The following is a 72,089-nucleotide window of genomic DNA, read 5'->3' as shown; positions in this document are numbered from 1 at the left end:
ATAGATCAGTCTTTTGCTCCTAGTACTACCTTGAGAAAACATTAGAAACACTGTACTGGATCATACTGCCATCTAGTGGTTGGTTTTAAGAACCATTTATACTGAAGGTGACAATACTGTACAGCAGCCTTTTTCAACCTTTGTACCCTGAAGGAACCCTGCGAATAACTTTTGGATCTCAAGGAACCCCTGCAAACAATTTTTTTGATCTCGAGGAACCCCTGCATTTCCTGAGCCCCCAATTTAGTGCTTCCTGTTACAGTACCACCCATTACAGTGTGCTTTATTATACTGCCCCCACGATGGGGGAAAATGGCAAGGAACAAGGAGTACTTAAGGAACCCTGGGGTTCCAGGGAACCCTGGTTGAGAAAGCCTGCTGTACAGTATAGATTTTTTCCCCTTCATATTTTCTCTATCACATATTCTATACAATTTGCTGATTCATTTTACATTCACAGACATTTTTTTTAAATATACAAAATATTTGTAATACTGCTTATTGCATTTGAGAATATAAATCTGCTTAAACAGGTTTTTGTACTTTAACCATCAGATCCGACAGGGGCATAACTAGACATCACTGGGCCCCCCCAGCGAAACTTTGGAAGGGCCACCCTCCTCGCTTTCAGCACAGGAAAACTGAGGACCAATGTGTTTTCCCCATGCAGAGAAAAACACTTAGACATAAAGGAAATGTCAGGCATTCTATGCTATGCTACCCCCAGATCTACTTACCTGGGCTTCCTCCAGCCCCTTGCAGCCGACAAGGACTTGTCGCAGCTCTGCTCCCAGTACACACACACACACACAGCCATATTATTTTACTACATGAGAGCACATGCTATATGGAGGAACAACGACATGTTGAACATAAGATATAGTATTCACTGTAACTTTGGCACTTTGGCAAAACATTCAGAATGTCACTGATTGATACTGTTATTACAGGATCTTGGACTCAGTGTGAGACAAGACAACAAGCTCTCAATGAGACAGCAACAGTCAAACATCAATCTTTCCCATTCCACTGTGTCCAGTATTCAGACACCATAAGGTCACTAGCCTGTGTGTGATAAGAATCTAGGAATCTCTTCTGAGGGAAGGTCTACAACTTTTTTTCCAACTGTGACTCTTTTGTTTGTAATGTTGTACATGAAGTCATCAGAACTGCTGCAGTGTGAGACAGATGTTTTTTTACGAACCCTAGGGAGCAGGGACAGTGTACAAATTCCAAAGTGTGTATGGTTCCTTATCTGTGTGGTAGACACATGCAGTCAACATAACAATAGTAGGAGAGTAGAATACGTTTTCTCTCTATGCCCTTAGTTGCTTGTCTCTCAAACTTTTTCCCTCACGGGGCCCCCTGTGGCTTCTGGGCCCCCTGCGGAGGCATCCCTTGCAGGGTCTATTGTTAAGCCCCTGGGATCCGAGATTAAAACTAACCATAACATGTAACTTGTCTATATATCTTATCTAAAGTTTAGATAGTTTACAAAGCAAATCTAGCTGCGAACAGCTTCAACACAATATGATTATTTCTTCCTGTGATACAATGAGAGCAGCCATGTTGTTTGTAAAAAATCTCTGGCTAGTAACCTCCTCCTCCTCTTGCCCAGATTGATCTTCCATAAGCCCTTGCTACAGTGCCAAGGCGCTCTGAAAAAGCTGTTGGTGAGGCTTGCTTAGTTTATAGGGAATTAGAGTATTAAAACAAAACAAAAAAGTATTTGGCTTGAGGAATGCCCTTTAAACTATATGAAAGAAACACAATTATGCAATAAGTAAATGTTTATCTCGGATCCACTTTAAGCATCTTAAAGTTCCAGGCACCCAGATCTTATTCTGGGATAGGCACCGAAGTGGCCAGAGTGCCCTGCGCCCGCCTTCTGGGCACTACTATCTCCAGCGATCTCAGCTGGAAGCCCAATATCACTGCCATCCAACGGAAAGCACAGCAGAGACTTTACTTCCTCCGTCAGCTAAGGAAGGTCGGCATGACCCAAGAAATTATGACCAGCTTCTACTCTGCCACCACTGAGTCAATCCTCAATGAACTGTTTGATTGCTTAAAGGATACCTTAGCTTTCCTTAATTTACAAAACGGGAGGAGCAGGCATGTTTAGCAAGTGATCCTGATACCCACTGCTCCCCCAATCCCCCTCCCCTCCTTCTTCTCCATCCAGCTTCGTTATGCTTGAATTGCTCTCCGAAGCTAATTCCTGGTAGGGATGGTCAGAGAGCAGTGTGCAGGAGCTGCCTGGCGACACACGTTCTTGATCGCGTGCCCTTTGCCGGGAGCACTTTGCGCATGCGCACAGTAGTCATGACATCACTACGTAGTGTGCATAACGCACCCGGACACATGCACACAACCAAGGACGCATATTGCTGGGCAGCACCCAGGGCCGGCCCTAGACTTTTTGCCGCCTGAGGCAAATTTTTAAAAAATTGTCACCGCCGCCCCTCTGGGGGGCCGCCGAGCTGGAGGGGTAGCTGGCAGGACGGGGGTATTGGGCCAGCGGCGGGGAGGGGGGGGTCGGACCCCCCCCTCCCTCGCCTGGGTCCCCCGTCCTCCGCTCCCCTCCAGCCTAAATAGAAGCAGCCGTATGTGTAAGAGGCACGGGCGGGGAGGACACTCACCTCTTCCCAGCGTGCGCTCCACTGACGTCACTTCCTGCAGCGTCCTGCAGGAAGTGATGTCAGTGGAGCGCACGCTGGAGCGAGGAGGAGGTGAGTGTCTCCCCGCCCGTGCCTTTTACACATACGGCTGCTTCTATTTAGGCTGGAGGGGAGCGGAGGACGGGGGACCCAGGCGAGGGAGGGGGGGGGTCCGACCCCCCTCCCCGCCGCTGGCCCAATACCCCCGTCCTGCCAGCTACCCCTCCAGCTCGGCGGGCCGGCTCCCCGCACCCACGGACGGGCGGGTGCCGCCCCTGGAAATTTGCCGCCTGGAGCAAAAGTTTCACCCCGCCTCATGAGCGGGCCGGCCCTGGCAGCACCTGCGCACTGCTTTCCAACCCTCCCAACCAGGAAGTAGCTTCGGAGAGCAATGAGAGCTGGACAAAGAAGAACAGGGGGAGCAGAGGGCATCAGGATCACTTGCTTAACATGCCTGCTCCTCGTTTTGGAAATTAGGGAAAGCTAAGCTATCATTTAATAGGTTGAGTGTGAGGGAACTCTGAATTTATAGTAAACTTAATTGCCAAAATTAAAAGTAATCTGAATGCTTTACAGTGGAACTCAAAGTCAAAATTTTGCCAAAGAATGAAAGTAATGTGTGAAGGAAAGTTCACACTTATGTAGATTGCACAGGATTTCCTTGCATGAAAAGTCACAATCCGTTAATCCCATGTTAATCAATGGGAACTTTGACATCTAGTGCGATTTCCGCATGTGAGAAGAAAACAGCAGTGCTGCATTTTCATGTACGCTGCGCACAGTAATGGAGAGAACCCCACATAATTTTCTGTAAAATGACGTGCATGTTTCCCACACGCTGGAATGTAAGCCCTACCTTATTTATTCACACAGTTCTTTCACCCACCAGTATAACCATGTTCACTCAGCAGGGATTACCCTGTCTTTTCTACCAAAGTGTTACCTTTTCCCATGGTCAACTCCACTGCAGAGAAAGCACAGGGGAGAAAATGCAACTATATTTACCTTCTTGACATGCTCTACGCCTCCTCTCCCATTTGGCTTACGCCTCTTTTATACAGGAGGCTGAAGGCTGTGAATGCACTGCCCGCACCTGCTTCTGTGCATCAGTCAGGTGCTTCTACATTGCAGAAACTCATCGAAGCGATTGCCGCAGGGAATACTTGCCGTAATCAAAGTTAAAGGTGGTCCAACAAAATCCTAGTCTAGAAAAACTGATGGTTCTGAAATATATGAAGGTTTTACTTAAAGAGACTCCGTAACAAAAATTGCATCCTGTTTTTTTATCATCCTACAAGTTCCAAAAGCTATTCTAATGTGTTCTGGCTTACTGCAGCACGTTCTACTATCAGTCTCTGTAATAAATCAATGTTTCCTTATGGCTCCATGGCAGCACCTACGGGTTGTTGCTCCGCCCACAATCCCTCATAGGACAAGTGACTAGATAAATTGAATCCCACCCCTCTGCTACCTGTCTTTGCTTTTCGTCCTCCCCTCGGACAAGTTAGACTGCTGCTGCACCCTTACCGGCCATCCCTCGGGTGGTTTCTTCAGCCAGGTTCAGCCTCTCCTGGTGGCCCTGTACACTCCAATGGAGTGTCTTGAGACAAAGATCCCGTTTTTGCTGGTCTTGGGGATCGCTTCTGTCCGCACTTGGGGCTGTCAGGTAGGAGGCTAATAGCCACCTTTATGCGGGACAAAAATGTTGTTTCTATGTTGCTGGCTAAAAGCCGGCTCTAGCGTGCGTCCCTGTTGTCTTTTCCTCCGTTGCGCACCACTTCCGGGTGCGTTCCAGCTAGCCTCAGCCTGCCATTGGTTGCTGGACAGACGTCATTTCCGGGTATCGCGGAAGTGGAGCGGCCGCCGGCCCGCTACACTATTTAAACTGCGTCTGGTCAGGGAATCGGCGTCCATATGCGGAAAGCCGTCTGTGAGCTCCAGGACGCCGATTCCCACAGGTGATTACACATCAGGTCAGTTATTTCAGTTCAGCACACTACTATTGCTTTGTACCTTCCTGTATATGTCTTCTGCCACTCTTGAACTGCTGGCTTAGAGGGTTATATTTGTTTCTACAGCTCTTATTATGGCTGAACAGGCTGAGGGGGTGGAGGAGACCGTGATAGACCCAGGGACCACGCATATAGACCAGCCAATGTATGTTAGGTAAGGGTGCAAAAGGTGAGTATTCTTTTGCTGCTGATCTTTAAAAGAGCGCAGAAGAGTAATGGACATTCATTTGTCCTAGTGGAGCCCTTTGTCAAGGCGGTCAAGCAGGCAATAGACTGGGAAGAGGAACAGGAGCAAGAGGAAAAACAGAAAAAAACATACTACAAACATTTAAAGAAAACATGCACTGCCTTCCCCTTTATGGAAGAAATAGAGGAAATTATTCTGGAAGAATGGACTAGGGTCGACAAGAAAGCGACCCTAAACAACAGACTCTCTAAACTATACCCCCTGCCAGGAAAGAAAACGAAACCCCTAGACGAAGTTCCAGCAGTAGACGCCTCGGTTATGAGGCTAGCCAAACATGTGACACTACCAATCGACGACGCCGTGGCCTTCAGAGAGCCGAGCGATAGAAAAATTGATTCAGATCTCAAAAAGCTATATTCTGTTATGGGAGGAGCCATGAGGCCGGCGGTTGCCTTAACATCAGTAAGCAGAGCACTCCGAGCATGGACGGACAATCTTCAAACAGCGATCGCCACTGACGCAGACAAGGAAACGCTAATTAATGGCTTACAAGAATTCAAATTAACGGCTGATTTTATCGGAGAATCGGCCATAGACCTGGTTAGATCGATTGCAAGAACAATGCTGTATGGGGTAACAGCCAGAAGGGCCCTATGGCTGAGGTCGTGGTTTGCTGACCCCATGTCGAAGCAAAACTGGTGCAAGATCCCGTTTGATGGGAAGTCACTGTTCGGCGAACGAATGGATTCGGCAATTTCCAAGGTCACCGGTGGGAAATCCGGCTTAATACCACAAGATCGCAAAACAAAGAAACAGTTTCCTACCCAATCTAACCGTTTCCAGCAGACAAGATACCGGAACGCCAAGGCGTATAGGCCTGGAAGGGAATTTCGCAAAAACTGGCAGGGGGGTCAGGCAACGCTTCAGCGACACAACAAACAGAAGTCTACCTCCACCGTGCCGAGTACCTCAAAGGGGTTTTGATGGTGTGTCCGCCCAGGCGTGCCCAGTGGGGGGCAGGCTCCGTGTGTTCGGGCACATTTGGGCGGAGCATATTCAAAATCCCTGGGTGCTGGAGACAGTAACCCAGGGGCATCGCTGGAGCTTTATAGACAAACCTCCCCCGGATTTCTTCATAGCCACAAAAATTCCAGGGTCAGTCGACAGACAAAATATTCTAGAGACATACATTCAAGAACTGATGTTAAAAAAGGCTGTGAGGGAAGTACCGATAGAAGAGAGGTGGAAGGGTGTATACTCACCCCTATTCCTAGTGGAGAAAAAAATCGGGAAAGTTGAGACTGGTCCTAGACCTCAGGATGCTAAACGAGCACATAAGATCTCACTATTTCAAGATGGAATCTTTGCAATCTATAATCCTATCAGTGGAGCAGGGAGATTGGATGTTATCCGCGGACCTAGAAGACGCGTACCTACATATCCCTATCCATCCAGACTTCCAACGTTATCTAAGGTTCTGTGTAGGAAATCTACACCTACAATTTACATGTCTCCCGTTCGGAATAAGTACTGCCCCCAGAACCTTTTCCAAGGTACTAGTCCAGGTGATAGCTCTGCTTCGTTTGAAGGGACTGAGAACACATCATTATCTGGACGATATACTTCTTCTATCTCAGGACATACAATTAATTCAATCTCAGAAGACACTTCTTCTGACTACACTCCAACAGTTCGGTTGGTTGGTGAGCTGGGAGAAAAGTCAGCTGAATCCCGTACAGGATATGGTGTTCTTAGGTGCAAGATTCCAGACGACACACAACTCGATAGGGCTTCCGGAGTCCAAGATAGATGCCATAATCCGAAGGGTCCAACAGGTGAAGCATATTCAGAAATGGAGGGCAAGGCCTCAGTCTCCTTGGAGTTCTAACCTCTACCATACCTATGGTCCCATGGGCCCAGTGGCACATGCAAACTCTTCAGTGGGAATTCCTCACTCAATGGGATGGCATCAACCTGAATCAGGAGATTTATCTAACACAATCCATCAAGAAGAGTCTCCTGTGGTGGGAGAGCGCAGTAAACCTATTGAAAACTCAGAAGATTGTCAAGGACGAACCGATAATATTAACAACGGATGCAAGCAACAAGGGTTGGGGAGCATTCCTTACATCAGCAACAGCACAGGGAACATGGCACAAGATGGAATCAAAGGAAGCAATCAACATCCTGGAACTGAGAGCAGCGTACAATGCTCTTCGTCACTTCCTGCCAGCTTTATGCAACAAGTCGGTCTTACTAAGAATGGACAACAGGACTGCTGTCGCCTACGTGAACAAGCAGGGGGGTACGAGGAGCTGGAAATTATTGATGGAGACGTCACGGATTATGTACTTAGCGGAGCAGAATTTAACAGATTTGAAGGCATTATACATTCCGGGAGTAGAGAACACAAAAGCGGACTATTTGAGTCGCAGCAAGCTATCCAACAACGAATGGTCACTGAATCAGAGGATCTTCGAAAAGATCTGCAAGAAGTATGGGAGACCACAAATAGATCTAATAGCAACGCCGAAAAACACAAAATGTCGGAGGTTCTTCTCCCGCTGGAAGACTCACTCGGCAGAGGCAACAGATGCGATTACAGCACCTTGGAATTTCCATCTGAGTTATGTTTTTCCTCCTGTCCCCTTGATCAGCAGAATTCTCAAGAGAATATCTCGAGAGACAGGGGTAGTGAGAGCGATAATGCCATACTGGCCGCATCGACCCTGGTTTTCCCAATTGTGGGACTTGAAGATACAGGCTCCATGGAGAATACCAGTAGAGCGGGACATGATACAGCAGGGACCATTTGTTCACCCCAACCTGCACAAGTTAGCTTTGACGGTTTGGCTGTTGAGGGGAAAAAACTAAAGGAAATAGGGTGCTCAGACGGAGTAATTGGAATGCTGTTGAAAGCTAGGAAATCTACAACAAACCGAACTTATCATACTGTCTGGAGAAAATTTGCAGATTTAGCTAAGCAGCAGAAGTTCGACCCATTACATCCGGAGGTTCATCAGATCCTAGAATTCCTGCAGCTGGGTTTAGATAAGGAGTTAGGTTACTCAACTCTTAAGGGCCAGGTAACAGCTATCTCAGCCTTAACAGGACAAAGATGGGCAACTAATCCATTAGTAACACAGTTTTTGAAAGCGGTTATGAAAATTAAGCCACCAAGACGGAATATCTTCCCGAAGTGGGATCTTCCTTTAATTTTAGATACACTTACAGGTCCGCCTTTCGAACCCCTGGAAAAATGCTCGATATGGCATCTCACTCTAAAGACTGTTTTCCTGTTGGCCATCACCTCGGCTAAAAGGGTGTCCGAACTTCAAGCCATCAGAATAGTTGAACCCTCCCTCAACTTTTTTCAGGATAGAGTGGTCATACGCCCAGTGCAACAGTTTATCCCCAAAGTATCTACTGGTTTTCACTTCAACCAGGAATGGACATTACCCACGTTCCACACTAATGACTCAGAAGAGCCACATAGCTTGGATGTGTCACGTATACTTAAACAGTACTTGAAGGTGACAGAAACATTTAGAAAGTCAGAAAGACTATTTATCATTTCAGGAGGATATAGGAAGGGTGAGACAGCATCATCCAGATCCATAGCATCCTGGATTGTGAAGGCAATTGAGGTGGCCTACAAAATCAATGATTTAGAACCTCCACAGGAACTGAAAGCCCACTCCACCAGGTCTATATCTACATCGTGGGCAGCATATACCAGAGTGTCAGCAGAAAAGATCTGCCAGGCAGCTAGCTGGAGTTCTGTGCATACATTTATGCAACACTATAGAGTAGACCCAGAAGCAAATTCAACAATTGACTTTGGTAGAGCGGTTTTATCCGTTCACAAACCTGTTACAGTCATATAATGGTTATACTTACCTATATCATAATCTGTATTTGCACTATAATAAAATAATGTTTTTGTGCACCAGCAATATTTGCCCTCCCTTGGTTTTATCATTTTGCTAGTTAGATCCCGTAGGTGCTGCCATGGAGGCATTAGGAAAACGGAAAATTGTATACTTACCTACCGGTAATTTTCCTTTCCTGATGCATCCATGGCAGCACATAGGACCCACCCTATTGCTCGGTGAGGTCGAAAAGAGAATAGACAGGTAGCAGAGGGGTGGGATTCAATTTATCTAGTCACTTGTCCTATGAGGTATTGTGGGCGGGGCAACAACCCGTAGGTGCTGCCATGGATGCATCAGGAAAGGAAAATTACCGGTAGGTAAGTATACAATTTTCCGTTATCTTTCCCCTGTCAGACTTGTCGGCCTGTGTCTGGAAGGCTGCCAAGTTCTTCAGTGTTGTGGTTCTGCTATGAACTCCCCCTTCCAGGCCCCTCTATGCACACTGCCTGTATATTATTTAGATTAGGGCAGCTTCTCTCTTATCTTTTACAAGCTGGATAAATCGTCCTCTGAGCTGGCTGGGATTTCACATACTGAAGAATTACAGACAAGGGCAAAGCTGTTTGCAGGAGAAAAGCAGCCTGAAACTTCAGTGCATGAGAACTGCAGGGGGAAAGAAACACACAAATGATCTCTTGAGATTCAAAAGGAAGGGTGTATACAGCCTGCTTGTGTATGGATGTATTTTCTATGTGTGGACATACTGTACATCAGCCTACTTCCTGTTTTGGTGGCCATTTTGTTTGTTTATAAACAAACTTTTAAAAACTGTTTTTAACCACTTTTAATGCGGCGGGGAGCGGCGAAATTGTGACAGAGGGTAATAGGAGATGTCCCCTTATGCACTGGTATGTTTACTTTTGTGCGATTTTAACCACTTCGCCATATCTGGACGCATATATCCGTCCAGATAGGCAGTGGTGCTGCAGCCGTGTGGTGTGCGCGATCGGGCGTGCGCCCGCGCGTGCTCCCGCTGCCTCCCGCTGCCCCCCCGATCAGTGAATGGGAATATAATTCCCATTCACCGATCTAAGTCCCCGGCAGAAATACCGACGCTTTCTCATCAGAGAGCGTGGTATTTCTGCCCCCAGGAAACTTCTTCTCTTCATTTTAGTTCCTAGATGCGACATCGTTCGCATCCAGGAATTTTTTGAATGTGGCCATCTTGTGGCCAAATAGTAAACTGCACCCACATACCTGTATTGAATAAAAAAATACATTATATTACATCTAAAATTGGCTATTTACCTCCCAAACTAAAATTACCCAAATACATTTTTGTATTAAAAAAAAAAAAAAAAAATTACAATTAAAAAAAAAAAAAAAATACATAAATAGTTACCTAAGGGTCTGAACTTTTTAAATATACATGCCAAGAGAGTATCTTATTAAATTTTTTAAAATTATAAGCTTGTAAATAGTGATGGACGCAAATTGAAAAAATGCACCTTTATTTCTAAATAAAATATCGGCGCCATAAATTGTGATAGGGACGTAATTTAAATGGTGTAATAAGCGGGACAAATGGGCACATAAAATGCATGGGTTTTAATTACTGTAGCATGTATTAATTTTAAACTATAATGGCCAAAAACTGAGAAATAATGATTTTTTTCCATTTCTATCTTAATCTTCCTGTTAAAATGTATTTACAGTAAAGTGGCTCTTAGCAAAATGTACTACCTAAAGAAAGCCTAATTAGTGGCGGAAAAAACGAGATATAGATCAATTAATTTTGATAAGTAGCGATAAAGTTATTAGCGAATGAATGGGAGGTGAACATTGCTCGGATGCATAAGATTTTCGAAGCTGTAGGCTGAAGTGGTTAACAATACAGATTCTCTTTAAAGAAACCCTTAAAGGGGAACTGAAGAGAGAGGTAAATGGAGGCTGCCATGTTTATTTCCTTTTAAGCAATACCAGTTGCCTGGCAGCCCTGCTGATCCTCTGCCTCTAATACTATTAGCCATAGCCCCTGAACAAGCATGCAGCAGATCAAGTGTTTCAGACTTTAAAGTCAGAACTGACAAGACTAGCTGCATGCTTGTTTCTAGTGTTATTCAGATACTACTGCAGAGAAATAGACCAGCAGGGCTGCCAGGCAACTGGTATTGATTAAAAGGAAATAAATATGGCATACCTCTTACTTCAGTTCCCCTTTAAAGAGACCCAGAGATGACGAAAGAGGCCCTTTTTTTTTTTTACTTACCCGGTGCTTCCTCCAGCCCCATAAGTATGGATGCGTCCCTCGCCGTCCTCCCGCTGTCCTCCATTAAGCCGCAATCTTTTCCAGTATTCGGCTCAGTGACATCAGCAGGGGGCCTTCTGCGCATGTGCGGACCTTCTGCGCAAGTGCAGAAGGCCCCGGCTGACATCACTCAGTCAGACTGAGTCGCGTACCGGGGTTTGTTTGCGGCTGAACAGAGGATTCTGGGAGGCACGCAGGAGGCCACGAGGGATGCATCCATGCATAGGAGGCTGGAGGGAGCCCCGGGTAAGTAAAAAAACAGCCACTTCAACTCTGGGTCTCTCCTTTACAGTATTAACATGTGCTTAGGTTTTCTTTCCAAAGTTTGTGACAAATTTGCTATGGTTTATTATACAGATTTGTAAGTACCCCTGAATCATGGGAAAAAAATTTATGAAATGGGCTACGTTACCTCCACCCCAGCCTCTTGATGCTGCTTATTGTCTTTGTGGTCCCTCCCGTTTCTCCAAGTATTCATCTCGATTCCCCTGTCAAATACCTTTCTGGAAGATCCCCTTCGTGGCGACTAGCGATTCAGAAAAGTGCAGGTGTAAGTTTCACACAGCAATCCAGCTCACAAGAAAAAAGCATAATAGCGTGCACCTTCCGTCCTGTGCAAATTTATTGGCATATCATGACAAAGTCAGGTCTTTCAAATCAGGCATTACAGCACATAATTTCCATTCCATATGTGTAATAAGGAAGAGGTCATGCATCTCTTACGTGTCCTGGCTGGTGCAAGGTGACTTGATGCAGAAGGTGGGTGTTCAGACAGTGAGCAGTGGGGCTATGGCCGTTTCGCGTCTACTGACACTTGGTCACGCGTACCACTACAATCAGGAAAGCGGCTGTTCCGGTCTAAGATGGGGATAAGCGCCGCCTCTTCCGGAACGTCACTCCCTCTAAACAAAAGCTGGTTGTCTTGGAGACAGACAACCTGCGGCTTCCAGTGAGGGCGGATCAAATTAAGTCCGCCTCCTTCCCCATGGCAACAGCTGTAAATAAACAGCAAAGGACGCGCACACTACTGCACATCTATTTCAATACCTATCACTCCTGCTGCGTCTCCATAAGCACAAAATTCAAAAAGGTGCCCTGGAAATTAAATATCGCCGCATATGATTGGCATGAAGTTGCCTGGCAAAAAAATAGCTGCAGGGTATGAATCATCTCCGAGGCAAATATAGCTGTGTAAATAAAGTGACAGTGCTTTAAAAACATAAAGCTGGGGAAATCAGAGTGAGGGCCATTAGATCTCCAGTTAATAAATAAGTGGTTGAGGGCAAAGATACATATAAGATTATAGATCCTGGCAAATGTTTCAATAACTAATCTTTGCCATCTTAAGGCGGTCCTCTAACTAAACTGGGGAGAGATACTGTAGAATCCGCAACCAGTAAACGGGGCAACAAAATTACATGCACCCTTCACCTTCGGCGGGGCATCTCCCCTCCCCAATGTATTAATATTATACATTATAATGTCAGACATAAAATTACATCATAGCTGCTAGAGGGCAAAGAAAAGGGATGATCTACATCAACCTGCACCATTCACATAAAGTTTAACGATACAACATCCCATTTTTATATATAAAAATCCCTAAAATACAAAATCTAAATGAAGATACACACAACATATAAAAATAGAAATAAAATTGGCGGGCATTAGTAGCGAGTATTACGGATCCAGCATACATGAAAGTTCGATTTTATCATCAAGGCCTGCATCAAGTCACCTTGCACCAGCCAGGACACGTAAGAGATGCATGGCATCTTCCTTATTAAACATATGGAATGGAAATGATGTGCTGTAATGCCTGATTTGAAATGTCATGATATGCCAATAAATTTGCACAGGACGGAAGGTGCACGCTATTCTGCTTTTTTCTTGTGAGCTGGATTGCTGTTGTGGATTTCCTCCTTGTTTAAGCAATGCACGTGTCTGTATGACAAGTTGGCGATACGCAGACTCAAGGCTGCAGGGGGATGGAAGGACATTTGCCTATGTAGTACCTCTCGCTCATTTATAATACACTGGGTTGTGCCATACACACATTTGTCCTTTTTCTGATTGTTTGTGAAGTAAGTTTCACACAACAGTTTGAAACTCATGCAAGCACAATTCAGAATTGATCAACACTACATTATAGGGAGACTGGGGTGTGAGCTGTAGCGTACCTAGGGAATTTTACACCCGGTGCTGATTATTCACAGACACCCCCCAAAACAACCAATATTTTTGATGGGAAGGTTGATAGGTTGGGGCGCCTAGCGTGTCACTACAAATTTTGGGGATTTTTAGGGAAAAGGAGTCATCAGGATGTGGATGGAGCTAACCGTTATGAAACTATGTACAGTGCTACAGAAGATGTCAGTGCCACTGGCTTCTGCAACAGCAGACTGCCCTGCATTATTGGTTAATTACTCTGATCAGGATAAATAATCAATAGTCTAGGGCACTCTGGTATTACAGCATCCAGTGCACATGGCTACTAATGACAGGGAATTTCTGAAGCACTAAACACATCCTGCCACCTCTCCCAGCTAATGTCACAGCTGCAGCACAGTAATCATTCTCTCCACTCACCCTGCTGCTCTGCACATTCACTCACTGCAGGCTGTGTGTAGAAAGCGAGGGGACACATTGCCCATGGGACAGGAAGGGAGAGGAGTGCTACATCTAGTGCAGGGAGTAGTACAGTCACCTGCACTGCCTGCTGCCATTTTCCCAAATGTTGCCCAGTGAAAAAAGGTCCCAGGTGGAAGAACACAGTGACTGAGCACCACAGCAACACCCCTAGCCATGGCTACACCGGGTGCCTTATGGTAGGTAGGCAACTGGGTGTGAGGCGGACTGATCACACACAACTGGAGGGACCCCCATGACTACGAGAAGCACCAAGCTTCTATGGGAAATGTAACCTAGTCCTCCATGGTTCTTAATTCACTAGATCTTCCCTATTTCCGACTTCTTTCATAGTGCAAATTGGGTTCTTTTCCGTTAGCCGGGCGCCTCCACTAGGTGGCGATAAAACTCCACCAGAGTTACATCTTACCCTACTATCCATGGCGGCCTGGACGGGGAATAGTAATTAACGCCACCTGGTGGGTGCACCCGGCTAACGGAATAGTACCGCAAATTGCAATGTGATTCCTTTTGTAAATTTTTAACAGGATCCTAGGAACACAAGGAGAAAAAAAAACGCAGCATGCAGGTCTTTATAAAATCACATCAAAATCACAAATTGGAATCGCATGTCGTTTGAAAAAGCACACAGTGGTACATTAAACATCTGACCCTAAACCTGAACAATTAGAAAATGCTGGATGACTTTGGTATACAAAATCACTGTTTTCCTTCAAATAATAAGTGACAGATACGGGTACTGAATAAAAAAAACACAGTTCTTGCATATAACTTTAAATTTATAAAGCTAATGACCAAGTAGGTTCAAATAAAACAGTCATTCCATGTTTGATTTTCTCTGCTGGTTCAGTTTCCTCCAAGTCAAGTAGTTACCGAAGCAAAAAACAAAACAAAACACACACATAAGGAAAGAGAAATAACAAAAGCTGTTACATAACATTTGTGCCTTTATTTATATACACCGCCACAGTCCAGTTGTTTCACACACTTCCTGAATCTTTGTTTTCATTTTTTTTCTTTCACAAAAAGCTTTATCAACAGCGAAACGAAAGTACAACTTAGAAACCTCGTTACCCGGATATCCAACAAGCCTCCCTCCTCGGCTTCGTGGCGAAGTAGGTGGAGAGAACAACATTCTCTACAGTCCTTGTTTATTACTCATAAACACAGAAACCGAGGCCAGGCGAGCCTGCCTGCAGGCGGAGTTCAGGGCTTCAGGTTTTTGCGGGGACGTCATCGCGCTTACCCTCCCTACGTAACGAGCCCGCAGCTGCCCTGAGACGTCACAGCCGTCACCACCAACATCATCAGCAGCTGAAGAGGCAGCAGGATGCAGCCGCCGGGCCCCGCTGTCCACCCTCCCGGTGACTTCACCTTCGTGTCTTCCACCGAGGCGGATGGTAAGGCCTGTGCTGTCATCGCACGTAACCTGTCGTCTCCAGGCACACACAGTACGACTGCCAACACAGCAAGGCCTATCATATACTGTGTGTGAATGTTGTGTTGAGTTTCTTTAGCTATAGTATTCCATTATATTAATAAAAATAATACAATAGGATGACATTGAGTGCTGGGGACGAGTAATGCTTTTGGAGCTCTTGAGAGTAACACACAGTTTAAAAAAAAAAGTGTACCTGATTCAGTCCTAATAAGAAAAAGTAGATACTTTCCTAAGTAGAGAGAAAGCCTCTTGATCAGGGGTACCCACACTTTTTCGGGTCGCAAGCTACTTTGAAATTTGCTGCGACCAAGAGATCTACCAGTACAGGTAGCTAAGTTTAGGTGCCCTGTACAGGTAGTTAAATATAGGTGTCCAGTATAGGTAGCTAAATATAGGTGCCCAGTAAAAGTACCTAAGTATAACTGCCCAGTATAGGTAGCTAAGTATAGTGATCATCTCGCTCCAGCATTGGTGTCTGTGTCCCGGTCCCCCCTCTTTCAGCCGCAGCTTCTTCTTCATGGAGGGCAGACAAGACATTGCGCATTCGGTCCTGCAGGTGGCAAATGTGGCTGTGTCCCATCAAATACTTCTGCCGATACTGCACACGGCCAATCAGGGAAGGGAGGTGCATGGCTGAAGGGAGATGCGCTCCCCTTCAGCCGCGCATCTCCTTTCCCCATCCCTTCCCTAATTAGCCACCAGCAATGCTGGCAGCAGAATCTGATGTGACATAGTCGTGACATTAACCTATTGGGCACTAGGGATGATCAATGAGATGCAAATTGTTCAAATGCAGTTTGAAAATGGACCAATTAATTTAAACCCAAGTTTGTATAAATTTGCATCAACTCGGAGCAATATGCATATCTGTGATCATCCCTATTGGGCACACATGCTCTAGATAGTGTAGAGGCTTCCTATGTCTTACTCCTCTCACTGGTGTTACGCGTAGACCTTCTCGACAAATCTGAGAAGAGCTTGTCAGATATGTTCTTGTGACTGTGCTCCCCACAATGGGCTCTATTCTCAATGACTTCCCGCATGCGGTAAAGTACATGTGGGAAGTTTGCGACCAAAACAATCGGCAAGTTCACATTCAGAAAATGTTCCGCATGTTTTTTCCGCATGGCGTAAAAGTGCAGGATTCATGCGGAAAAAGTTCAGCAAAAGTCGGTATTTTCTGCATAGAAAAATCAATTCACAAAACATTTCAGGCGCCTAATTTCGATGTTATTTGCCGTTTTTTATCACCTACAAGTAGTAGGTGATATATTCCGCATCCCATTGACTTTAATGAAGTCTGTAGAGTGCTTGCTGGTCTTTGACATTTTTTTTAACACTTTTTTTCATGCGACCTCTTTACCGAATGTTTACCGCACGTTTAATCCGCATGCGGAAAACATGCAGAAAATTTTAGTGAATGCGGAAAAATGCGGAGTTTACCGCTGGCGGAATTTTGCGGTAATATTTTGCGGTAATTTTGCCTCTGAGAATAGAGCCCAATGTAGGAGCATTTCCGCGCTTGTGCATAAAGAAGAACTTTAAGTGGGTCTTGAGGTGCGTACACACATGCGACTATAGTCGTTTGTAACGATCGTTCCCCAATCTTTACCAACGACGATCGTTACAAAAAACGAACCAACGACTATTAAGGCAAACGACGAACGAGGCAAATCGCTACAAAACAAAGTTCTGTCTTGGCGGATTTTTACCACCGACGATCGTTAGCAAAAGTGGTACATCGTTGGAAACGATCATTCGTACCAGGCTGGACATGCGTATTTCACTTTTTCTCCAAGGAACTTTACAATTTTATGCGCAGGCGCATTAAGTGCTTTTACGTGATGTAACGTTCGTTCTAACGATGTGATCGTTACACACTTTTTACAACTAACTTTACTTCGGTCGTTCTTTCGTCAATTAAAAGTTCGTTCGTCGTCCTCAACGAACGATCGTTGTCGCATGTGTGTACGTAGCATTGGACAGCAGTGGTAGTCTTGAGGACACTGGAAGTCTCTGGAGAATCCTCTTCGACGGTAAGTATCTGTTTTGTTTGCATCTCCATCTTGGGTTTCACTTTTAAATAGCTTGCTTTCCATTACAAAATAAAAATTGCTAATTTCCGCTACATACTATAATGCCCAGACCCCGCAGGAAACCTTACAGAACAATTCTCCAATAACAGCACCCTCTACAACTTGAAGTGTTGTAATTGGCTAAATAGTGAACACTAGTCTAGTTTACGGGACCCAGCAGGAAACCTCATAGGGAAATTTTGCTAACATGATTGGATGGACAGCATCCGCTCAAACTGTTAGGTTTCAGATAAATTGTAGGTTTCAGATAGGTTGCAGTAAACTATCCCCACACTATTTGGCCAATCACAATGCTTTTTGCTGTGCAAAGATTGCGCCTTTGCAGAACACTCCAGACTACGTGTGAGTGTTTGACAGCGGCGCAGGTGCAGTAGATGCCGACTGAGCGAGGTCGGCATCTGAAACGGAGGAGATCCCGGGACTGTGGAACTGTGGCGAGGGACATAGTGGCTGCCATGGGCTGAAGGAAGCCTCAGGTTTTTTTTTAATTAGCTCGGATGTTTCCTTTAAGTAGACAAGTCCCCGACTATGGATTCCTCGTAAGTTAACACTGTGAAAGTAGTCTCATCTTATAAGCGCTAGTCTACTTTAGGTAACGCAGTGGGAAACCATATAGGGAGACAATGCTGACCTGATAGGTTGTATTATAACTACACCCACCCAATTTGGTCAAGTACAATGCTTCAGGTTCTAGAGGGTACTGTGATTGGATCAGTCATCTAATTTGGGCATATGCTGTTCACGCCCAGCTAACAATGTCTTTTGACCTCTTCACCTTCAAACTAGGATAGCAATTATAGGGCTTGATTCACAAAGCCGTGCAAACTGTTTAGCACGGGTGTGTTAAACAGTTAGCACGTGAAGTTCTGTTCGCAGACTTTTGCGCAGGGCTGTGGAGTCGGAGTCGTGGAGTCGGAGTCGTGGAGTCGGGCAATTTTGGGTGCCTGGAGTCGGAGTCGGGAAAAAATGCACCGACTCCGACTCCGACTCCTAATGAATTTGTAACTGTAATTAAAATAGAAAATATGATAAAATGTTCTATTTCTCAGATAAAAGTCATTAAAAATAATGTATATATACAGTATATATACAGTAATAGCTATGCTTAGTCTACAAAAATGAAATAAACCAGTCTAAATTAGTTACTTGTGCTGCTTCAGTAAAGCAGTCCCCGTATTTTTAAAGTCAGATATACATATCTGATTGTGACTGTATATATGATGTGTACACAGGAATCTCTTATATACACTAAATAACATCTATGCTGTAAGTATAAAGCCTGATGTGTAGCCATGTCACTAATAGAGATGGTCAACGAGATGGAAATAATTCTGCACTGATGCTGATTTATGCAAATGTATGCACTCCCTTTGCTGATGAAATCAAATAATTTGATATGTTATTAAAATTTGGTTTGGTGACTACAAATTAAAGGGAAACTGAGACGGATGAAAAGTAAAGTTTTATACATACCTGGGGCTTCCTCCAGCCCCCTTCAGGCTAATCAGTCCCTCACTGTCTTCCACCACCCGGATCTTCTGCTATGAGTCCTGGTAATTCAGCCAGTCAGCGCTGTCCGGCCGCATGCCGCTCCCACAGCCAGGAACATTCTGCACCTGCGCAATAGTGCTGCACAGGTGTAGTATGCTCCTGGCGGCGGAGTGTGTGCATGCGCACTACGCCTGACTGGCTCAAGTACCTGGACTCATAGCAGAAGATCCAGGTGGTGGAGGAGGACAACGAGGGACTGATTATCCTGAAGGCGGCTGGAGGAAGCCCCAGGTATGTATAAAACTTTAATTTCATCTGTCTCAGGTTTACTTTGTTACACAGTAGTACTATACTCTACATATGCACTCCCCACAGAGCTGCAGGGAATCCACTGAGAATGCTGTGCACATTGAACACAGAGGTGTTGTCTGTTTACAATCTCCTCATTCCCCTGCAGAGTACCTGCACATCATTCTTACATGTACCCACACTTACATTGCCTAGGGCCTGATAGATGTTCTTTGTTCCGGTTTGTACCTTTTACATGTACTCTTACCAAGGACTAGTTTTAGTCTAAAGGGAATAAATATAGTAGTCTACATATCCTTCTCACTTCAGTTGTCTTGTAAAATTCCTAAGCGTTGGCAGTTAAGAGACGAATTTCATGTTACATACTTTTAATCAACAAAATTGTAATATGCAAATTAGAGGAGTCGGAGTCGTGGAGTCGGTGGAATCCTAAACTGAGGAGTCGGAGTCGGTGGATTTTTGGACCGACTCCACAGCCCTGCTTTTGCGTGCGCAAAGTGGCGCGATCAGACTTTTGCGTGTGCAATTTGCGGCAAATTGCGAGCGCAAAAGTCCGCGATCGCGCGAATCGCGGCACTTTGCGTTCGCAAAAGTCAGCGAACGGCACTTCACGTGCTAACTGTTTAGCACACCCGTGCTAAACAGTTTGCACGGCTTTGTGAATCAAGCCCATAGTGTATGATTCTAAGCAAAATAGCTCTCGACTGTCCCTGAGCTTTGTTTGTTCATTGCTCCTAGCCCCTCATGATGTTTGCCTTCTGGGAATAGGTATGTGGCTGTGCTAATGCTCCCACTGCCCCCAACCAGGACATGGGAGAGGAGTTGTTGAGAAGCTGTCACTCTTCTCCCTTCCTTTTTGGGGCTGCTCACCACGTTGGTGGGTGATTCAGCAGGAGAGGGATGTTGTTCCGGGCCCTTTGGTAGTCTCCCGGGGTATGCCTGTTTGTCACTGAGGAAAAAGAAGAAACCAATTACTTAAATTATATAATCACTTTTTCAAGGTTTTCTTCCCCCCTTCCGGTATCCTCCTTTTGCAGATTGAGACCATTTTACATATCTGTGGCAAACATGTAAGATTATGCTAGGCACACACAATGCAATTTTCTGGCAGATTTACTATCACATCAGTTATTTCCAAAATGTCCAATCTGATTTCCGATTGATTTTTCTGACAGTAAATCTGTCAGAAAATTGCATTGTGTGTACCTAGCATTACTATGCTATGTATTGTACAGTTTGTTTCATGTAATGCTAGGTACACACGATACAATTTTCTGATAGATTTACTGTCTGATCATATCCGACAGTTTCCTAGTAAGGGCGCACATGTGTGACGTCATTCGTGCGCCCTTACTAGAAAACTGCATGGGGCGCGTGTATGGACAGCGGAGGGACAAGCGCAGGCTTTGGACAGGTAATGTATACCTTGCACGGGGCATCGGGGAGACATTTATCATTGTGGGGACAGTGTTGTGGGTTTTGTCATGATCGTCACGAAATTGCACGCCGTTCTCGCCACGTACCTGATCTAGCAAGTTGGCCCAACACCTTGCAACATGTGCGTTTTTCCCAAAATTGGTCACATTGTTGGTCGGGCATACACTTGGCGGCACCAATTTTCATCCAATTCGATTATAATAGATCGCCAAGTCGCCTAATGTGTGGCCACCTTAAATCTGTCAGAAAATTCTCATTCTAATGTTCATTTTATATTCTGTTTTGATGCCAACAATTGTAATTGAGATCTTTTATTGTTGTTGCTTCAGATAGCTGTGGGGGACACATGCTGAATTGTCTATAGACTTTACTTGTTGAAACAATGGCCTTGATCTAAACGTCTGTAGCCTCAGATAAGACCATTGTGATCTAGGGTTTTCTGGAAGCTTCTGTGTAATGCCTAATGCTGGGAATACACTTTAGGTGCACATACATAAGGCGACTTTGGCAACTGATCGACCAACCGATTTGATTATTATTATCGAATTGGTTGAAAATCTGTGCCGCCAAGTGCAGGCCCGATTGACGATACAGTCAATTTCTGCCTGGTGCAAGATGTCAGGCTGAAGTTGGTTGCTCAGGTGTGCGGCGGCTGTTTTCAGAACGAGCGATGAAACCGCTTCCCCCGTAATGTGTAAATGTGCCCCCGCATGTTGGCATTATACATTATCTGTCCCGTGTCAGCCTCCGCATGGTGTTGTTAACCTCTGGGCAGCCTCCGTACACGCCACTTGCTTATAGCGTCTAACGTCGGAGCATAACGCCTGGTGTCAGATGCTATGCGCCAGTGGCGTGTACAGAGAGACGCTTGGAGGTTGCGGACACCAATTTCGGCCCAAAATAGTTTGCATAGTAGATCAGATCTTAGCAACACTGATTTTCATCAGATTATAATAATCAAATTGGGTGGTCAGTCGGCTGCCAAGTCGCTTGATGTATGGCCACCTTTAGTGAGCGGATCTGCTTTATATCCTTTGATGGAGTTGTGGAGTTTTACTTCTGCGTGAGATTTTTTTCTACTGTTTGGAATGGAATAAATGGGTTATCCTCCAGGTGTAAGTCTGCTTGTGGTTTATGAACCCTCAGCTCGTCACAATATCCACCTAGACATCTCAAAAAATTTACGTAAAACTGCATCTTGCTAAGGATTTTTTAACGGTTTCATAGCTATACAAGTGTTTGCCATTGTTTCTATTTAAATAGTTTAACAATTGGATGTTTTAAAATAAAAACGTAAACATACCTTCAGAGGTATGTAAAATACCCTCTGTCAAAACACGCTTTTTCATTGTCCCCAAATGTAGGAGGGTTAAAGAGACTCTGTAACAAATTTGTCAGCCTTAGTTCTTCTATCCTATAAGTTCCTATGCCTGTTCTAATGTGCTCTGACTTACTGCAGCCTTTCCTAATTGCACTGTCTCTGTAATAAATTTCATCTCCTTTCCTCTGTCGTGTCTGTCGGGCTAATGCTTGAATGTGTGGAATGTGCAGGGCTGCTTGTGATTGGTTAGAAGGGATACACACCCTCTGCAGGCCCTCTGCAGGCCCCCTGCACACTCTGTATGACTCACACACTCTGCTTATGTAAACCTGACGAAGGCTGCAAGGCCGAAAGCTTGTTTATTCTTATTCATTTGTAGTTAGCCAATAAATGGTATCATCCTGATTTAAAACTTCTTGCTTTTACTGATGGCTAACACGGTACAATATCCTACTGCTACACTCTGCTTATATGAGCCTGTTACAAGCTGGTTAGTTTGTTTGTAAACACTGCCTAAAACTGTTAATTACAAGCCAGGATTGCAGCAGAGAGTGGCAGAAACAGCACAGAGGGGCACAGAAGAAAATAAGGAATAGAATGGTATGCTTTTTAGTGTAAGAATATTAGAGTACAGATTCTCTTTAACCTGCCTGGCGTTCTATTAAGATCGCCAGGGAGGCTGCGGGAGGTTTTTTTTTTAATAAAAAAAAAACTATTTCATGCAGCCAACTGAAAGTTGGCTGCATGAAAGCCCACTAGAGGGCGCTCCGGAGGCGTTCTTCCGATCGCCTCCGGCGGCCAGAAGTAACACGGAAGGCCGCAATGAGCGGCCTTCCGTATTTCGCTTACCTCGTCGCCATGGCGACGAGCGGAGTGACGCCATGGACGTCAGCCGACGTCCTGACGTCAGCCGCCTCCGAACCAGCCCTTAGCGCTGGCCGGAACTTTTTGTTCCGGCTACGCTGGGCTCAGGCGGCTGGGGGGACCCTCTTTCGCCGCTGCATGCGGCGGATCGCCGCACTGCAGCGGCGATCAGGCAGCACACGCGGCTGGCAAAGTGCCGGCTGCGTGTGCTGCTTTTTATTTGAGACAAATCGGCCCAGCAGGGCCTGAGCGGCAGGCTCCGGCGGTACTGGACGAGCTGAGCTCGTCCAGACCGCCCAGCAGGTTAAGGGGCAGCTTGGCCACACCCCTCTCTTGTGTCCTGTTCAGAGGGGTAGCAAATTCTTCTTCCAGAAATCTGTCCTGCAGGGGGAACTTAGCCTTTTGGAAATGCAGAGGTCAGTGGTATCATGTGAGGCCTGGAACCCATTACAACACGCTATCGCTAATCGTAGACGCTAGCATTTTGTATGAGCGGTTTGTAATCGATTTCATGAGCGTTTTCCCGAGTGATTTTAAAAAGTGTAATTAATCTGCCAGCGATTGGTGATTAGTGGTTTTAATTCTGATTGGTCCTTTCAATTTTTATTTTGTTACAGTGTGCAGTAATGTAAAACGCGTGCAAAATCGCTCTGTGTAGGTTTTGACGAGTGATTATGCCAGCGTTTATATACTTTACATTGCAGAAACGCTAATGCTCAAAGATGCTGCATGTCCTGAGTTTTGCGATTTTGTAATCGCAGTCGCTCCAGTGGAATTTGGCCCAGCCATTAACATTAGCTGAGCATTTAGGGAAATCGCTAGGGTTTGAATTGCTCCTTTAACGCTCAGAAAATCGATCTAATTGGTTCCAGCCCTGACTGATATTTTCACTGGCGGGTATGAGGTTAAAAATATTTTTGGTTGGAAGGGCTTTAAAGTCCTGTTCTATGGAGCATTATTTTAATTTTTGATAGTGTGGTAAGTAGTTTGAATTTCTTAAAACCTTGTTTTGCTGTCCCCATCTGTGGGAATTTCTACCAGTATTTTTTTTTTCTTGTCCCTGAACTCCTAAGCCCAGGACTACCAGTTTTCATATTAAGGCACACCTGGATTGGGGAAAACTTGCTTACCTGGGTCTTCTTCCAGTCCCCTGTGGCCCCTCGAAATTCCCACCATAGGGAATTCTGCTGAAAAGACTGCTTGAGATGTTAAAATGTGTTAGTAATGACATAATCCACTACTCACCTTTTATTAACCATGAAAAAGAATGCTGTATACCGTCAGTTACCAAGCCAGACTTTCAAATCGATCATTGTGATCACTTTCCTGATTTGTAATGGATTGGAGAAAAATGACAAATCAATGTACACACTTGTTTGATAGATTTTCTGTCTCGTCTCTTGTTCTCAACAACTTCTGGTGTGTTGCCTGCTCCTGTCACATCATATGGTTTGTTTGAGAGTATACAGTGAGTTTCCTGATTGACTGATGCTGAACTGAGAGGGGAATAGAGGCTGCAATATTTATTTCCTTTTAAACAATCCCAGTTGCCTGGCAGCCCTGTGGGTCTATTTGGCTGCAGTAGTATCTGAATACCACCAGAAGCAAGTGCCTGATATGCTGCATGCTTTTTCAGGATCTATGGCTAAAAGTATTAGATGCAAAAGATCAGAAGGACAACTAGGGAACCTGTATTGTGTAAAAGGAAATAAATATGGCAGCCTTCATATCCTTCTCGTTTCAGTTGTCCTTTAACAACTAATTGAAAAATTGTTTATCTGTCATTTCTAGTCTAGTCGGTCTGCAGAAGAGTTCAGTCTCAATTCTATAAAATACAATTACTCGGATTGGGATTGAACTCAAGGTAGTATTGGGTATTTTTCTGGCTTTTTATTAAATATGCATTTAATGTTCTAGTTAAAATCAAAATGGCAGCATGATAAACAGCCTCCACACTCTGTGAATGTAGCTGATTTAATTTTATTGGGGGAATGATCATAAAGTGATAAAATATCACGATATAGATAGATACATATAGATATTAAATATCGTGTGTACCTAGCATTAGAGGCAGCGGATCAGGAGAACAGCCAGGCAACTTGCATTGTTTAAAAGAAAATAAATAGGGCAGCCTCCATATTCTTCTGACCTTGGATCCCCTATAAATGACTATTAAACGGTTAGATTAAAATTATTTGTTAATGTATAAAGTAGAGGTGAATGACAGAAGAACATTTTACTGTGTAAGCAAATCCATTTCATAATCCCTTCTTACCTTTGATAGCAAACTTTAACTTTTTTTCATGTTTACTTTAAATATTATTCTGTGTATTTAATTTCATGCTCAGACAGCTTGGGTTTCTTAGTATTTATCTTAAGTACTTGATTGGTGTATGTTTTTCCTTCACAGACCTGAGTGGTTCCATAGCAGCTCCTGACGTCAAGTTAAATATTGGTGGCGACTTCACTAAAGAGTCAACTGCTACCACATTTCTCCGTCAGAGGGGGTATGGATGGTTGCTGGAAGTAGAGGAGAATGATCCTGAAGATAATAAACCTTTGCTGTAAGTGTGTGCTATAGCTCTTAATTCATTTTTTATGTGCAGCAGTTAGTTGCATCTGTGTATGCCTAATATCATTGGTCATAGAGGACGGCCACTCATACATTACATTAGGGATCTACATAAATATATTCTTGTCTGCACTTGAGTTTTGGTTTGTATTTTTCCTTTCTTTATGTAAACTTACATCCTGGTTTTCTTCTTTTTTTTTTTTTTTGATTTTTGTTTTGTTTTATATTTTCTAGGGAGGAGTTGGACATAGATCTTAAAGACATTTACTACAAAATTCGTTGTGTTCTGATGCCAATGCCATCTCTCGGATTTAACAGACAAGTAGTTCGAGACAATCCTGACTTCTGGGGACCACTTGCAGTTGTTCTGTTCTTTTCAATGATCTCACTGTATGGCCAGTTCAGAGTAAGTGTAATTATATAGGAAGGTTCAGTTAATTGTCATGAAACTATATCTTTATGACATTATTTGATGGTAGAGGAGACTTCTTAACATCTTTGTAGGACTTTGTTACCATCATCCATATTGTGGTGATTTAACATTCACATTCCCTACCAGTAAAAAAAACAGGACACTAGAGACAATTTGATCAAATAGAATAGAAATCCTCCCCGTTGATATTTTATCACTTGAACAAATGCTGCATTGGGAGGGAGATTTAGTCTTCATTCCAGTACTAATGCAATTATAACATTTAGTGTCAGTTGTCTTAGGGCTGGTTCAGACGGACGTTTTGGAGGCGTCGCGTTCATTGGCGTCGCGGCGGCAATGCGTTCGGGCTTTCAGCAGTGTTCGCGTTGTGTTCGGATGCAGTCGCATTTTTTCTTCCCCTAGGGGGACATTACCCGTAGCGGTTAACCGCCCCTGGAAGCTACATGTAGCTTCCAGGGGCTCCTTGAACGCCAGGGAAAATCGGGACCCGAACGCCGCGTTCGTGCAAACGCGCATGAAAGCTTGGTACAAACGCTCCTATTCACTTGAATGGGAGCGTTTAACGCCAAGCCCCGAATACTGGCTGTAAACGCTCTGCAAGCGTCCGTCTGAACCAGCCCTTAGGATCAGGAAGTTTGGACTACAGACAGTGATTGGCTACTAGGCGTCCCTTCCACAGTGTTGAAAAGGGTGAGGTATAGGAGAGCTGAGGTTTTCATGTTTGGTATTTAAAATATCTATTTAAATATGTTACTATAATAAATAGTCTGTGCAGGGGATTGGGGAGAAAAACTTGAATGTTTGTAAATACTTAAAATCTGCTTAAAAGAATTTAAAAGGCGGTGCTAGGCTAGTGAATAGCTGCTGCTTGGCTGTCCTGTAGCCGACTGTCAGCTTTTACTGTAGTAGTTATATAGCTCAGCTCTGGATATCGGCACAAGGGCTTGGCTATGATATAGCCCAGCTTCGGATAGAGGATAGGGAGGGAGAGTTAGGTATTTAGATAGGAGGATGCTTAGGGAGGGCGAAATAGTAGTGGGCAACTACAAAAGAGATTGCTTAATAAAGTGGACCTGAAGTGAAAAAAAAAGTGCCTGTAAGGGGTGCTTAGTTTAGGAGGGGGGAGCCACTGGATCTTAGAGGCTTCCCACGCCCTCCTCAGCAGAGGCGATCTAGCAGTGGGTTCCCCAAAGTCTGCTTGGCAGCTCTTGTCACTGGCGCATGCAGATGCAGTAGCTGGTTTCCCTTCAAGCTCTGGCGAAAATAGCAGAGTCTGATTGGATCAGGCTGTACTGTGCAGATGCCTTTTATCTGCTCAGTAAAACAGGCCTGATCGGGATGGGCTATTTATGCCAGAGCCTGAGGGGAATCTCACTACTGGGCCTGCATGAGCAGGCCACTAGAATTATTGTTGCTGCACTTTTGGGAGTGCCAGCGGTGGATTGGGCTGGCTGAGGAGGACAGGGGAAGCCTCATTAGGATCCAGAGGCTTCCTCTCCTGAGGTAAGTACCGTATTATTTTTTTTTTTTTTTTTTTTTTTTTAAATAAAGCTACAGATTTGCTTTAAGGTTAGCTGTTAGGAAAGCCAATAGTGGAATATCAGTAGCAATGAACAATACCAATACCAATATTTTAACTCGGCAGCAAAGTTATCAAATGCCTTTAAAATACTTGTGCTCTTTTGTATAGTCCACAGTTTGGTTATTTAAAAAACACTGATTAAGAGCTCCTGCCCAGAAATGTCTTGCTAATTATCAGTTCCTGATAGCTATGGGTGCCTGTGATTGATCGACTATATGCACCTTTACCATCTACTTTTCATCTATTCTTTGTATGCACAATGAAAAAATTACTATCCAGCTTGACCATTTACAACAAGCAATATTTGGCTCATTTATGACTTACATTGTGATCTTATAACTATTAACGCTCAACTCCAGGCACAAATGGAAAAGCACCATCTAATAGCTAATTAATCCAAATTCTCCTGTGTTTTTTTTTTTTTTTTTGTGGTGGGATAGTTTTTTGTACCCAAAAACCTGAAGCTGCTTTAAAGGGAGCCTGATTTTAGGCTTGTGGGCGTGGCTAGTGGTGGTGGGAGTGTCTACTGTTGTGGCTGCTTATCATATATTTTATATATAATGTATGGAATCAAATACAGGATCTTTTACAAAGACATGATCAAGCTCTGCAACTGTTGCCTATCTCTGTACAGATGCAGGAGCTGCTCTCTGTTGATCAATATGTACTGTATTTTGTTTTTTTTTGTTTTGCTTTTTTGGGGGGAGGGGTGTTTCACTTGTACAGGAATGCTTCTTCCCTCTTGATTCCATATTATTGTTTCTGCTCCTCCTCTCTAAGAAACGCTGGTCAATGAGCTCCATAATCTAGGTGTGAACAACAGAACACACAAACCTACTTTCATGCTCACTTGATGCATGCATGATTGAATGTTTGTGCTAATGACAAGATCTGAAATATACTCAGGTTACTTTTATAGCTTGAAAAACCTGTTGTCTATCAAGCCATCTTCAAACTAGAAAATCTTTCTAATGGAATCCTGAATTAAATTAGAAAATCAGCCAATGGGAAAAGTAAAAGCACATGCTACAATAACAAGCTTTTTTTGTTTTTCGATGTATTAAAGTCAATTTTCGAACCCTATCAGTTGACTAATTTTAAAGTGTATCATACCATGACTTGAGTGTGTTGCTTGTGATCCCTACTTAAGAAGAATCTGAAGTGGTGCTAAAAAAATTAATAAACAAGATATCCATGGAGAGTGAAGGCTCTGGATCCCATAGAGCTTTCCCAGTCCCCTTGTTCCACCCCTGTCCTCCTTCGCCTTCGCAGTCTTCAGAAATACATGCCAGAGCACTTTCAAAGGCAGGTGCATCCGTACTGTGCATTTGCGAGCCCAGACTCACTCGTTCGCAGTACAGATCGACTCATCTTTGGAAGCACTTGGAGACGTGAGTAAGTACTTCTGAAGACTGACAGAGGAGGCTGAAGACTTAATGGATCAAGCTGGTTGAAGAACTTCATCAGAGCCCAGCCCTGGAACAACTACATGGAGCAAGGACCGGTAAGGCTCTGGGATGCAGACCCTTCTCACTACATAGGAGAGTATCTTACTCGTTGTTTTTTTCTTTGCGCCGCTTCAGATTTATTTTAAGGGATTAACAGTTTCAACTGCTCATGTTTTATTTCCTGTTAACTTTTTAAGGTTGTGTCCTGGATCATCACAATTTGGATATTTGGATCACTCACCATCTTCCTGCTTGCCAGGGTACTTGGTGGAGAAGTAAGTAATGTTTCCCTTTTATGAATATTAATATTGTACTAGAAAAACTAGTGTAATTTTAAAATGGGTTAATGAGGTAGGGAAGGTGTGGAGAGCTAAAAAGATAGTAAGATAGGGGAGAGGAGAGAGGGAGGAAGAACAAAGTGACAGGAAGGAGAGCGTGCAAGGTGGGAGAAAAGGGCGGGAGCAAGACTCAAGTGTGTGTGTGTGTGGGGTGGGTGGGGGGGGGGAGGGGCTGGAGAGGGAACAAAAGCCTAAGTGCGTAGCTAGAAAGGGAGTGAGAGTAAAGTAAGCAGGAGAGAGAGAGGGAGGAAGAGCATGGTGGATGAGGTAGAAATCAAAGTGGCTGAGGTGTGGGGAAGAAACAAAGTATTATGGATGAGGAGAGAGCGAAGCAAAAAATAGTGCTGAAGTAAGTATTGTGTGGCAGAGAGGACTGGGAGTGCAAGTGCAAAAACGTGCTGGGAGAAAGAGAGCAAACACAAGTAGTGGAGGGAAAGATAGAGGTTATGGAGTGGTATAGTGTAACATGACAGAGACTGTGAGCAAAGTACCACACAAAGCTTGCTAATGGTGGCAGATGAAGTGTGAGGGTGTACGGTGGCAGATGGAGCAGTAGATCAAGTAAAGTGTTGCAGGGAAATTTCCTGATGGCAGAGGAAGAATTCAGAGTGTTAGAAAGAGATGAGCAAAAGTGGTACGGACAAAGTTATATCTGGAGTCAGAGAAGTCTGGTAAGGATAGGGGCGGCAGATCGTGAAAATACTGTAGACCTGTATTGGTCGTAAGTTGTTGTTACCGTATTTACAATTCTGTTGTGACAAAGCTATGTCAATTCTGACAGATGGGGACAGAGCTGGGACAAGGTCCTTCAGCACCCAAGGCTGAGACACCAAAGTGCGCCCCTCCATCCCTCCCCCCCAGCCATCACACACTGATTGCTACTAGACTAAGAGGTGCCCCAGGGCCCCCAACCTCCCTAATACCTTAATCTCTAGTTATCTGACTTGCAGTCACTGCCATGTATCCCCTTTTCCTATTTCTTTCTGCTTCAAACACAATTGGGAATGACAACTGAATGAATTGTGCGCCCCCTCCTACACTGCGCCCTGAGGCTGGAGCCTCTCCAGCCTCTGCCTCGGCCCGGCCCTGGATGGGGACACAGGATAGTATTATTATAATATAGAAAAAATAAAAAGATTGTTAAACCACATACTATATCTAAAGCAAAAATGTTCACTGCCATTGGGCTTTAAAAGTACCAGCTTGCAAAAATGTTGAATATTCCCTAAACTGTCAGTCTAGTCAGCACTCTGAATAGGGCTATGGTAGAGAAGACTAGCATGTGCACATGATTGTCAGGGTATGCAAAATCAAATGAAACAATGGAGGGGTCTGTCTGCAAATAAACAATGTATGGCTATGGGATTTTTTTTTTAACCATTTTCCGACCGCCCACTACCTATGGGCAGCGACAAGGTGGCTCCCCCAGGACCACATAACGCGGATCGGCGGCGGCACCTGGGGGACTAATTAGCCGGGGATCGCACGCAGGGATGCGCGCGCATCCACCGGCATTAGGCTCCGCTCACCCGCGACGTCAACCCGCCGGCCAATTGGCCGCGCCGGCGGGTTGTAAATACCCCGATCTCGCCGTTACTAAATGTATAATGCACTTTGTTAAAGGGAACCTTAACTGAACGGGGGGTAAAAAGTTTCACTTGCCTGGGGCTATCACCAGCCCCCTGCAGCAGTCCTGTGCCCTCGGAGATGCTCTGGAATCCTCCGGTCCCCCGCTGTCACTTAGTTTCGTTTTTGATGACTCACCAGTCGGCCAGCCACCATGCGTATTATTGGACGCATTCCCTACTGCAATTAGCGCTGTTGCGGACCACAAAAAATACGCGTTGCCGCATTCCGCACGCGTAGATATGCGGCAACGCATATTTTTGTACGCGTTGCGGTCCGCAACAGCGCTAATTGCAGTAGGGAATGCGTCCAATAATACGCATGGTGGCCAGCCGACTGGTGAGTCGTCAAAAACGAAACTAAGTGACAGCGGGAGACAGGAGGATTCCAGAGCGGCTCCGAGGGCACAGGACTGCTGTAGGGGGCTGGCAATAGCCCCAGGTAAGTGAAACTCTTTACCCCCCGTTCAGTTAAAGATAACCTTAAGTCAAAAAAAAAAATGAGATTAACTCACCTGGGGCTTCCCTCAGCCCCCTGCAGCCGATCGGTGCCCTCGCAGCTCCGCTCCGATGCCTCTGGACCCGCCGGCGACGACGCCCGGTTTCGCCGTCACTGGCCGACAGGCATGGGAACGCGAGTGATTGTTCGCGTTCCCAGCCTGTATATCGCCCCCTATGCTGCTATTGCGGCTCCTTAGCAGCATAGGGGGCGATATACAGGCTGGGAACGCGAACAATCACTCGCGTTCCCATGCCTGTCGGCCGGTGACGGCGAAACCGGAAGTCGTCGCTGGCGGGTCCAGAGGCATCGGAGCGGAGCTGCGAGGGCACCGATCGGCTGCAGGGGGCTGAGGGAAGCCCCAGGTGAGTTCATCTCATTTTTTTTTTATGGCTTTAGGTTCCCTTTAAGCTAACAAAGTATTATACTGGCTGCCTCCTCCCCTGGTGGTCCCAGTGATCGAGCGACCACCAGGGGAGGAGACAGCTGTGTATGTAAACACACACTGATGCTGCCCCCCTGATTGCCCACAGCACCCCTCAGACCCCCCCCCCCCCCCCGGATCACCCCCTCAGACCACTGTTTGCACCGAATCACCCCCCTAATCACCCATCAATCACTCCCTGTCACTAACTGTCAATGCTATATTTTAGATTAGGCTCTAATCAGCCCCCTAGGGGCTCCTGATCCACCCCTATCCCCCCCCCTTCCGTGTACTGTATACATCTATTCTCCCCTGTAATCACCCACTGATCACCTGTCAGTCACCCATCAATCTCCCCCTGTCACCACCTGTCAATGCCACCCATCAGATCAGACCCTAACCTGCCCCTTGCGGGCACCTGATCACACGCCCTCAGATCACCCGCAGACCCGCCCTCAGATCACCTCTCAAGTGCATTGTTTACATCTGTTCTCCCCTCTAATCACCCACTGATCACCCATCAATCACCCCCTGTCCCCACCTGTCACAACCCATCACCCATCAGATCAGACCCTAATCTGCCCCTTGTGGGCACCCAAACACCCGCCCACACCCTCAGAGACCCCTCAGACCCCCCTGATCACCTCCCCAGTGCATTGAATGCATCTATCCTCCCCTCTAATCACCCCCTGAGACACCCATCAATCACCACCTGTCAACCCCAGCACGTTCACCCATCAGATCAGGCCCTAATCTGCCCCCGGCGGGCTTCTGATCACCTGCCCACACCCTCAGATTCCCCTCAACCCCCACCCCCCACCCCGATCACCCCCCTGTCACTTTCCTAGTGATCTGAACACAGTGATCAGTGATGAAAACAGTCACTTTTTTTAGAATCACTAGTGTTAACCAGTGGCATACCTAGGGCATTTGACACCCGGTGCTGGGTATTAAAGGACACACACAGTTGACCCGCAGTATAGGTATCTAACAAAAATTGGTGCGGCTATAACCTGCGGCAAAAAATGAGCGTGGCCATGACCGGATGAGGGCAGAGCTAACTAATTTAACGTGACCCCGGGATGAGAATGATATGGAGGCTGCCATATTTATTTCCTTTTAAACAATAGGCAGCCCTGCTGATCTATTTGGCTGCAGTAGTGAACTGAATTACACCAGAAACAAGCATGCAGCTAGTCTTGTCAGTTCTGACAATATTGTCAGAAACCCCTGACCTGCTTCATGCTTGTTCAGGGTCTATGGTTGAAAGAATTAGAGGCAGAGGACCAGCACGGCAGCCAGGCAACGGGTATGGCTTAAAAGGAGATAAATATGGCAGCCTCAATATTATTCTCACCTCGGGTTCCCTTTAAAAGTGCAACGGAAAGACAGTGGACCTAAGTTTTGGTGACCCTTTCCCCAGAAAATTCACATAGTTGTGCAGGTTTTCTCAAGAAAATACACGTAATGTGAGTAGATTTGACCACAAATGACGTTCAATCATGTCGGCAGATTTAACCAGAAAACATGTTCAGCCATGTCGGCAGATTTGACCAGAAAATACGTGCAGTCATGTCGGCAGATTTGCCCAGAAAATACGTGCAATCATGTCGGCAGATTTGCCCAGAAAATACGTGCAATCATGTCGGCAGATTTGCCCAGAAAATACGTGCAATCATGTCGGCAGATTTGCCCAGAAAATACGTGCAATCATGTCGGCAGATTTGCCCAGAAAATACGTGAAATCATGTCGGCAGATTTGCCCAGAAAATACGTGCAATCATGTCGGCAGATTTGCCCAGAAAATACGTGCAATCATGTCGGCAGATTTGCCCAGAAAATACATGCAATCATGTCGGCAGATTTGCCCAGAAAATACATACACGACGTCTATTAGACACCGAAAGTCAGTTCACGCTGGGGGGTGCTTTAGGGGTGCTTGGAGAATTTTAGGGGGTGCTTCAGCACCCAAAGCGCCCCCCTGGCGCCACCACTGCCCCAGTATAGCTGGTACAGTTGCCCCCAGTATAGCTGGTACAGTTGCCCCCAGTATAGCTGGTACAGTTGCCCCCAGTATAGCTAGTACAGTTGCCTCCAGTATAGCTGGTACAGTTGCCCCCAGTATAGCTGGTACAGTTGCCCCCAGTATAGCTGGTACAGTTGCCCCCAGTATAGCTGGTACAGTTGCCCCCAGTATAGCTGGTACAGTTGCCCCCAGTATAGCTGGTACAGTTGCCCCCAGTATAGCTGCCCCAGTGAATTTAGTATAGTTGCCCCCAGTGAATTTAGTATAGTTGCCCCCAGTATAGCAAGTATAGTTGCCCCCTAGTGAAGTCAGTATAGTTCCCCCAGTATAGCTAGTATAGTGTAGTTTCCCCCCAGTAAACTTAGTTTAGCTGCCCCCAGTATAGCTTGTACAGTTGCCCCAGTGTAGCTTGTACAGTTGCCCCCAGTGAAGCTAGTTGCCCCCAGTGAAGTTAGTATAGTTGCCCCCAGTATAGCTAGTACAGTTGCCCCCACTGTATAGATGCCCCAGAAGGGGGAAGTAGCACTAGGAGAGGCAGCGGCGGGGAGGGGGGCCAGAACCCCCCCCCCCTCCCTCACCTTGGACTCCTCCTTCAGCCTCTCTCACCCTCCATAGATTACAGGCAAGTGTAGGCTCGGCGGGAGGCGTGCAGAGAATTACTCACCTCACTTCCGCGTTCCAAGCACTGGCAGCGTCATGTCGTTACTGATCCTCCGCCTTCAATGCCGCTTTCGTTAATCAGGAAGCACAGTGGGCGGCATTGAAAACGGAAACCTGTGACGACATGACGCTGCACTCCAGCGCTTGGAACGCGGAAATGAGGTGAGTAATTCTCCGCATGCCTTCCCGCCGAGCCTGCAATCTATGGAGGGGGGAGAGAGGCAGAAGGAGGGGTCCCAGGTGAGGGAGGGGGGGTTCCGGCCCCCCTGCCCGCCACTGCCCCTCCTTCTAGCGCTGCTTTCCCCTCCTGCTCTGCTGCTGTGGGGGGTCGTTGCGACACCCCCCTAGCTGTCAGTCACCCGGTGCGCCATGCCCCCCTGCGCTCTATGGTAGGAACGCCACTGGTGTTAACAGTTAGGCCAGTTATTTAGCTAGGGCCCTTTGTTGGGTAGTTGGCGTCAGTTAGCACCCGGCCCACCACACCACAGTCACTAATTAGTTGCTGATTAGCATCATCACTGTCGCTAATCAGCATTGCTACTATATAGTATCTAAGTGATCATTACTGATCGCAGTCAGAGCTATATTAGGATCACTAGGATACACTTAAAACGCAGTGTTTGACCGATCAGGCCTGATCGTTCGCCTGCACTTGCGTTCAGCCCGCTCCACCACAGTGACAGAATTTTTTTTTCTGATCACTGCAAAAAACACTGTACAATAGCTGTGGTGCTGTAAAGATCAGTTTTTATTTTTTATTTTTTTTTATCAAAACTCAGTGACCACAGCTTTCTACTTAACAAGTACTCCCTTTTACTAGGTAGGTGCTCTTTTTCCTGGGTAGTCTCAGAGGAATACCCCCTAAATTCAGCAGTCCACCATGGCAAAAAAGGGTTATTCCTCTGAAGAGGCCGCTGAGATTCTGGCCCAGTGGGGTGAGTGCGATTGGGAAGCCTCATCCGATTAATCATCTGGGTCAGAATACGAACCGGTGAACAGCAGTGGCTCTCTGACCGAGAGCAATGACGAGGGTGAGGTCCCGGCTAGAGCCAAGCGTACCACACCCCATGTCACTGGACCGCAGGTGGCGCAGGATCAGACTCAAGGGCAGCAGAGTGGTGCTAGCGCTGATCTGAGTTTTCTTGGTGAGGCATGCACCAGCAGCGTAGCATCTCCTGGACATAGCACCTGTACTACCATAGACCCTGGTGAAGTGGTGAGCACCAGCATGGTAGTAGAAACTGGTTCGGAGTCGCAGCCACCAGCGAAACAGGCCCGTACTACCCATAGTCTCCCAGAGGTGCTGGCAAATCCCAATTGGCAATTCCCTGATTCCGCCGCACCCGTACTGCCCCCTTTCAACGCCCAGTCTGGAGTCCAGGTGGAGATAGATAATCTAGGATCAGCCCTAGAGTTTTTTCATCTGTTCTGCACCGTGGATCTCTACGACTTAATTGTGGCTGAGACCAACCGTTATGCCACACAATACGCAACCGCCAATCCGAGAAGCTACCATGCTCATCCTTTTCGGTGGAAACCACTCCGAGTTTCCAAACTTAACATTTTTTTGAGCCTTCTCCTTAACATGGGTCTAGTCAAAAAGAACGTATTGCGGTCTTAGTGGTCTACGCACCCAATACATCACATGCCCATGTTCTCTGCTGCAATGTCCAGGTCACGATTTGAGAACATCCTGCACTTCCGTGCCAATACAACCTATCATCTAAGAGGCCACCCTGCTTATGACCGGTTCCACAAAATTCAGCCCCTCACCTGTCATCAAAATTTGCAGATGCTTATACCCCTGAACAGTCATTTTGAGGCATTTGGTTTCCAGACTACTCCTCACGGTTTTGGGCACCTAAAATGCCAGGGCAGTATAGGAACCCCACAAGTGATCCCATTTAAGAAAGAAGACACCCCAAGGTATTCCATTAGGTGTATGGTGAGTTCATAAAAGATTTTATTTTTTGTCACAAATTAGTGGAAAATGACACTTTGTGAAAAAACAATAAAAATCAATTTCCGCTAACTTGTGACAAAAAATAAAATCTTCTATGAACTCACCATGCCTCTTGTGAATACTTTGGGAGGTCTTCTTTCCAAAATGGGGTCATTTGGAAGGTATTTATACTATCCTGGAATTCTAGAACCTCATGAAACATGACAGGTGCTCAGAAAAGTCAGAGATGCTTTAAACGGGGACATTTTTGCACCATAGTTTGTAAACACTATAACTTTTACCCAAACAAAAAAAAAATCCAATAAGTGTCTATTTATTGATCAAAGACATGTAGCACAATACATTTAGACAAAAATTTATATAGAAATTTAACTTTAGTTGAAAAATGTCAGCACAGAAAGTTAAAAAAAAATAGTTGTTGTTTTTTTGACAAAATTCATGTCTTTTTTTGATGAATATAATAAAAACTAAACATTGGAGCAGCAATCAAATAGCACCAAAAGAAAGCTGTATTAGGGCCGTTTTCCACTAGCAATCGCTAGCGTTTGCGCTGAACGCTAGCGATTGCGATTCAGCAAAAGTGCTAAATTTTGCGGCGATTACCCGACGTTTGCAATCGCGATTTTGCTATGCTATGCACTGCATAGCAAAATCGCGGCAATAATCGTTCCGCGGCGCGATCGCGAAAAATCGAATTGCGGTAGTGGAAATGGCCTACTATGTAAAAAAGCAACGTATCCAGAGGTGTGTGCACATAACTATACTCTTAAAGAGACTATACCATCTAAAATAAACATTGCATGTATCACATTCTCATAACAAGTTATGGCTTTACCTGTGTTTTTTTTGTAACTTACTCTTCGAGATTTGTGTGCACCTGTTTCCGGTTCGTAGCCCTGCCCCTTTGCAGTTGAGTGTCATAGCATTGTCTGTATCACAGATAGAGTGCGCCATGAACGGGCCACGGCAGGTCTCTGCAAAGGGGTGGGGCTATGCATACACAGGCCTTAGAGCACATGTGTCGAACTCCAGGCCTGGAGGGCCAGATTCATGCCAGTGTTTAGGATGGACTGAGAAAGAAAGGAATGTGTTCTACCTGATGGACCACACCTTTCCTGATTCAGAACCATCAATTAATTTGAGCTGTGTCAAAAATGTGTGAGGGCCTCAGCCCTCGTAGGACCGGTTTGACATACCTGCCTTAGAGGGTAAGTTACAGAGAAAACACCCGGCAGGTCATTTTAACGTTTTATGAGAATGCGATGCACGCAATATAGTTTCTTAAACCTCTTTGCCTTCATACTTTTTAGATTGTTTTCAATTCAGACAAGATTTTGGAGGTGGCTGTTTTTAGTGGATTGCACATACTGATTGTTTGTGCATCACACATTTATTATTGTACTGCACATATACAGTAACATTTACATATATATTCTGGCGGGATTATGTGGTGCAGATTACTTAACATTCCTACTTTTAGGGGACTGGTTAAAGGGATACTTAAGCCTAAAAAAAAAAAATCAAGAGGATCCGCGAGTGACTGCGAGGGCACGGGACAGCTGCAAGGGGCTGGCAGAAGCCCCTGGTGAGTAATTTTTTTTTTTTTTTTTAAAGGCTTAAGTATCCCTTTACTTTTTTCTTATGGATGGACTCATTTGCTGTTGAAGTGACATACTTATAATTTGGACTGAAAAACTGAAACTTTAGATCATTCTGGATACAGTTTTAGAGACATGAACTATATTCTATATTCTATTATACCATTTTTTCTATTATACCACTTGCGCTATTTGTGGTGTATGCATATTTTAAATTATAGTAATGATTAGGGGCTGATTGTGTCAGCTGTATTTTTTTGGGAGTAATTTATATTACATGTTAAAGAGACTCTGAAGTCTGATCGCCGCCTCTCCCCCACCCCTCTGTCTTCCTTCACTGAGAGGGGTGGGGGAGAGGCGGAAATCCGCCGCTGATAGACGCGAATGGAGTTGTGGATTTTGCGATTGGGGGGGGGGGGGGGGGGGTTAGGTAGGGCTAACATGTTAAACACATTTGTTTAAATAAAAAGACGATTTTCAGGAGACTTCAGTGTCTCTTTAAATGTTATTGGTTATAATAAAATATGTATTTGCAAAGAGCCATATCATGCATAACAATCAAATCTCTTTTTTCCTGTTTATAGGTTGCTTATGGACAAGTGCTTGGTGTCATAGGATATTCCCTGCTTCCATTAATTGTAATTGCGCCTGCACTTCTAGTGGTAGGATCCTTTGAAATTGTTTGCACAGGTATAAAGGTACGTTTTTGTAGTATATTGATGTATAAATATAGATATTTTTTTTTCCTTTGTTGCATGAATAAGTCCGCCTGAAACTGATTAGTTGGATTTGGGAGACCTGTAGAAGGCTTGATTAAATCAGTAGCAAGTTGAAAACCATTGCACACAAGAGATTTTGACCTGGATTTACTAACCTACAGTAAGATTGCTGTGACAGCGTAACTAGCATTGCCGTATTTTTCGTTCCATAAGACGCAGATAGGTTTAGAGGAGGAAATCCAGAAAAAAAAATATTTTTAAACAGGTGCGCAGAGACTTTTTTACTCCCCACTTTTGGGGGAGAAAAATTGCATTTTATGGAACAAAAATATAGGGTAATTAGGGTTGTAGCTCGAGTTGCCTAGGGAACCTGGATACGCTTGCATTACTTGGGTCATGCTATTTAGGTGATGTAAGCTACACTGTCGGCATTATTGAGGGTAAAAGTGCCGTGCACTGCATGCGCATGGCAATCTTACCATACTTTAGTGAATAAGACCCTTTTCAGCTGCAAATCTCAAGAATACATTGCTAAGCTAATCCAGCTGCTAGCAACTATATGCATTAACAAGTTGCTGTAATATTATAAGCATGTATTACACTAAGCTAAAAAGTCACTGCTAGGGAGTTGATTGTGTTTCTTAGGTTTAAAACTATCCATTTGCTTGTCTTCCTGTTTATTGTACCAGATACACAGTGAATATGTAGTTCACTTGTCTACGTGCTGTGGTATAAAGCGACCAGTGTTGATTTATCCGTATACTGCTGTCTATAATTCAGTAGGGAGTATACAATGCCTAACAAACACAATTCTAGTGATACACTCTATAGTAGAATTGAGCCCAATACATTGTTTTAACCGTTCCTAAAGTGGGAATTCGAAATAAAGAAATACTTATCTCAGTTATAGTGAACCCTCTGGATAGTCCATAGGTGCCCCTGATTGTTTTATGACCCACCATTCCAGGGCTGGAACACTTAGTATATTTGACAAGGAAGGCCTTGTCAAATATGCTTACTTGGCCATGCTCCTGTTTATATACGTATGTGACCATACCGCGCATGTGTGAGTAGGGTCCATGCATGCACAAAGCTGCTCATCCACTGCTTTTCCCTCTCTGAACAAGAATCTTCGTGCTGCTAGGTTTGTGCTGACCAAACTCGCCCATGCGCAGTACTTTTGCACTCAAATACACAAATAGGAGTTTGGCCATGGAGATAAGAGGGTCCCAGCCAACAGCAGGGCGCTGGTGTAGAATCTGAGAAGTTTCTGGATGCTCTTGCTTAGGTTAGTAACTAATATATAGTACTATTTCTGCTCACAGGTTTGCTTTAGTGTGCAGGAACGTTTTATGGCTCAAACCCACTAGCAGCCTTTTCTAAGCACTAGGGATTTGAAAAAGCTCTTGCTAATGCAATGCTATGGGGGATTTTTATAAAATCGAATTTCTCAAGTGGGATCACACCCATAGCATTACATTAGCAAGCTCTTTTAAAATCACAACTGCTTAGTTTTGGCTTCGTAATGTACTACTAGTGGGTTGCAGGCCTTAGGGCCTATTTCCACTACACGTGGATTCTGGATGCAGAAAACTGACTCTAATGAATGCCTATGGGCCTGTTTCCACTAGATGCAATTTTTCTGATGCAGATTTCCTATCAGCATTCATTGGAGTCAGAATCTGCATGTAGTGGAAACAGGCCCTGAGGGCGCATTCACAGTGGGGCATTATTGTCCTGTGTTATAAAGTCATTATAACGCAGGTTAATGTAATGTTAAGCCTATGCGACATTCACAGTGCAACGTTAATGTCGCGTTGTAAATGTTGTGTTATGGTAACTCACTACTTGCAGTGCGTTACCTCTAAATGCAGTTGTTCCACAGATACAGAGAGGCATACTTTTCATTGCCTGTATGCTCCACTGTACCTACTGTATACCATGGTAATGTATCGTTAATGAGCGTTGCCACTTTTTTTTTGCGTTGCCAGTGTTCTCCCCAGGCTCTTTTAGCTGGGTGCTCCACCGCCTAGTTTTGATGAGCTCCCGGTTGTCATCGGCTCACCTCCTCCTCTGCTGTGAGCAGAGTTACGCACAGAAGCACCGACCCTGTATTCTCTCATATCACCCCACCCTGCTAGTTTTGATGAACTCCTGGCTGTCATCGGCTCACCTCCTCCTCTGCTGTGAGCAGAGTTGCACACAGAAGCACCTGCTCTGTATTCTGTCATATCGCCCCATCCGGCTATTTTTTTATGCCACCAGGCTACTATTTCATGCCACCCGGCTGGAAAAAAAATTCTGGGGAGAACACTGGTTGCGTTGTAATGCTGCTTTGCGACTTTAATGTCGCATTACAACGCAACATCCCACTGTGACTAAGCCCTAAGAAAGGAACTGAGATTCGCATCAACAGTAATGGAACTTTGTAGAGGACTAATTAGATTTGGAAACTGTCAGTCAGTTATCCTGTAGTTGTTTCATTAGCAGCCAGTTTTGTGATTATCAGTTTGTGAAACTGATCAGCCCCTTATAACGTTCAGATTCTGTTGATGCAGATTCCTTTAGATTACTTATCACTGCTGTTTATGTCCCTTCATTTTCTAAAAATGAAGAATTTCCTTTTGTATACAGTATTTCTGCTAGTTTCAACACTGGTGTGTCTCCTTTCTTTCATGCAAGACATGCTGGGAATTTGCTAATTTTCTGTCCTTTTCTTTCTCCTAGCTCTTTGGTGTGTTCTGGGCTGCTTACAGTGCTGCATCCTTACTAGTGGGAGAAGAATTCAAGACAAAAAAACCTCTTCTAATTTATCCCATCTTTTTATTGTACATTTATTTTCTATCTTTGTACACAGGAGTGTGATGACTGTTTTCAGACACTCCATGCATTTGGTACATTGGTAAAGTGTGACGCTGGATTGGTTGGTGGAAGGAGGCTTGTAATAGTTCAGCCTCTTTCCGGATCTTTGGTCTGTATTAAGGCTGTATATGTATATATCACCCCTGAGCTCTGTCCAAGGGACTTTACTGTGTATGGCAATATGGTGCAGGCCCCCCACAGAAGGGATCACAAAGCAATTACAACTCTAAGTTTTTATGTTTGTTTTTTTTTGTTTATTGTGATGTATTTTCTTTTTTTGATTCAAGAGAATTCCTTCAGAGACAGCAGCAAGCTCGCGTTGCCACTTGATTGGTGGGTTTAGATACTACACCTGGTGCTGTATATGCACTAAATATAAATATAGCACATGACTGTTATCAGATATGGGACATTTCATGGTGGTCTGTTGGACTGCGAGTTTGGCAACCTACATGCTGAAAGTATCAATTAAGAGGCTGATGTATTTGATTTTTTTTTTTAAATGGTTTCAGGTGTAAAATATCATCCACTTTCCCAGGAAAATAGACCGGACACATCTGTTGTTCTTTTACATGACTGGTCTATATAGTGTATCTTTCACTCTGTACCCCTCATGGAGGACAGATATTAATAGTCTATGATATGGTATTTTTTTATGTATTAAATTTTGTTAAACAAATGGTCTTACAGCTAAGAATAATCACATTCTTACCTAAGAATGATTTTTAGAATTAAAATGTAGCATTCTACAGTAACTAGTGTAGGGGTAGTACCCATGTCCAGGAAAAATTAAAAAGCTTTGACATGTAGGCCCTGTTAGTTTGCTTTCATTCAGGATAAATGAAATGGCGTTGAAATGTAGGCCTTATTAGTTTAGCACTCAGATTCAGGATAGATGCTGCAACTCTGAAATATGGACAATCTGAAAGATTGCTTATAGAAATAAAGTGCCAGATTAGACCATTATTGCACAGTGGACATGTGCCAGATTGTAGAATTTGTAAGGTGTCAATATTAACCAGAAGGTAAATGACGAAGTTGTGTTTTCTTCTGGGTTTTCCAGAAGTGCACAGGCCTTTGTCAAAGGAATTCTTGCTGATTTTTTTAAATGCATAAATTTTTTTTAAATCATGAGTTATGCTTTACTGAAGCATTTCATTAATGGAAATATTTCCATAGAAATAGATCCTTCATGACAACTACTACATGCATTGCAATGATTTCAGCAATGGACATTTTCTGGAGACCAACATGCTAGACAACTGCTGTTTGAAAATGCGCCTGAACAGAATTTGGTAACTGAGTTATATCTACTGATGATTTACTCTTGACGTACACAAAAAAAATTAATGTGTCATTAATCAAAAGCCTGTACTGCTGTCACTGATGCAAGGAAACACACTTTGAATCCCCTCCAATGTTTTGAATAACCTAGCTGAAACCAATATTTGCAAGGCTGTGCTATGGTGAACACATCTCCATTATGAACTCTTCAGAAGTAAGTGGTATACCCTGGGGTGTAAAAGACATGCAGCAATTTTTATTGATCCGTTTAGAGACGGTCAGCAATACACTATGCCATATTCTTCTATTCAGGACATCAGATATTTAAGTTCATCACTCAAACTTATTTTAGTAAGAGTAGTCAGTCAATCCATTTCGTAGGTTTTGTTAGCAGAAAAATGATCACATAGGTCCACAAATAGTCTGCAATCCCTATAAGAAGTTTGAGCGGCCTTGATGTATACCTAATGTTTGAGAAATATGACAATACTGTAATGTATTACTGAATATTAACATGGTGTACCAGTTATTTCTGTGGAAAATACTAAACGGTTGCAGAGTGAAATGTAATTTTAATTATATTTTTCAGAAGTGTTCCTTTCCTGTACTCATGCCAATTTATCATTTTGATTTGACACTTCATGTAAAAAAAACAAAACTATGCCACATTTGCTAAAAAGGACCTTAAAAGAATTCCATGTAATATTTAGTTTTTTTTACTGCAAAGATCAGGACACTTGTAAAGTGAAATTGGGCCTCCAGAACCGTACAAAAACAAATGGTGTACCCTACCTGGGTTATCTTGTCATAGATTTCCCCCAGAGGCCTGCTGAATAACAGCTGCCTGCTGTTTCCATATTTATTTTAGAGGAGCTGCCAGTAATATCTAGTGGAGCTGTAGGTCTATCACCTTGAAGTTTCCTTTGCATTCTACTCTTTGTTGCTCACACACCAAGGCTTGTTATGATTTTCTTATGGGTTGATAAAAGGTGTACTAAGCTGTGAAAGGAAATGACTGGAAAACCTAAAATGTTTTATGCTTCCCATCATAAATTAAGTTTTTACTAAGTAAGCAGCAGTGAAAAAAGTGTTCCCACACAAATAAATGTATTTGGTGCCAATTCCTACTCAACACCTTCTGCATCTCTCACACCAGCAGTGGGGCTCCCAGCGCATACATTTTAAAACTGTGCGCTACATACATAATCGGGAATAAAGGGAGCATTTTATAGCGTTTGTAGAATATCAGTAAATTTACCGATATTCTACAACCTAATAGAGTGAAATATCAGTAATAATTACCGATATTTCACCATGACCTCACCTCACCCTACTGTCATACAGAACCCACCCTGCCTGGGCAACTAATAACCCACCCTCCCCAGACAACTGTTAATCCCCCCTCACCTAACCTTAACCCCCCCCCCCCCCCCCCAAAAAAAAAAGATGGTTGGCCGCTTTAATAGCCAACCGCTATGGGATCTGGGTAGCCGCAGTTGCCACAGGTGGCCGCTATTTAGTGCGCACCCATTTTTGGTCGCGTCACTATTAGCTGCTTCGCTCCCACCTACTGCAGTTCATATTTAATACAATTGAGTAATTACTGACCAAATCAGATAACACATACGGCATTATTATGTCAATATCAGGTGGTACTGCAGTTAGGTAAAACCATTAAAATGACACTTTATGCACCTTGAAAGTGCAACAATTGAATCCTGCCAAGGAGGAATTCACTATGGTCTGTATTGAAGCTGCATTAGTTTGCATAATAGGCACCAACTGGGAATCATTTGCATCTTATTGACCATCCCTAGTCATTGATCCAAGCCACTATGCTGTCAGAACTCTTGACTTGCATGGTTGTTCTGGATGACTGGCTTTTTGAACAGTACAACTGGCTTTTTGAACAGCATAATCAGGCAGGTAGCTAGTGACATCTGCATTTCTGTCCTGAAAAAAAAAATAGTTTAAAGGGCCACTATCAAAGTTGGAAAATTCAAAACATATGTGCATTAATTATACATTTGTCACAGAGTAAAATTCACTATACTATTTTCCTATGTTGCTGTAACTTACAGCATTAAAAATGTGACAGATCTAAGAGACTTTGGACTAATCGATCTTTTCACAGGGCATTTTCTAGGAATTCCTTTATTATTGTAAGCACTCCCTGGATGGTAGTTGAACCCTCCACCTGCCAAAATAGTGTGCACAGGAGGAGACAGGCTTTCCAACACCATTGTAAAGGTCTTTTCCAGGGAATGCTTTTGAAAAGAAGAAAGTATTGAAAGTTCCCCATGAGGAGATGGCTAGTGCAAAATCTGCCAAGTTTTACTAACTATTGTAAATGACGGCTACATAAGAAAAAAAATAGCATTATACTGAGACAAACGTACAAATAATACACACATTTTAAATTTTTATACATTTTCGTGATAGTTGTCCTTTAATTTAAAGAAGGCTAAAAAAAAAAAAAACCCTGAACAAAAATGTTATCTTTGTACATTATTGAATTTGCTTTGTAGCAGTGCAGATCCGTTTTTTCCTTAGGGGAAAAAAAAATCCCAACTCCCACATTTTTCTGCCGCTGCTATCTGGCACTGTGTGCTGCAGTACACTATACTGTCCACTTTCAGTCTTTCATCATCTTCATAAACAACAAGCCAAGGAATCAATCCTGAGGGAGCTCAGGAAATGTGACTTTTTATTTTACTAGAATTATCCTCAACTGGAGCATGACGACAAAACTCTAGAATTTAAAGAAAAAAACGAGAAAAAAACTTGATGAGAAACAATTCTATCTATCCTCCTACTCACGAAAAAAGTAGGCAGTTAAAATCTGACAGAACTGACAGGTTTTGGGCCAGTCCATCTCCTCATGGGGGATTCTCAGAGTTTTCTTTGTTTTCAACAGCATTTCATGAACAGCAGTTGTTAGGTGTAAGTGACATAATAGTGTTCAAGTGAGTAGGGAGGCTGCCTGGTGGTGTCTTACTATATTGGCAGAAAAAGTGTAACCCCTGCCTTACAGCAGCTAATATAAATTTATATAGAAAACTGACAGATGGCGCAAGATGTCTTTTTTTTTCTGCGCGCAAAATATACATTCAAGTGTGACCTAGCCCATTGATTAAAATTAGTTCTCAGTTGAAATTGTTTTTCTGTGCAGAAAACACCCACGAAAGCAAACAAGTGTGATCCCTGCCTGAGAATCCCCCATGAGGAGCTGGCCTGGCCCAAAACCTGTCAGTTCTGTCAGATTTTAACTGCCTACTTTTTTAGCGATAGTGATCCTTTAACTCTTTCAGGCAGAAAAAAGAAGAAATGGAACATGGGCTAGTTATTTGTTTGCTTGGCACTGTACACACACACGTCTGTCTTATTTGACATGTTACCTGGGATTCACTTTAAAATACATTTGCACATTTGTCTCAGAATAAAATGTACTGTAAACAACTTCATATGTAGCTGTCACTTACAGGAAGGGTTATTAACCTCCCTGGCGGTAAGCCCAAACTGAGTTCGGGCTAAGCCGCCACGGAGGATTTCGCAGGCCCTGGTGGGCCGATTTGCATAATTTTTTTTTTTGGTACACGCAGCTAGCACTTTGCTAGCTGCGTGTACAAACCGATCGCCGCCGCTCCTCCCCGCCCAGACCCCTCGCGCAGCCTGGCCTTTCAGCACCAGGCAGCGCTAAGGGGTGGATCGGGACTCCCCCGTGCACCATGACGTCATCCCGATCGTCGCCATGGCGACAGCGGAAGCCAAACAGGAAATCCCGTTCTGAACGGGATTTCCTGTTTGCTCTGATCGCCGGAGGCGACCGTAAGGGGAGGGGGGATGCCACTGCACAGCGGCCATCATGTAGCTAGCACTAGGCTAGCTACATGATTTTAAAAAAAAATTGTAATGTGCTGCGCTGCCCCCTGGTGGTTTTAATAGACCGCCAGGGAGGTTAATCTGACTTCTTACTGACATTGGTCCATCTCCTTGTGGGATTCTCTGGGTTTTCTTTATTTTCCATCGCATTTACTGAATGCGCAGTTCAAGCAAGCAGGCCAGCCAGCTGGCATCATTGTAAAGATCACTACCAGGGACTGCTTTCAAAAGAATAAAGAGAACCTTGAAGTTGACCCATGAAATGATTTATTTTAAACTCTGTCAGTAAGAGGGCCAGAGTTGTCACATTAATAATGACCACAAGTGACTGCTATATAGGAAATCGTTTACAATGCATACTTTTTTGTGGAAAATTAACATCTTATTTGTATATATGTACATATGCATTTTACATGTTATAGTTTTCCTCATGGCTTGAACAGTGGGTGGCTTGAATAGGATCTGGCAGCATAGTTAGAATGGTAGCGTATACAAGGGCAATAAGTAGATGAAGAGTATAGGATATTGGCACGTTCCTTATATACATATGCTGCAGCTGCCCTTGTATGTACTTATTGTGGCAAAATCATTAATGCAAGCATTCTACCTTAGGCATTCCAGTTTGTTTTCATTAAATATCGCAGTAAGGGGCGGAGTCTACTAACGCAGTTGTGTCCGAAAAGCGGACAGAAGCGGATACAAATGCGTTAGGCTTCGTTTCCACTAGCAACCCAAGTAACTGTGGTGACGCACGGCTGTGTTGCATCGCGATTCTCTCAGATGCACTTGCAATCCCATTCATTTGTAATGAATGGGATTTCTGCGCAAATGCAGGCAACCAGGTGTGCGATTCCGCGGTGACAACGCATGTATGGAAACATCAGACAGTGCGTGCAGTCTATGCTCTTCTGATGTCCCTGCAATTGCGCTGCGTTTGCAAAAGCGCGGCTAAAATCGCTCAGATGGAAATGGCTCAAGAATGGCATTGGTTCTTGGTTTTGCGCAGAAACACAAGAAAGGACAGATTTTCTATCAAATAGATCTATGCTGTAAATTCCCCTGAATATTTGCTTTCATAATTTGTTTCATCATCATTTTTGTTTCCTCATGTTTTAAAATGCATACTTCTTTCTCATTAAAATACAGTACTGCTCTGGAAATGAAGAAAACAATATTCAGAGATTCAAGTGCAATTGTGTAGGACGGTGTACAATTTGGAGGTGAAAGTTTGGATTTTTTTTATATATTGCAAACTATTCTGTAGATATGGTAAATAAATATTTATGAAGTTGATGGCTTTCCACAAAGTTGAAAGGTTTTGATGTGATGCCCATCATTTCTTTAATTCCTCTGTTACATATGTGACTTTTTTATAGATTTTATTTCTGATTTAATGCAAGGATAAAAATAAAATAAATTTAAAGAAATTACAATATTGTTTTGTTTTGTTTTTTTAAATTACAATCTCTCTTGGCGCTGTAAGTAAGATGTGAGCATGAGTTCTTAATACAGGGGTGGCATATGAGTGACAATATCCAGTACAGACAGTGACTAAATACACCATACAGTAATTACTATACTGCTCTGTGAAATGTAATGCTATAGGCTTGCTATACACTAGTAGTGATGAGCTCCGAATGGATTCCAAATTGATTTTGAAAATCATTCGGAGTCCAAGCGTGAATTAGTGCACCTGAGCGGCTGGTGTGGAGGAGGTAATTTACACAGCGATCCTTCTTCTTTAATCAGTGTCAGAGGCCCAGTGCACACCAAAACCGCTAGCAGATCCTCAAAACGCTAGAGGTTTTTGGAGCAGATTTCAGAGCGATTCTAGGCATGTTTAGAGACGTTTTCTAATCATGTTTTTGTGTAACAGATTACAAATATTGTTACAGTAAAAGCTGGTACTGAACAGCTTCTGTAACAAAAAACGCCTGGAAAACTGCTCTGATCTAGCGTTTTCCAGAGTGGTTTAAGCTTTTGCTATACTTTACATTGAGGCAGAAACGCTTCTGCAAACAGCAAAAGTGCTGCAGGACCCACATTTGCGGATTGCTGAAATCTTCAAACCGCTGCGGTGCACTATCCCATTAAAATACATTAGCCAAGCGTTTTCACAGGCTGCAGCGGTTTGGAAAACGCTACAAAAACCGCTCGGTGTGCACCAGGCCTAATTGCGTGTCACGTCGCGTTCCAAGTCGCGTCACGTGACTAACACGGTTCCTCCTTCCGGGTTGAAAGAGGAAGGGCCTGATTCACAAAGCGGTGCTTACCCAGTTAGCACGCCTAAAAGACTTTAGGCGTGATAACCATTGCACCACGCTGGTGAAAAGCCAGTTTAGGCGTGATAAGTTTAGATCGCGCGCAAAGTCCCACACGCAAAGCAGCACCATTAAACTCTATGCGAAGTTGGTGCTATAGTTATCACGCCTAAACTTATCACGCCTAAACTGAGTTTAGGCGTGATAAAGGGCTTTTCACCAGCGTGCTAACTGTTAGTTGTTAGTTGTGAATCAAGCTCGATGTGTGTTAGACACGGATTTAAGAAGAAGGAACCCTGGGTAATTTAACTCCTCCACATCAGCCCGCTCAAGTGCACTAATTAGCGCTTGGATTCAGAATGATTGAGTTGAAATCAATTCGGAATCCATTCGGAGCTCATCACTATAACAGCGGTTCTGGATGTAAGCCTTGCAATAGTTGAAAACTAATTTAAGTATTTTCTTGCTTGCTGGTGATTTAAAAAAACATCCTTTTAGAAGGAGGAGGATAGATACAATTGTTTCTCATTTGTTTATTTTTACCTCAAACAGAAAGCCTGCCAATGCAAGGGTATTGTCTCCGTATGGATACATGGACAGGTACAGATAATTGTGGCCATACACTTATAGATTTGCAGCCGATTCGACCATCAGATAGATTTCTGTCAGATTCAACTTGACAGGCATCTGACAGAAATCTATCTGATGTGTGTCACACACTAGGAACAGATTTCCAATAGATTTCAGAATGAACATGAATGAAATATATTGGAAATTTATTGGAAATCAATCTAAATACATTATTGGGCCATTAGATCCAATGCAATTCTATGGGCCATCGAGATTTTCCATCCTGCCAGATCAAATTGATTGAAATCGGCTGCAAATCAATCAATAGAATTGATTTTGTATCGATTGATTCTATAGAATTGATTAATCGATTGATGGCTGAAATCGACCAGTGTATAGGCCCCTTAAGCTTTGACCTCAAACAGAAAGCCTGCCAATGCAAGGGTATTGTTTCAGTATGGATAGATGGACAGGTACAGATAAGCACAGCTATAAAGATAGTCTGTTCAAAAAAGTAAAACCTATAATCTACTGTACACTAAACAGCATGTGCTTTCTATTTACTACAATTTTGGGAGCAGTAGGCATTTAAATAATTGAACAAGAATTTGCTGAAAGTGGATTGCTATATCATTTTTATAGAACTCTGTAAACATCTGAAGCACCTCATTAGGATGTGCTGTGAGCGCCCAATAGAATTTTGAAGCTAAAACGAGTAAGGTTCACAGGCGGATGGATCCATCTTTCTAACCATCACCATGCTCCCCGAATTGAAGTGTAAATAACATTTTGCTTTTACCCAGCACAGTACTTGAACAGAACAGAATGCTTGAATAATAAAGCGTCTCAGGTGAACCTTTTTTTCGCTAATCCTTAGCAAGGCAGGGACAGATTAAGATTTATGTTGTTTATCTAGATCATATATCTACTTTGTTAATGATACTATAAGGGATTGTCAGACTTTTCCCCCTTGGAAAACAATGCAGTGAATATGTCTGACGGCTGCTTTATGGGCTGTCTGTAACACTGCTGGGCTATTAGTGGAGTTGACATTGTTGGAAAAATATTCTTCCAATTTGAGTGAACATTTCTGTGTGGTGTCAGAGGCGTAACTAAAATCATGGGGTTCCCCAGTGTCCACACATATAACAAGTGTTGCCACAAAAACCCCAGAACTAAAGAACTCCTTTATTGAAAGGAGTGACGTAGTAGTTGGGGCCCCCTTACAGCTCTGGCCCCCCTTGTGGTCGCAGGGGCTGCTCCCCTGTAGTTACACCCCTGGTAAGTGTATGGTAAATTATGGATTCACAAGCACAATGGACTCTCAAATTAGAGGCATTTTAAAGGAGTCTGAAGCCAATTCAGCATTATGATCAAAGATGATTCGCCGCATCCCCGTGGCAGAATGATGCATTTAACCTCCCGAAATCCTAGGGCAAAATTCTACGGCTTTCCAAGTCGTAGATTTTACTGCCCGGGGAGGCAGAGCTCAGTGCTATAGCTCTGCTTCTAGTCCAATCAATCTCTGCGGATCTCCACCTCTCCCCACCCCTCTCAGTGAAAGAAGACAGAGGGGCGGAGAGAGGCAGAGATTGACTGCACTGAAGGCAGAGCTACTGCACTCAGCTCTGCCTTTTGCCCCGGGATTTTGGGGGGTTAAATACATCGTTCTGCCGCCCGGAATGCGGCGAATCATCTTTGATCATCCTGCTGAAGAGCACTGGGAAATAAAAAAAATAAAAAAAGAGGTAATTTTATTGACTTCATAGTTACATAGTTATTTGGGTTGAAAAAAGACATACGTCCATCAACCAGAAAACAAAGTACAACACCAGTCTGCTCCCTCACATATCCCTGTTGATCCAGAGGAAGGCGAAAAACCCTTACAAGGCATGGTCCAATTAGCCCCAAAAGGGAAAAAATTCCTTCCCGACTCCAGATGGCAATCAGATAAAATCCCTGGATCAACACTATTGGGCATTAACTAGTAATTATAGCCATGGATGTCTTTCAATGTAAGGAAAGCATCTAAGCCCCCTTTAAATGCAGATATAGAATTTGCCATAACTACTTCCTGTGGCAATGCATTCCACATCTTAATCACTCTTACTGTAAAGAACCCTTTCCTAAATAAATGGCTTTAGAGTCTCTTTAAATGCTCAGTTGTTAGAAATGAATGAAGAAAGAAATGTGTTTAATATGAAATCGGTTCATGAATAGCACTGATCAGGAGAAAAAAAGTTATTTTGGAAATTGTTTGCCATTAGTTAATTGACCAGTCTTTTATGGTCTATTTAATGCTCAATACACACGGTGCGTTCGCGCACTCGATTTCCTGCTCGATTCCCGTCGATTCGTTTATTTCCAACATGTCCGATTTGGATTTCGATGGATCGTTAGGTCGATTTGACATACTTTGCATGCGAATCGACCTAACGATCCATCGAAATCCAAATCGGACATGTTGGAAATAAACGAATCGACGGGAATCGAGCGGGAAATCGAAGTGCGCGAACGCACCATGTGTATCCAGCATTACAGAGGGATCTTCAGAGCTCTCCAAGTATCTCCAGTCAGGATATCATAGTTGATCTAGCAAACCTCCGTAAAGTTTTTACAGATGTGCATGAGGGAAAAGTGCATATTTCACCTGGGTTCATAAATGAGTACTGGCATGACTTCTGTCTGATTCAAATGCCTGCAGTGAGAGTTTTTTTTTATTGAAGAGAAACTGTAGTGAAACAACTTAATGAATAAAATTACTTATTTATTTTTACAATAATAATTTATGAATTATTTAATCAGTGTTTGCCCATTGTAAAATCTTTCCTCTCCCCGATTTACATTCTGAAATCAAAAGTGGCGACATATTTAGTCCTCTCAGGTGATCTCTGCAAAATGTTTGTTTACTGGGAGTTCTAAAGCCAGTACAAAATATACCTGGTCTCCCAGAATGCTCTGGGGGAATTCTGCATATCTAATCAGCCTAGGCTAAGCATCACTGGGAGGGAAATATACAGTGATGATAGAAATAGTACGGTAAGTGTTTTTGATGCTGTAACCAGAAATTTTACCGTGAGGCCAAGTTCACATTAGTAATCACAAGCGCTGAGCGCTTTTCAGAGCGATTTGTGCTTTAAGCGCTTTTGTTTGGCGATTTTTTTTTTTCCTCTGACGAGAATCAGGATTTGACCTAGGACTTAATACATACAATGCATTTATTTTAAAAAGCGCTCACCAAATCGCTTTTCAAAGTGATTTTTCAAGTGCTTTATGATTTCCCTATACTTTGTATTGAAGTGTAAGCGCTCAGGAAATGGTGCAGGAGCCGTATTTTCGATTGCAAGGAAAGCTCATCACTCATGTGAGAAATACTCACATTGAGGAACATTGCTCAAGCGCTTTTAAACATCGCCAGCACTTTTCAAAAACAAAAAGCGCTCATAGTATCCTGAATAATTTACTGCATTCTACTATTGGTCACTACAGTGCCTCTTTAAATCAACATAGGTTATCCAAAATAGCTTTCTATGGATGCTTCATGCAACTGTAAACACATGCCCACTAAGTCACATGATCCCGGCAACGGTGGCAAATCCTAAACACTTAGGGTCTGAGCCCACTGATGCAGTTGTATCCGCTTCTGTCCGCTACAGCTGCAGTACTTACTGACAGAGAAAATTAGTTTTTCTATTGCCTTGTGGAAATCTAAAAAGAACTGGTTGTGTGTAACATTCTGTGGAGATGCAGCTGCGGGCAGTCAGGATGCCCCCGCAGCTGCTTCGGTTTCTCTGTCGGGCGTTTCTCCTGTCTCCTCGGCGTCTAGCACCCCGAGGGGATTGTCAGTGGCTTATAAAGTGGCTTTGTTGTGCGCGCGTACACAGACGGGACCTTTATGCGGGGAGGAGGCGCGTCAGCTGACCTGCCGGTCGGCTGACGTCAGAGGGGACTCTCGGCAGCTCTGATTGGCTGATGGGTGTGGGCGTGGCCGAGGGGGTCTCCTCTGATTCTTAAGCCTCCGAGAATCACTCGCAACTTGTCTGCTGTTGCGAATGCTTCGTGTGAGCACTCAGACCTTAGTTAGTTCTGGTGTGCTTTGATCTGGGAGGAAACCAGGGATTTCACACAAGACTAGGAATTGATATTACTACTGTTATTATTGCTCGATTATTTGTGTATGACTCTGGCTCTCTTCTGACTACTCTTACGCTATAAGATTCTGTACTTTCGCCCATCTGATCCTGTTGCTGACTCTGCCTGAAATACCTTTATCCTTCTGCCTGCTGATTCTGTACTGTATCCTCCTGTCTGTTGCCAAACCGATCTGTCAGACTACTCTACTCACCAGTGAGCCCTTGTCACTGGTGAGGTTCCTTACTGATAGTACCCACCAGCTCCTCTGGTGATGTTCCTTTGACATACCCACCAGCTCCTCTGGTGAGGTTCCTTACTGATAGTACCCACCAGCTCCTCTGGTGAGGTTCTGCCAAAACTATCTGTATTACTGTTGCACCAAGCACTGTACACTTGCTATTACCTTGTTTGCTATACTTGCATTATTGGTGATTCTGCAGATCACCATATAATCAGGTATAGTGTCTGATTATTGGTGATACTGCAGATCACACAATAACCAGACTTCTGATTGCTACACCAATCGTTACATTGTGATTAGAGATAGCTCCAACCTCAGATTTTCGGTTCGCGGATCGCGAAATTCTGCGAAAGTTTGCGAACCGGCGAACTACAATAGACTTGAATGGGCAAGCAAACTTGAAAAACTACAAACATTGTTTCTGCCACAAAAGTGATGGTGTCTGACACCTGGAGGGGGGCATGGCGGAGTGGGATCCACGCCAAAAGTCCCGGGGAAAATTATGGAATTGACACACAGCAGGGTTATAATCCCTAAAGGGCAGAAATCACATTGCATTCCTAAATTGGACGCATAAAGTGCTTGAAAACATCTTGGATCAGCAGGTAGTGTAAGTAGTGTACTGCTTCACACTGACAGACCAAACTCACTGTGTAACGCACCGCAAACAGCTGTTTGTGTAGTGATGGCCATGCTGGACTGGTACGCATGATAGCAAGAGTGCAGGCGATGGCGGTTTTCAAGTCCACATGGTCGGGCTGAGATAGTTCAATGACAGAACAACAGTGACTGTCCAGCTGATCGAATTTGGTCTGTCCACAATGAAGCAACGACCTTATCTTGGGTGTGCCCCCCAACACACTCATATAGGTCATTGATTCATTGTGATACGCAAGCCCCTTCACCGCGGCAAGGTGATGATCACGAAGAGGAATTGACACATGCCTTTGTTTTGTTGTTGCAGCCGCTGTGCAGCCATAAAAATTAGGCAGGCATGTACACGCACCAGAAAAATTATTATTCTTTTTGTTAGCGGCCTTAAAAATTCAGGAATCCGCCTGGAGTCCTGGACCCTGTTGGTGGTGGCGGAAAAGGCAGTCAAGCGGCCTGCAGGCAGAGATGCTGTGTGGGGACTGACTTAGTCTTCGGGCAGGCAGTAGCCCCCCGGGATCCATGCCTCATTCATTTTGGTAAAGGTGAGGTACTGAACACTTTTTTGACCTAGGCGACTTCTCTTCTCACTGACAATGCCTCCAGCTGCGCTGAAGGTCCTTTCTGACAGGACGCTTGTTGGATGGCAAATTGTGACAGCTCTGGCCATAGGTCAAGCCTGCGCACCCAGTAGTCCAAGGGTCCGGAGTGGGAGCCTGAGAAACAGCTACCACCACACATCGAAGGAAGGACCCAATGTGCTGTATAAGTAATGTACCTGCCCTGTCCGTGCTTTGCAGACCAGGCATCCATGGTCAGATGGACCCTTGACCCAACGCTGTGTGCCAGAGATGACACCACTTGCCTTTCAACATCACGGTACAGTTTGTATATCGCTTTTTTAGAAAAATAATTGTGGTCTGGTATCTTCCACTGCGGTGTCCCAATCGCCACAAATTTTCGGAAGGCCTCAGAGTCCACCAGTTGGTATGGTAACAGCTGGCGAGCTAACAGTTCCGCTAAGCCAGTTGTCAGACGCCAGGCAAGAGGGTGATTGGCAGACATTGGCTTCTTCCGCTCAAAGATTTCCTTAATGGACACCTGGATGCTGTGGGCAGAGGAGCAGGAACCGCTGGTATAATACAGTGTGCAGTCACACAGATGCAGTGAAAGCTATGCAGTGACTGGTATAATACAATGTGCAGTCACACAGGTGCAGTGAAAGGTATGGGAATCAGGATTCGATTCCGGTCCGGAGTGGGAGCCTGAGAAACGGCCACACATCCAAGGAAGGCTGCAGGCATGGCACATAAGTCCCGACTCAGGGAAGTAGTGACGAAAAATAACAATACAAGAGGACTCTTTCGAGGCCCTGCTGACTGCTGTATAATGATGAGACGAATACACTTGAAATCCTTTAACGAGAATCTGTTATGGAGGGCTAGTCTGTCATCCATTCAAGTGAAAGGTATGCACTGACTGGTATAATACAAAGTGCAGTCACACAGATGCAGTGAAAGGTATGCACTGTCTGGTATATAAAACAGTGTGCATTCACACAGATGCAGTGAAAGGTATGCACTGACTGCTGGTATAATACAATGTGCAGTCACACAGATGCAGTTAAAGGTATGCACTGACTGGACTAATACAATGTGCAATCACACAGATGCAGTGAAAGGTATGCACTGACTGCTGGTATAATACAATGTCCAGGAGGGAGTGCAGTCTGATTGGCTGACTGTGATGTAAGGGGTCAAAGTTTTGCCCAATGAAGTGGTATAGGGGGCAGGTCGAATTCGCTAAATGTTTGTGGTTCGTCCGCGAACAAGTTTGCCGGCAAACCGTTCAGGCCATCTCTAGTTGTGATTTGTATTAGGAGCTTGAAAACCGGTTAGGGCTGGGACCCACTAGAGTCTTTTTTTGAGAGTTTAGGGTTCGCTTTCAATCGCTAGCTATTTCCCTAAACGCTCTGCCAATGTAAATGGATGGGACAGACTCCACAAGAGCGATTGCGATTAGGAAAATCGCAATCGCAGGACATGCAGCATTTTGGGAGCGTTTCCATTCTAGATGATAATTTATGATGTAGGACTGCAAAACCCTTTAGGCTAGTTTCACACTGAGGTGTTGCATTGGATTGCATTATAACGTACACATGACACAGTGACACACAACGTTTGAGGTGGCATGCGATGTAATGCAAGCAAAGAAGCAAGTGATCAATGTCCACCTTCGCTTACACATCTGTAACACATTTTTCAGCCTTAGTTCTTCTATCCTATAAATTCCTATGCCTGTTCTAATGTGCTCTGGCTTACCACAGCCTTTCCTAATTGCACAGTCTCTGTAATCTTATCTCCTTTCCTCTGTCGTGTCTGTCGGGCTAAAGGCCCATACACACGTCGGATTTTTCCGAACGACGGGTCGTTTGAACGTCCCGTCGTTCAGTCGTCCGCACGCCAAATCGGGCGTGTGTACAGACTGTCATTCGTGTGATAAGACTAATTTTGAGCGATCCGCCCGGCGGATCGCTCAAGACCAGTCTTATCACCCGAACGACAGTCTGTACACACGCCCGATTTGGCATGCGGACGACTGAACGACGGGACGTTCAAACGACCCGTTTGGAAAAATCCAACGTGTGTATGGGCCTTAAGGCTTGAATGTGTGGAATGTGCAGGGCTGCTTGTGATTGGATAGAAGCGATACACACCCTCTGCAGGCCTTCTGCACACTCTGTATGACTCGCACACTCTGGTTATGTGAGCCTATCACAAGCTGGTTAGTTTGTTTGTAAACACTGTCTAAAACTGTTAACCACTTCACCACTGAGGGGTTTTACCCCCTGAGCACCAGAGCAATTTTCACCTTTCAGCGCTCCTTCCATTCATTCGTCTATAACTTTATCATTACTTATCGCAATGAAATGAACTATATCTTGTTTTTTCCGTCATCAATTAGGCTTTCTTTAGGTGGGACATTATGCCAAGAATTATTTTTTTCTAAATGTGTTTTAATGGGAAAATAGGAAAAATGTGGGGAAAAAAATAATTATTTTTCAGTTTTCGGCCATTATAGTTTTTAAATAATGCATGCTACTGTAATTAAAACCCATGAAATTTATTTTCCCTTTTGTCCCGGTTATAAAACCATTTAAATTATGTCCCTATCACAATGTTTGGCGCCAATATTTTATTTGGAAATAAAGGTGCATTTTTTTCAGTTTTGCGTCCATCCCTAATTACAAGCCCATAGTTTATAAAGTAACAGTGTTATACCCTCTTGACATAAATATTTAAAAAGTTCAGTCCCTAAGGTAACTATTTATGTATTTTTTTAATTGTAAATTTTTGAATTTTTTTTTAATTACAAAAAAAAAAAAATGGGGAGTGTGGGAGGTAATGAGTTAATTTTTTGTGTAAAAATCATTTATTTGTATGTGAAAAATGTGTAGGGTGTAGTTTACTATTTGGCCACAAGATGGCCACAGTAACTTTTTGTTTTAATGCGACCTCCAAGCGTCCTTCCGGAAGCTTGGAGGAAGTATAAGGAGGCTGGACACGTTAGTTTTTTCTCACAATGATCGCGCTGCCCATAGGAGAGCAGCGGATCATTGTGGGGCTTAGATCAACGAACGGGAATGGATTTTCCCGTTCATTGATCTCCGGGTGAGCGGGCGGCGGCGTGTTTACTAGCGGCGGGTTTACGAGCGGGAGTGGGAGCGCGGACAGCGTCGGGTACGCGGAAAGTACGGATTTTTCCGCCCCTGGGGGTTAAAGGATGGAAAAAGGGACGGAGAAATTCGTACGGGCGGGGGTAAAGTGGTTAATTATAAGCCAGGATTGCAGCAGAGAGTGGCAGAAACAGCACAGGGGAAAATAAGGAATAGAATGGTATGCTTTTTAGTGTAAGAATATTAGAGTACAGATTCTCTTTAAGGGACCACTATGGCGAGAGAAAAAAAATGGTACAATTTAACATGCAATTTATAGTACATATAAGATGCACATTTGTCCCAGAGCAAAATATGTTATAAATTGTGCTGCTGCCGCTTGAAGCAGGCTGTAAAACTCAGACAGATCTGGTATGTTTTGGACCAGTTCTGAGGCATTCTCAGGGTTTTCTTTATTTAAAAAAAGCACTTACTAAACAGCAGTTTGTCAGTCCAACTGCCAAACAGAGTGCACAAGTAGGCATGCTGGCCAACATCTTTGTATGGGTCCTTTCCAGAGAATAATAAAAAAAATAGCAAGGTATGCACTTCTAGCAAGCAAATTACAAACAGTAGTCTTTCCAGAGAATGCTTTTGTAAAGGATATACGGAGATTCCCCCATGGCCACCAATTTTAACAATTAAAATACATGTAAAGACATGCATATACTGCAAAACATACATTTCTCTCGGAGTAAAATGCACAATAAATTACTGTAAGTGACATATCAAAAAAGTAAGTGCTAGCAATCTGACAGGTTTTGGACTAGTCCATATCATCATGGGGGAATCTCCGTATATCCTTTACAAAAGCATTCTCTGGAAAGACTACTGTTTGTAATTTGCTTGCTAGAAGTGCATACCTTGCTATTTTTTTTATTATTCTCTGGCCCTTTAAGTAAAAGTCCCATTCAACCACATTTTGGGGAACAATTTTTACACTTTTTCACAATTGCCTTCTGTACCTATTTGGCAGAGTACATTTCTCCATTGGGCCTAGTCTAGCTTTGATCTAACAACCATAACACATGTAAGTTTCCATATCACATACATACTAAGTTTTTACATATTTATTAATGTTATTGGTTTTTGCTATTTATTGGTGCTCTGTCTAAACTGGAAATTCTGTTAAAGTTCTGTAATCATAGATATATTGATTCAATACACAATATTCCAAAACAAAGTTGTCTAGATGTGGACGATAAGTGTAAAAAAATCATCCATTAGGACATGAATATAACACATTTTATTAAGGACAAATCCATAAAACAAAAATATAAAAAATGGTTAATGAATCCCCTTAGACTGATTATAATCAGTGGGCTGGCTGATTTGCAATGAATAAAAAAATCCTTACTCTACAATAATGTCTTGAAGTGCATGAGTAGGGAATATTTATAAATCAATCAATAGTCCATATGATTTAACAAAAACACGCAAGCCGAAAAACCTGTGCATTAAATATATGCATTCTGTGTGCAAGAAAGTGCACTTGTGCCAATCAAGAAACATAAACTGTCAGTACATAAAGTGCAATCAATGAATAATCATAGTTATAGGGCTGCAATGGAATCACAGTAGTATAGGAAGAAAAGTGCATACGAGCATTGCACTCACCAGAGTAACTTAACCACTTAAAGTGAACCTCCGGACTAAAAATCTACTCAGCAGAACCGAAAAGGCTTGGTGTTTGTTTAACAGTTTCACAGCATCAGAACTTTGTTTTTCTCTGTATTTTTATCTAAGCTCCACCCATCAAAGAAAAAAAGCCCAGGCTTTTTTCCCTGATGCTGTGCAGAGCATGATGGGATTTGCTATGTTGTTATTCACGTTGCTTAGCAACTGGGAGGGGTGATCAGGACTCAGGACAGTTGGAACTATGTATCATACTCCCTGTCACCTCATTACAACCAAAAAGATGGCTGCCATCATGAAATCAAACATTTGCCTGTTCTTTTAAAACAGGGTGGCTAAGAGATTACATTACCTATCTATTTTAAAGGGAACCTTAACTAAACGTGGGGTAAAGAGTTTCACTTACCTGGGGCTATTACCCGCCCCCTGCAGCAGCCCAGTGCCCTCGGAGCCGCTCTGGAATCCTCCGGTCCCCCGCTGTCACTTAGTTTCGTTTTTGACGACTCACCAGTCGGCCGGCCGCCATGCGTATTATTGGACGCATTCCCTACTGCAATTAGCGCTGTTAGACCACAACTCGTACAAAAGTACGCGTTGCCACATTCAGCACGCGCAGATATGCTGTCCGCAACAGCGCTAATTGCAGTAGGGAATGCGTCCAATAATACGCATGGCGGCCGGCCGACTGGTGAGTCATCAAAAACGAAACTAAGTGACAGCGGGGGACCGTAGGATTCCAGAGCGGCTCCGAGGGCACAGGACTGCTGCAGGGGGCTGGTAGTAGCCCCAGGTAATTGAAACTCTTTACCACCTGTTCAGTTAAGGTTCCCTTTAAATAACATAGGTAATGTAACTTAATGAAAGTATGTTTGTTTAGGCTGGAGTTCCTCTTTAAGGGCTGCAGTCATAAAACCCTTTAAGGACTAGAGCCTTTTTTTCCATTCAGACCACTGCAGCTTTAACGTTTTATTGCTCGGTCATACAACCTACCATCTAAATGAATTTTACCTCCTTTTCTTGTCACTAATACGGCTTTCTTTTGGTGCTATTTGATTGCTGCTGCAATTTTTACTTTTTATTATATTCATCAAAAAAGACATGAATTTTGTCAAAAAAATGTTTTACTTTCTGTGCAGACATTTTTTAAATAAAGTAAAATTTCTGTATACATGCAGCACGACAAATGTGGACAAACATGTTTTTGATTAAAAAAAAAACACCCATTCAGCCTATATTTATTGGTTTGGGTAAAAGTTATAGCGTTTACAAACTATGGTGCCAAAAGTGAATTTTCCCATTTTGAAGCATCTCTGACTTTTCTGACCACCTGTCATGTTTCATGAGGTGCTAAAATTCCAGGATGTTATAAATACCCACCAAATGACCCCATTTTGGAAAGAAGACATCCCAAAGTATTCACTGAGAGGCATGGTGAGTTCATAGAAGATTTTATTTTTTGTCACAAGTTAGCGGAAAATGACACTTTGTGAGAAAAAAAAAAGAAAAAAAAAAGTTTCCATTTCTTCTAACTTGCGACAAAAAAAAAAATGAAATCTGCCACGGACTCACTATGCTCCTCTCTGAATACCTTGACGTGTCTACTTTCCAAAATGGGGTCATTTGTGGGGTGTGTTTACTGTCCTGGCATTTTGGGGGGTGCTAAATTGTAAGCACCCCTGTAAAGCCTAAAGGTGCTCATTGGACTTAGGGCCCCTTAGCGCCGTTAGGCGCCAAAAAAGTGCCACACATGTGGTATTTCCGTACTCAGGAGAAGTAGTATAATGTGTTTTGGGGTGTATTTTTACACATACCCATGCTGGGTGGGAGAAATATCTCTGTAAATGACAATTTTTTGATTTTTTTTTTTAGGGCTCGTTTCCACTGTAGCGGTGCGGAATCGCCTGGATTCCACCGCTGAAGAAATCGCATGCGGCTGCGTTTCTGCATGCAGATTTACCCGCGATTTCGCATGCGATTTCGCATGGCAAGGAGCCATGCGAATTTAACCATGTCACTGCCTGTGTTAAGTTCCATTGGCTTTCATGCAAAATTGCATGCGAAATCGCGGGGAAATCCGCATGACAAAGCCGCATGCGATTTCTCTATTGAATACATTAGCGGCGATTCGCCCGCATTCCTGCCGCACGCGAGACTGCACGACCCTGTCTTGCAGATTTTCCCCGCACCGAAAAACGCCGCCGCACACGTGGAAACAGCCCCATCCACTAACATTAAGTATGCGAATCTGCATGCAGTGCCCGCATGCGGATTCGCTATAGTGGAAACGAGCCCTTACACACAATTGTCCATTTACAGAGATATTTTTCCCACTCAGCATGGGTATGTGTAAAAATACACCCCAAAATAGGGCTGAACGATTTTCGGTTTTAAACCAAAAATCGTGATCAAGGGTAAAACGATCTTGAGATCGTCAGAGCTGCGGTTTTGCTGCGGTTTTCTCTGCCGCTGGTACATTACTCTGCTCCCTCCTCAGTGTGTAAACAAAACAGAAACTTTCCCCTGTAGGCGCTGGAGAGGAGGACCATGCCTCCTCCCCTCTTAGGATGAGTCAGCCTGGTGAATGGGGAAGACGGGGGAAGGAAGGCTGGTCCCGCCCCTACCCCGGAAGATGAAAAGAGCCGGAGACACATCGCTGCCCAGGGACCCATTAACACAGTAATTAACTAAAACTTCTGTCCGCTCTCTGCTCTCTACCTGGCGGGGGACAGTCTGGGACAATTGCTATTACTACGTGCCCCTCTCTGCCTGTCCCATGTGTGCTGCTGGTTGGGGAATGACAGTGACCGACACTGAAAATGTCACCTCGCTGCTGCTGGCTGGACGGCTTCTACTAATCACCCAACCACTGCTTCACACAACTATTACACTCATCATCTCCCCTGAGCACTGATAGGTTACATGGGGAGTCACTGCTGTCATGCCACACAGTACTGAGCAGTGTATAGATAGGAAGGCAGCTAGATATATTATGTAGAGGTAGGGGAATATATAAATCATATACATAGTATATCTACATATGTCTAGCTGCCTTCTTATCTATACACTGCTCAGTATTGTGTGGCATGACAGCAGTGACTCCCCATGTAACCTATCAGTGCTCAGGGGAGATGATGAGTGTAATAGTTGTGTGAAGCAGTGGTTGGGTGATTAGTAGAAGCTGTCCAGCCAGCAGCAGCGAGGTGACATTTTCAGCGTCTGTCACTATCATTCTCTAACCAGCAGCACACATGGGACAGGCAGAGAGGGGCACGTAGTAATAGTAATTGTCCCAGACTGTCCCCCGCCAGGTAGAGAGTGACTGGATGGTCGGAGCGATCTCATCCATCGTTGTATAGCAAAAATCGTGTACAAAATCGAAATTTTGGACAAAAATCGTGCAATTCAATCTTTTCCTGAAATCGTTCAGGCCTACCCCAAAACACATTATACTACTTCTCCTGAGTACGGTGATACCACATGTGTGGCACTTTTTTGCACCCTAACTGTGCTAAGGGGCCCAAAGTCCAATGAGTACCTTTAGGATTTCACAGGTCATTTTGCGACATTTGGTTTCAAGACTACTCCTCACGGTTTAGGGCCCCTAAAATGCCAGGGCAGTATAGGAACCCCACAAATGACCCCATTTTAGAAAGAAGACACCCCAAGGTATTCCGTTAGGAGTATGGTGAGTTCATAGAAGATTTTATTTTTTGTCACAAGTAAGCGGAAATTGATTTTAATTGTTTTTTTTCACAAAGTGTAATTTTCCGCTAACTTGTGACAAAAAATAAAATCTTCTATTAACTCACCATACTCCTAACGGAATACCTTGGGGGTGTCTTCTTTCTAAAATGGGGTCATTTGTGGGGTTCCTATTCTGCCCTGGCATTTTAGGGGCCGTAAACCGTGAGGAGTAGTCTTAAAACCAAATGTCGCAAAATAACCTGTGAAATCCTAAAGGTACTCATTGGACTTTGGGCCCCTTAGCGCAGTTAGGGTGCAAAAAAGTGCCACACATGTGGTACCGCTGTACTCAGGAGAAGTAGTATAATGTGTTTTGTGGTGTATTTTTACACATACCCATGCTGGGTGGGAGAAATATCTCTGTAAATGACAATTTTTTGATTTTTTTTCTTTACACACAATTGTCCATTTACAGAGATATTTCTCCCACCCAGCATGGGTATGTGTAAAAATACACCCCAAAACACATTATACTACTTCTGAGTACGGCGATACCACATGTGTGACACTTTTTTGCAGCCTAGGTGCGCTGAGGGGCCCAACGTCCTATTCACAGGTCATTTTGAGGCATTTTGTTTTCCTCACGGTTTAGGGCCCCTAAAATGTCAGGGCAGTATAGGAACGCCACAAGTGACCCCATTTTAGAAAGAAGACACCCCAAGGTATTCCGTTAGGAGTATGGTGAGTTCATAGAAGATCTTATTTTTTGTCCCAAGTTAGTGAAAAATGAAACTTTGTGAAAAAACAATAAAAATCAATTTCCGCTAACTTTTGACAAAAAATAAAATCTTCTATGAACGCTTCAAACACCTAACAGAATACCTTGGGGTGTCTTTTTTCTAAAAAGGGGTCACTTGTGGAGTTCCTATACTGCCCTGGCATTTTACGGGCCCAAAACCGTGAGTAGTCTGGAAACCAAATGTCTCAAAATGACTGTTCAGGGGTATAAGCATCTGCAAATTTTGATGGCAGGTGGTCTATGAGGGGGCGAATTTTGTGGAACCGGTCATAAGCAGGGTGGCCTCTTACATGACAGGTTGTATTGGGCCTGATCTGATGGATAGGAGTGCTAGGAGGGTGACAGGAGGTGATTGATGGGTGTCTCAGGGGGTGGTTAGAGGGGAAAATAGATGCAATCAATGCACTGGGGAGGTGATCGGAAGGGGGTCTGAGGGGGATCTGAGGGTTTGGCCGAGTGATCAGGAGCCCACACGGGGCAAATTAGGGCCTGATTTGATGGGTAGGTGTGCTAGGGGGTGACAGGTGGTGACAGGAGGTGATTGATGGGTGTCTCAAGGTGTGATTAGTGGGGGGAATAGATGCAAGCAATGCACTGGCGAGGTGATCAGGGCTGGGGTCTGAGGGCGTTCTGAAGGTGTGGGTGGGTGATTGGGTGCCCTAGGGGCAGATAAGGGTCTAATCTGATGGGTAGCAGTGACAGGTGGTGACAGGGGGTGATTGATGGGTAACTAGTGGGTGTTTAGAGGAGAGAACAGATGTAAACAATGCACTTGGGAGGTGATCTGACGGCGGTTCTGCAGGCGATCTGATGGTGTGGGTGGATGATCAGATTGCCCGCAAGGGGCAGGCTAGGGGCTGATTGATGGGTGGCAGTGACAGGGGGTGATTGATGGGTGGCAGTGACAGGGCGTGATTAATGGGTGATTGATAGGTGATTGACAGGTGGTCAGTGGGTTATTACAGGGAAGAACAGATGTAAATAATGCACTGGCGAATTGATAAGGGGGGGGGGGGGTCTGAGGGCAATCTGAGCGTGTGGGTGGGTGATTGGGTGCCCGCACTTGGGAGGTGATCTGACGGCTGGTCTGCAGGCGATCTGATGGTGTGGGTGGATGATCAGATTGCCCGCAAGGGGCAGGTTAGGGGCTGATTGATGGGTGGCAGTGACAGGGGGTGTTTCGATGGGTGGCAGTGACAGGGTGTGATTGATGGGTGATTGATAGGTGATTGACAGGTGATCAGTGGGTTATTACACGGAAGAACAGATGTAAATAATGCACTGGGGAATTGATAACGGGGGGTCTGAGGGCAATCTGAGCGTGTGGGCGGGTGATTGGGTGCCCGCAAGGGGCAGATTAGGGTCTAATCTGATGGGGAACAGTGACAGGTGGTGATAGGGGGTGATTGATGGGTAATTAGTGGGTGTTTAGAGGAGAGAACAGATCTAAACAGCGCACTTGGGAGGTGATCTGACGTCGGGTCTGCAGACGATCTAATGGTGTGGGTGGGTGATCAGATTGCCCTCAAGGGGCAGGTTAGGGGCTGATTGATGGGTGGCAGTGACAGGGTGTGATTGATGGGTGATTGACAGGTGATCAGGGGGGATAGATGCATACAGTACACAGGGGGGGGGGAGTCTGGGGAGAATCTGAGGGGTGTGTGTGTGTGTGTGTGTGGGGGGGGGGGGGGGTGATCAGGAGTCCCCAGGGGGCAGTTTAGGGACTAAAAAAAAAGTAGCGTTGACAGATAGTGACAGGGAGTGATTGATGGGTGATTAGGGGGGTGATTGGGTGCAAACAGTGGTCTGGTGGGTGGGCGAGGGGGGGGTCTGAGGGGTGCTGTGGGCGATCAGGGGGCAGGGGGGGGCAGATCAGTGTGTTTGGGTGCAGACTAGGGTGGCTGCAGCCTGCCCTGGTGGTCCCTCGGACACCGGGACCACCAGGGCAGGAGGCAGCCTGTATAATACACTTTGTATACAATACAAAGCGTATTATACGCTTTGTATGCGGCAGATCGGTGGTTAAAATCCCGGCGGGCGCTTCCATATGGCCGGCGGGATGTCGTCGCGGGTGGGCGTAGCCTAATGCCGGCGGATGCGCGTGCCCCGGAAGAGTCCCAGGACCCAACGCCAATGTGCATTACGTGGTCCTGGGGCTGCCACTTTGCCGCCGCCAATGTGCAGTGGGCGGTCGGCAAGTGGTTATTAATCAGCAGCATGTGCAGAGAGACCAGCCTTAGGTGATTGCAGTAGCTGCTGCTTCAATGGAAGAGTCATTCACTTATGCACTTTTCTTCCTATACTACTTTGATTCCATTGCAGCCTCAGGGCAACCATCAGGGGGGTACAAGAGGGACAGTAGTATGGGGCCAAGGAATGGTCTGGGGCCCAAACAGCCACTCGAGCCTCTGCTGGCAATTCTACCATAGCATAACAGGAGTTGTTTGGTCATCTCCCTCTTCACTGCTGCGTGATTGGCGAACATGCATCAATGCATGGGGGGGGGGGGGGGTTGTGGGCGACAGGCAAGTTGCTTTGACTCTACCCCACATACCGTGGCTCTGCCCCCACACAATCTGCTTATCAGATTGTTATTTGGCATGAGGGGGGACTGTAAGTTTGCCAAGTATGGGGCCCAGAACATTCTGATGGCAGACCTGTGCAGCCTTATTATGATTATTTATGGAATGCACTTTATGTACTGACTGTTTATATGTTTGACTGACACAAGTGCACTTTCTTGCACACAGCATACATATACAGCATACAGGTTTTTTTTTAGCTTGCATGTTTTGGTTAAATCATATGGACTATTGAGTGATTTATGAATATTCACTGTTCATTATCACTGAAGCCCTTTATGCACTATTCTGAGCCCATTATTGTAGATGAATAATTACTGATCATTGCAAATAAGCCAGCCAACTGATTATATACAGTCTGAAGGGATTCTTTCACCTGTTCTTATATTTTTGTTTAGTAGATTTGTCCCTAATAAAATGTTATATATTCATAGCCTAATGGATTTTTTTGACATTAATTATCCACATGTGGGCAACCTTGTTTTGGAATAGTGTGCTTTGAATAACCCCACAGATGGAATGCAGATTGAATAAGATTAGTATTGCTTTTGCTCTTTGTTTATGGCAACTCAAATACCAAATCATATCATAGATTTGCCACTTGATGGCAGCATCCCTTTGTTGAATTATAATCCGTTGAAGCTGAAATACAAAACTTTTCTACTAAGACTAGTTTTCATATTGGATTCATGGATAGAGTTGTCCCGAACGGTTCAGCCGCGAACTTATTCGCACTAACATTGGTGGTTCGCGTTCGAAGCGAAACGCGAACTTTATGGCGAGTTCAGCCCGCCCCTATGCTACATCATTGTGCTAAACTTTGACCCTCTACATCACAGTCAGCAGATACATGACAGCCAATCAGCCCCCCCCCTCCCCCCCTTATATAAGGCAGCTGCATCGGCCATTATCTCACTCGGTGTTGCTGCAGTAGTGAGAGAAGGGAGAGAGTTGCTGCAGAGATTAGAGAAAGCTTAGTTAGGCTCTTGTAGCTTACTCCTAGCTGATATTTGTTGTTGAAAAGCACCACAAAAAGAGCTCTTTTCAGTGCTAATGTTCTTGTGAAGTTTTTTTGTTTTTTTTCTGTGTGCCACTGACACTGTATTATAAAGCCATGTGTGTCGCAGCTTGCCCTTGCAAATTGCTATGCTGTGCAAGACCCAGCACATTCAGTGCCTACCTTTTCACTGCACCTGTAAGTGACAGCTGCACATTTATAATACCAGTCCGACTGTGCATACCTGTTCATGTTCACTGCACCTGCGTGACAGCATGCAGTGTTATAGAATACCAGTCACTGCATAACTGTTCACTGCACCTGTGTGTGTGACAGCTGCACATTGTATCATGTAATCCAGTAGAAAAAGACTGATGCCAAGCTCACACTGCTATCTTTATGCTTACCAGGGAGTCAACCAGTTCACACCTGGATCCCATCAAGGTGCACAAATGGACTGTAGAAAGAAAAGGAGGACTGGGTCTCCACCTGGATTTAAGCCTCAAAGGCTGCGTTTATTGTATCATAGTTAAAAAACACATGACGTTTCGGCTGAAGGCCTTTATCAAATGCTTAAAAAACACTGAGCATATGCTCACATATAAATCACATACCATATAGTAAAACACACCCCAAAGGGGTGGGCACAATCTTAATTAGGACATTTCAAGAGAGATTTAAAGTGACAGTATCAGTATTAGTAAACATTACAGAAAGCCTTTCAGACTGAATTCCTCATTAAGTCCAATCTAGACAAGAGTATCTAACCTACTGATCCATCTGCTCTCCCTTCGTAGGAGGGCTACTTCATTATCCATTCCTTATCCAGCAGTGACCTTCTCCAACACACACCAACGTAAATCACTAACCATGTGATTGGATTCAAAGAAGTGTTTACCTATGGGAGAATTGATATTTTTTTCTGGGTCATTATGGTATTTTTTATATAGTCTTATGTTGCTATGATGCTCATTTATCCTTACTCGCACAGGTCTAGAGGTCTGACCCACATAGCCCATCCCACACGGGCATTTTAAAAAATATATACCATTTGCTGTAAGGCATGAAAAATTACTATTAATCTTAATCTTTGTGCCTCGTCTGGGGGGTGGTCGCCCCTTATTATGCTTGAACAGTTTTGACAGCTCAAGCATGAGAATGTCCCATGTTTTTTTGGCAGGAAAGTAGAAATCTGTCCAGAATTACTTTTTAAGTCTGCCTTGACAAACGTATCCCGTATGCTTTTGCCTTTTCTATATACAAAAGTAGGAGGGGAACGGAACACTTTAGACAGAAGAGGATCCGCTTCCATCATTGCCCAGTTGTCCAATATACAGGGAGTGCAGAATTATTAGGCAAATGAGTATTTTGACCACATCATCCTCTTTATGCATGTTGTCTTACTCCAAGCTGTATAGGCTCGAAAGCCTACTAACAATTAAGCATATTAGGTGATGTGCATCTCTGTAATGAGAAGAAGTGTGGTCTAATGACATCAACACCCTATATCAGGTGTGCATAATTATTAGGTAACTTCCTTTCCTTTGGCAAAATGGGTCAAAAGAAGGACTTGACAGGCTCAGAAAAGTCAAAAATAGTGCGATATCTTGCAGAGGGATGCAGCACTCTTAATATTGCAAACCTTCTGAAGCGTGATCATCGAACAATCAAGCGTTTCATTCAAAATAGTCAACAGGGTCGCAAGAAGCGTGTGGAAAAACCAAGGCGCAAAATAACTGCCCATGAACTGAGAAAAGTCAAGCGTGCAGCTGCCAAGATGCCACTTGCCACCAGTTTGGCCATATTTCAGAGCTGCAACATCACTGGAGTGCCCAAAAGCACAAGGTGTGCAATACTCAGAGACATAGCCAAGGTAAGAAAGGCTGAAAGACGACCACCACTGAACAAGACACACAAGCTGAAACGTCAAGACTGGGCCAAGAAATATCTCAAGACTGATTTTTGTAAGGTTTTATGGACTGATGAAATGAGTGAGTCTTGATGGGCCAGATGGATGGGCCCGTGGCTTTATTGGTAAAGGGCATAGAGCTCCAGTCCGACTCAGACGCCAGCAAGGTGGAGGTGGAGTACTGGTTTGGGCTGGTATCATCAAAGATGAGCTTGTGGGGCCTTTTCGGGTTGAGGATGGAGTCAAGCTCAACTCCCAGTCCTACTGCCAGTTTCTGGAAGACACCTTCTTCAAGCAGTGGTACGGAAGAAGTCTGCATCCTTCAAGAAAAACATGATTTTCATGCAGGACAATGCTCCATCACACGCGTCCAAGTACTCCACAGCGTGGCTGGCAACAAAGGGTATAAAAGAAGAAAAACTAATGACATGGCCTCCTTGTTCACCTGATCTGAACCCCATTGAGAACCTGTGGTCCATCATAAAATGTGAGATTTACAAGGAGGGAAAACAGTACACCTCTCTGGACAGTGTCTGGGAGCCTGTGGTTGCTGCTGCACGCAATGTTGATAGTGAGCAGATCAAAACACTGACAGAATCCATGGATGGCAGGCTTTTGAGTGTCCTTGCAAAGAAAGGTGGCTATATTGGTCACTGATTTGTTTTTGCTTTGTTTTTGAATGTCAGAAATGTATATTTGTGAATGTTGAGATGTTATATTGGTTTCACTGGTAAAAAAAAAAGAATTAAAATGGGTATATATTTGTTTTTTGTTAAGTTGCCTAATAATTATGCACATTAATAGTCACCTGCACACACAGATATCCCCCTAAAATAGCTAAAACTAAAAACAAACTAAAAACTACTTTCAAAAATATTCAGCTTTGATATTAATGAGTTTTTTTGGGTTCATTGAGAGGTGATTCAGCGCTAATTTGCTGCGCATGGTTTGCTGCATTTCGGGGCGCTTTAGCCCGTGTTCCCATTCAGTAATAAATGGGATCGCAAAACCCGCCCATCAGGAGTGATGCGAAGCCACAGGGCTCTGCGCTTCAATGGAAACAAGCCCTAAGGCTACACAACCATCAGTAGATGTCTATCTAGATCTGAAGTCATTAAATGAAATATAAGTAACCAGAAGGGGGCTACATATTACACACTCTTTACCTCCCTATTATACCTCATAAGTTTCAAACCTCATACTGCATGGAAGTAGTAAAATTGGCCAATCAGAATTGAAGCAGGCATGTACAGGGAGCAGTCTTCATGCCCACTGTCCCCCCCCCCCTCCCATTAACCTCTATCCCCATCTGCTCTCTCCTAGAAGCCAGCAGAAGCTGCTTTCCATTTGGCAGCAGTGCACAAGCGTTAGACCCGGCAGCACACGTCGTTGCGCACAAAGAGTCAATGACGCGCGCTGCCGGGTCTAGTGCCTGCCAACCCTGAAGCATCTTCTGCTGGAATTTGGAAGAGAACCGAGGGGGATAGAGGTGAATGGGGGGGGATGATATTAGACATGAGGACTGCTCCCTGTACATGCCTGCTTCAATTCTGATCGGCCTGTTTTACTACTTCCATGCAGTGTGTGGTTTTACCAACACAATTTGCTCATAGTATTCAGTCTATTGACCCTCATACTACATAGAGGTGGAAAAATTGGTCAATTATTGTCCAATCAAAACTGGATGTGTGTATGCACCTGAAAGCTACATACACACATGCACCTGAAACAGCGGATAACGACAGTTTCAACAGATGATCTTTATATGTGTACAGAGGCAGCAGACCACTATTGCTTGGGCATCGTTAAAGATCCGGCCTGTAGGATTTTTAATGACCCCCGATGCCTGAGCACAACCATTCGCAATGCTTTTTACTAGCCCCGCCCACCAATTAAAGCCCCTCCGTCATTTGCTGATTGTTGTCCATCTGCCCTCCTCCATAGCAACAGAGCACATTGCCAGCCTCAAGGCTAGGGTCGTGTCTGTACAACATCGTTCCCCGAATTGTTGCCCGAGGGATTGTTTCTCGATCTCTTATGGGCGACAATTCTCGCTTGTGTATACGTAGCTTCAGCGTATTGAAGCCATAGCAGCCACCTAGTGGAATATGATCCAGCCCTACACACTGCCAGCTAAACTCCCCACCTCCCCTTACCAAACGGCACCATAATATCGCTCAGTATCGCCCCATACACAGACCTCAGGTTATAGACACAGCAAAAGATCACAGTGTGCCAGATGACAGGCCCAACATTCAGGTCAGAAGGCTTCTGTTAAACATGATATCCCAGCATCATTGCTAAGGGCTCATTAACACTACAGAACGCATGCACAAATGCAATTTT

The 72,089-nt window shown here is 44.1% G+C and overlaps 1 protein-coding gene across 1 annotated transcript; it reads left to right on the top strand.

Annotated features, from left to right (window-relative positions):
* Positions 1 to 14,752: 14,752 nt before the first annotated feature.
* On the top strand, positions 14,753 to 47,998 carry YIPF4 (Yip1 domain family member 4). Its single transcript, XM_068232103.1, has 6 exons — positions 14,753 to 15,091; positions 25,061 to 25,214; positions 25,457 to 25,628; positions 28,883 to 28,960; positions 38,403 to 38,516; positions 41,265 to 47,998. Exons 1-6 carry the CDS (start codon positions 15,022 to 15,024, stop codon positions 41,400 to 41,402), a joined length of 726 nt encoding a protein of 241 aa, XP_068088204.1. The 5' UTR covers positions 14,753 to 15,021; the 3' UTR covers positions 41,403 to 47,998.
* The last annotated feature ends 24,091 nt before the right edge of the window (positions 47,999 to 72,089 follow it).

This window comes from Hyperolius riggenbachi, chromosome 4 (genome assembly GCF_040937935.1).
Source record: "Hyperolius riggenbachi isolate aHypRig1 chromosome 4, aHypRig1.pri, whole genome shotgun sequence".
NCBI classification, from domain to species: domain Eukaryota; kingdom Metazoa; phylum Chordata; class Amphibia; order Anura; family Hyperoliidae; genus Hyperolius; species Hyperolius riggenbachi.
The sequence above is the reverse complement of the archived record's forward strand: the minus strand, read 5'-3'. Positions and strand labels throughout refer to the sequence as shown.

What these genes read in the sequence shown, in the direction of transcription:
- YIPF4 (XM_068232103.1), top strand. Translation starts at nt 15,022, where the DNA reads ATGCAGCCGCCGGGCCCCGCTGTCCACCCTCCCGGTGACTTCACCTTC. An exon ending in GTCTTCCACCGAGGCGGATG is followed by an intron (nt 15,092 to 25,060) that starts GTAAGGCCTGTG and finishes TTTCCTTCACAG; the next exon opens with ACCTGAGTGGTTCCATAGCA. An exon ending in TTGTTTGCACAGGTATAAAG is followed by an intron (nt 38,517 to 41,264) that starts GTACGTTTTTGT and finishes TCTTTCTCCTAG; the next exon opens with CTCTTTGGTGTGTTCTGGGC.